Source organism: Spinacia oleracea, chromosome 2 (genome assembly GCF_020520425.1).
Source record: "Spinacia oleracea cultivar Varoflay chromosome 2, BTI_SOV_V1, whole genome shotgun sequence".
NCBI lineage: Eukaryota > Viridiplantae > Streptophyta > Magnoliopsida > Caryophyllales > Amaranthaceae > Spinacia > Spinacia oleracea.
The window spans coordinates 42,231,284-42,303,372 of NC_079488.1; the positions used below are offsets into that span (position 1 = coordinate 42,231,284).

The window sequence follows — 72,089 nt, forward strand, 5'->3', positions numbered from 1 at the left end:
GTTTCTGGGATTTAATTTGGAAGTTGTGATTTAGACTCGAACTTTCATTAATCTTTCTGATTATAACCCGTGTATGAATACAAGGAGGTGGCCTAGACTCAAAATAATGACGTGGCGTAAGCCTATAATACTTGACCAAGCAACTTTCAGACTTAGGCTAATTGGACCATAACTTTCGTTGGTTGACACTTTAGATACTAACCCTTGGGTGTTCATTTGTCATGCGCCATTTTGCTTAATGTTGGCAAGGTAGTTAGTTGGGGATATCGAATTTTCATCTTTGCAAGGCTAGAATCATTAGTGCGGCTTCCCTCTTAGTGTGTATTGCTTTACCCCGATGGTAGCTTTATGGCATGCCGATTTGGGTATTTTCATGAATGTCATGTTGCATTCATGGAAAATCTTTTAGTCCGTACTTAGGAGTATTTAAAGGAGCGAGTGGCTCGAGAGGACTATGATAGTCGTGACCCAATGTGATCATAAGCCTTGAGGCCATTAATTCTTGCTAATGGTATTGACACCTTAGGTCCACTTTGGAGGTTGTGCGACTATGGGGGAATGATTTTTAGAATGTGACTGTTTCCATTTTGCAAATACTATAATATATTCTTTTTATTGGTGAGAGAGAGTATTGAGGCCGTGGATTCTTAGCAAGGGATGACAATTACATATGGGTGCTTATTGATTTAAATGTTAGGAGGGGAGACTCAATATGGTTTAACCTTTTAACTTGTAGAACGACACCAAGCATTAGGACCGATTCCATGGATAAGACAACTAAGACTTAGGATTTGGATTGTACTTTGGCATAGCCTAGTCTCGGATTTGTTTATTTTTTATTTGAACATTTTTTTTTCTTGAAGACTTTATTCGAACATTATTTTCTGAATACTTTGCTCATGTGACATTCAAGGTCGTTTAATTAGCATGCTCGGTTTTGGTGCCGAGCATTGTCGTCGTAGGAGGTCTAACAACGACACAAAGAGTTATTTATTTTTATTTTTTTAGTCGCTTTCAGAATCGAGTGCCTTTTCATACGCCCTTGCAGCAATTTTTACGAAAAGCTTTTTTTTTGCTACATGTTTTTTTTTGCGCGGGCACCGAGGCTTCTGTGCCTGACCAAAAGGCCAGGCAGCAACTTCAGCGCCCAGCGTAGGGCGTGAGAAATTCTGGCGCCCAGCCAGGGGCGTTGAAAATGCGTCCCTGGCTGGTTCTCGTTTTCTGTTTGCGTCTACTTTTGTTTATGCGACTTCGACTTTGCGTGCTTGCCTAATAACGTTCTTTACGCGTTGTGCAGCGTTTGTGGGATTCGTTACAGGCCATCCCGAGCGTCGCTTATTTTTGTGGCGATCGTTCGGGTTTGCGGAACACGTATTTCGGTATAACTCTTTGGCAAATTGGTTTATGAATGTTTGGGCAATTTTTAAGGTCGTTGGTTTTTCTAGGATAGTTTTTCACACGCAATCATATTCGCTACACATAACTAACATTCCATCATGAGGCAATAATAATATGTCATGCAATTTATGATAGGCTTCTATGGGTAGTTTTTGCGCCTGGCTTGGTACCGCTTCTATCGCAGATCCACCACATGCCCCGGTCGGGGTAGTGCTTTCAACAGACGAATTTCGTCCCAGAAGGCCAACCCGCAAGTGCAAGCCAAGGGGGCATGCAGGCGAGAGGGACCTAGTGGGCGAGCGATTGGGTTTGGGACGGGTGTACTACTAGCGAAAGTGCCGAGTGGACAACATTCGAAGCGTATGCACCCCCCGGTTGGCGATGGGTATCCTTAGTCCCAACTCCCGAGATGAAACACCAAGGGAGCCAAGATTCGTTATGCGGTTGTGTCCGTTCACATTAATATGTTGATTTTCAGGTCGTCCCAACTTGATGGGGAAACAAACGCGGGGTAGGATCGTTTCACCCTTCGGCTATTTTGATTACCTACAAGCACGAGTATTTCCTTCACTTTCCCCAGTGGAGTCGCCACTGTGAGGGGGTCGAAAAAGCACGAGGCTAATGCGTGACCTCGTCCCTCGTGGGTGTGACGCTTCTTTTTGTCAAATCAAGTGTAATTGGATTTCCCGTGAGTTTACACCCAATTGACTAGTAATATAGGATTCGCCATTCAGTTTTTAACGACAAAGAGAAAAACTGACAAAACCCGGTTATCGTGACATAAAGGGAGTGCAATTATGTTTGACCACGACGGCCGTAGGTTCCCTTGTGATCCCTGGTGGTGGGGATCGCTCAACATACACCAGCAGGGTAGAGATTGAGGGTTCGGGGGACTGTAACTGCCGAGAGGAGTACTCGCTCTTCGATAACTCCAGAGGCAGGATATCCTTACTAGCTCAGCATAAATAATTGAAGGGACATGCGTTAACTATTAAACTAATCTGAGTTGATTTTAACAATATGCAACATATAGTACTAGATCGAGCGCGATTATCTGATTTAGATTGTTTTAAGGGACCTAGCATGATGATCCAATTTCCCAAAAATATCATATTTATTAAGCGTGATCGAACAATCAGATTTAGTTAGTTTAACAATTCATAAAAGGGCGAGGAAAGCAATTAAACCATGGAAAAGGGACACATTACGACGCACCCTTGAGAGGTGCATCATGGTTCTCAGAAAACTAACCACTTTGACTTTGCTATTTCTCCTTTTATTTAACGAATCTCAAATTATGGGACGGGATAAGTTCTGTTCGATTTATGGATCGATTGCGACAGAACGCGTGATCGGTTTTGCAGCGTGAGGCTTAGGCTTAGGGGTTCAGAGTCAATACTCAGAAATATAATTGTGTGTGTTTTTTTTTCACGTCGAACTTAAGGCCCTATTTATAGAAAAGAGTTCGTGGAAAGATAGAATTGCAGAACTCTAATCCACGAGGAATTAGGAAAAAACACGTACCAGGTATTTTCAGCGCCCAGAGCCAGGCGTTGAAAATAGGATCTGGGCTGATTTTCTTAGTCAGATTCGGATTCCTAGAATCCGGAGTATTTGAGATTTAATTGAATCTTTTAGTGCGTATTAACCTTGTGACGGGATGCGTCTGGGCCGTTACAAACTCTAGGCTCGTTAGGATTTTAATTAATACGTGACTCTTATTTTCGAATCATATTAGGAATAGGATTGTCTCATAATTTCTATCTCATTTAGGATTTATGTTGGAGTGCAACACCTAATTCTGACAGGTTTCTATCTTTTATGACTTGCCACTTTTAACAACTACCATTACGGTAGTTACTATTTTTAGCAGGTTTCCATAAATAGCAGGTTTCTATAAATAGCAGGTTTCGGGTGAAATGAAAAGGGGAATTGAGATTCGTTATTTTATAGGAGATGCGTTGTCAAGTGGAGATTTACGCTTTCATCATCGAACCTTCCCTTTCGAGAATGGGGATAAAAGTAGGTGTCTACACTGAGTTTAAAAATTGCCTTCCAAATCAAGCACTTACAAAAATCTAAGGATCTAAGGTAGTAGGTTTACGCTAAAGCGAGGTGCTATTTTAGTTGACTTAGGTGGTAAGGCGTCCTAAAGGAGCACGTTGATTGTGGTTTTAACTCAAACAACAATGGCATTATGTTGTGGCAATCGGATAAATTATGGCATTAATTTATTAACCAAGAGTAATTTGGAGATTACTGGCAATAGGTTTTGCTTACCTAAAATCTTAAACTACTTAAGACATGCTAAAGCTGCTTAAGGATTTAGGACTTTTGGGGTCTTGGAATCGTTTCATTCATTTTGGACCATGTTTTTGCTTTTGCATGAATGAAATGTTTTAATAGCTTCAATGATTGCATGCTTGCTTTCATTTCAAAGTTATCGAAGTTTATGAATGGTTATTTATTGCAAATTCTTTTCGATTGTAGTAATCAAATGGCCGTAAACAATAACAATACTTTCAACCTACGTTCAATTCTCGACAAAGAGAAGTTGAAGGGCAACAATTTCCTCGACTGGCAAAGGAACTTACAAATAGTTCTTATGCATGAGGAAAAGGAATATGTCCTTGAGGAAGAGTTACCGGAAGAGGCTGGGCCGGAGGTAACTCAAGCTGCCCTTAATCGTTGGATTCAGGCCAACATGGATGTCAAATGTGTGATGCTTGTATCCATGAGTCCCGAACTTCAGAAAACGTTCATTAACTCGGATGCTTACCAAATCATCTCGGAGTTGAAGAACATGTTTCAGGACCAAGCCAGAATCGAAAGATTCGAGACTCAGAGGCTGATCCTTGAGACTAAGCTCAAGAAAGGAGAACCAGTGAGCCCACATGTTCTTAAAATGATTGGACTCTTTGAGAACATGAGAGCTCTAGATTCTGACGTCTCAAATGAAATGGCTATTGACATCATTCTCCATTCGCTTCATAATGGATATGATCGGTTCAAGTTGAATTACTACATGAACAACATGGAGAAATCTCTTACTGAGCTTCACGGTATGCTGAAAACTGCTGAAAAGACGCTCAAGCAAGAAAATAAGCATGATATGCTTATGGTGCGTAAGGGAAAGAACTTCAAGAAATCAGGCAAGAATAAGGGCAAGAAGGGTAAGGGCAAGGCTGCGCCCTCATCCAAGTCAAACGGCACCAGTTCTGGTAAACAGAAAGGGTGACTCGTTCTCCTGCCGACTCTTAATGCTTCTACTGCAAGAAGAAGGGGCATTGGAAGACGGATTGCTTGAAGAGAAACGAAGATGAGAAGAACGGGAACGTTGCTTCTCCTTCAAGTATGTATGTTATACATTGTAATCTTGCTAATTCTACTTCTTGGGTATTAGATACTGGTTGTGGCTCACACTTATGTTCCAATTCGCAGGGACTAAGGAGAAGTAGAAAGCTTGATAAAGGCGAGATGGATCTACGCGTGGGAAATGGAGCACGGATTGTTTCATTAGCCGTAGGATCTTATTTTATTTCTTTTCCTAGTGGTTTTGTTTTGGAACTAGAAAACTGTTACTACGTTCCTAGTATCACCAGAAACATCATTTCTGTTTCAAGCTTGGATTCTAAAGGTTTTAGTTTTCAATTTAAAGACAATAGTTTTTCTTTTTCTTTGAATGGAATGTTTTATGGTTCAGCACAACAAGAAAACGGTCTTTATGTGCTAGATACGAGCAAACACATTTATAACCTAAATACCAAAAAGGCTAAAACTGGTAATTCGGATCTCACATTTCTATGGCATTGTCGATTAGGCCATATAAACATAAAGCGCATGGAATTACTTCAACGGAAAGGAATTCTAGAATCATTCGACTTAGAGAAGATTGATCAATGCGAATCTTGTTTACTTGGCAAAATGACAAAGCAACCTTTCTCAAAGGTGGGAGAAAGAGCAAGCGAACTACTAGGGCTAATACATACGGACGTATGTGGGCCTATGAGTACAAAAGCTAGAGGTGAGTTCAGCTATTTCATAACGTTTACGGGCGACTTCAGTAGATATGGCTATATTTACTTAATGAAGCACAAGTCTGAATCGTTTGAGAAATTCCGAGAATTTCAAAATGAAGTAGAGAATCAACATGGCAAGAAAATCAAAGCTCTAAGATCGGATCGAGGAGGTGAATATCTTAGCCATGAGTTTGATGACCATCTAAAAGAATGCGGTATTCTTTCTGAATTGACTGCTCCAGGGACACCTCAATGGAATGGTGTGTTGGAACGGAGAAACAGGACCCTACTCGATATGGTCAGGCCGAACTTCCTTTACAGTCCTGGGGACATGTGTTGCAAACTGCAGCACTCACACTGAATCGTGCTCCGTCAAAAGCTGTTGAAAAGACTCTATACGAATTATGGACTGGGAAACTTCCAAAGTTGTCTTTTCTGAAGATTTGGGGTTGCGAAGCATATGTCAAGCGATTAATTTCGGACAAGCTACAACCAAAATCTGACAAATGTTTCTTTGTTGGGTATCCAAAAGAAACTATGGGGTATTATTTCTACAACAAGTCAGACAACAAGGTTTTCGTTGCTCGTGATAGTGTCTTTTTGGAAAGAAATCATATTTCCAAATTGACAAGTGGGAGAATAATAGACCTCGAATCTGAAATAGACTCCATCTCTGAAAATCAAGTCTGGGATTTGGTTGATTTGCCGGATGGGTTCACACCTATCGGGTGCAAAAGGGTCTTCAAGTTGAAGAAAGACAAAGATGGAATTGTATACATATACAAAGCTAGATTGGTAGCAAAAGGTTACAGGCAAGTTCACGGCGTTGACTACGATGAAACCTTTTCTCCAGTCGCGATGCTTAAGTCTATTCGGATAATCCTTGGAATTGCCGCTTTTCATGACTATGAAATATGGCAAATGGATGTCAAAACTGCCTTCTTGAATGGTGTTCTTGAAGAGACTGTGTTTATGACGCAGTCGGAGGGTTTTGTCGATCAAAAGAACCAAGGAAAGGTATGCAAGCTTAAGAAGTCCATCTACGGACTAAAGCAGGCATCAAGGAGTTGGAATAAACGATTTGATGAAGCAGTCAATAAGTTTGGCTTCATCAAGAATCAGGACGAATCTTGTGTATACAAGAAGGTCAGTGGGAGTAAAATTGCATTCCTATTCTTGTATGTTGATGACATACTGCTTTTTGGAAACGACATTCCTATGTTGGAGTCTGTAAAGACTTGGCTTGGAAAGTGTTTCTCAATGAAGGACTTAGGAGAGGCATAGTACATATTGGGCATCAAGATCTATAGGGATAGATCTAAGAGGATGATTGGACTAAGCCAAAGCACTTCCATTGACAAAGTGCTAGCTAGGTTCAATATGATGGAAGCCAAGTGAGGCCATCTACCCATGTCACATGGCACATATCTAAGCAAGAATCAGTGTCCCAAAACATCTGATGAGCGTAGAAAGATGAGTGGAATTCCATACGCTTCGGCTATTGGATCCATCATGTATGCTATGAATTGTACAATGCCGGATGTTTCGTTCGCACTCAGTGCAACGAGCAGGTACCAGTCAGAACCAGGTGAGGCACATTGGACTGCTGCCAAGAACATCCTAAAGTACCTGGAAAGGACTAAGGATCAGTTTCTGGTTTATGGTGGTACAGATGAGTTGATTGTTAAGGGCTATACGGACGCAAGCTTTCAAACCGAAAGAGATGATTACAGATCACAGTCTAGGTTTGTGTTCTGCGTCAACGGTGGAGCAGTAAGCTGGAAAAGTGCTAAGCAAAGCACTATTGCGGATTCTACAACTGAAGCCGAGTACATTGCTGCCTCAGAAGCAGCAAAGGAAGCTGTTTGGATTCGAAAGTTCATCGAAGAATTTGGGGCTGTCCCCTCCATTAAAGGAACAGTGGCTTTGTATTGCGAAAATAGCGGAGCCATTGCCCAGGCAAAGTAGCCTAGGAGCCACCAGAAGTCCAAGCACGTACTGCAGCGATTTCATATACTTCGAGAGATCGTTGAAAGAAAGGAAATCAGGATTTGCAAGGTTGGAACTGACGACATCGTCGCGGATCCATTGACTAAACCGTTGCCACTAGTGAAACACAACGCACATGTAGCAACCATGGGAATCAAGCATGTTGCAGAATGGCTTTGATTTTCTAAGTATTGGTTTAACCATTTCATTTTTATGAAATTTATTATTTCATATGCATTTAATTTTGGTTTAGTATTAAATGATAAGTCCATGTGATTCAAATCATTCAAATGGGATGTCAAGATAGACTCTTCGACAAAGAAACACCCATAAGTGAACTTGAATATTGAAGTCACAAAAGGATCCCTAATCCAGGTCATTGAAAGGTGGACGACCAATGACTAATGAAGATTAGATTGCAAGTAGATTACTTAGTTCTGTTTCTTGAACTAGAGTGACTGGATGTCAGAATCTTTTGCATAGATACTTATTGGATCTCATTAATGGTGATTAGAAACCGTTCCTCACAACATGAGCGATTATGTTTGCTCGTTTGAGAATTAGTTCGCTTTGATGCTCGCTAAACGTCACACCGTAAAAGGAGGCTATAAAAGCAGTTATTGGGCGTACTATGAATCAAAGTGAGTGTTCATAGATTGCAAGAATGGATTGTCCTCCTATCTTTGATAGGATATGGTGTTGTTGTGTAACAAGGCCTCTCGGAGAGTTAGATATTGTAAAATGCATGGCCGTGCTCAGAATGGTTAAGGCTTAACATTCTGCAAAAGTTTAACAGTTGAGCTCTGTAATCCGAGAAACACTTCTGGACCTAATAAGGATGGCTTGGATCTTACCTTATGTTCAGTAAGTAACACTAAGTGACAAAGGAATGTGAATGCACACTTGTCTGAATGACAAGTGGGAGACTGAAGGAAATATGTCCTTCACCCAAGGTGCATTAAGTCTAATACCAAGGTTCAGATTAATTGCGAACAATTAATTCAGTGAGATCAAGTGATCGGAAGAGCTACTAGAGCAATGCTTCCGATCAGTGAGTTCTAATGAATATTAAGCTCACAACTTACTCTTGACTGAACCTACAAGGTCACACCAATGACACGTAACAGATCACCGGATTAAATGAATCGGAAATTCATTTAATAGCTTTTCGGGAATTAGTTGGAAAACGTATTATATGATACGACCTTGCACCGGAATCGTATATCGTATTGCGAATATTCGTAAGCTAGGCGAAACGAATAAATCGTATCGTACGACGGTGATTCGTCGTATACGAAACGATAAATAATATATCGGAAATATATTAATCGCGAATACGAAGAGCGGCCCACGAGCCGAGTGCACGAAGCACTCAAGGCCCATGGGCGCGCTGGGCAAGCAAGCAAGGCCACGGTAACACGGAAGTGCTGGCCCATGGCCGAGCGAGCTGCGCGTGTGCGTGCGGGCCGAAGCAGCGACACAGCCACAACAGCGAGGCCCATGGCCCAGCTCGCTGTGCTCGTCTTGCGCGGGGCTTGTTGGCCAGCCTTGCCTTATTGCTTGGTCGGTTAGTAAGGTTATGTTAATAACCTTCTAACCCTTTTCCCAACACAAGAAAATTCAGTCACACACTAACCCTAGAGTTACAGAGAACCCTAATTCTCTTTGTGCCTCCAAAGTGTGTTCATCCCAAGAAGGCAAAAACTCTTGATCGATTGTCTAAGCTACGATAATCAAGACGGATCTGATCGTGTCGGTGAACCAAGTAGAGGAACGACAAGTGGAGTTCTAAGTTCGTGTTCGTTGACAATTTGTGGAAAACACGCTTCAAACGTAAGTATGCTTAATCTGTGCTTTATACATGCTTCCTGGCTTTGGGGATTGTTTCCGCACATGTTATTATGTTTAACTGTATTCCCCTACTATCATTCGACTCAAAAATCCCATTGTGATCTCTCCCTTTTGACTCGGAAACCTTACTAGGTTTAGCACCACCATCTAGAATCTTCCCACTCCTTGTTATAATGGCATTCATTTGCCTAGGAGCTTGACCTTGGGGTGGGAGACTAGTATGCACTTGTTGTTCCTTGATGGTGCTAGCAAGTTGTGCTAGTTGGGTTTTGATCATTTTCAAATGAGTATTGGATTGCTTGAATCCATCCTCAAACTCAACATTTTTCTTGGCTTGCGCCCCCACGAACGACTCCATAAGAGCCTCAAGGTTAGACTTGAGAGGCGGGAGTGGTGGAGGTGCATTTCCATAACCCATAGGATTTTGTGGGTATTGATTTCCATGGGTCCTTGGCCCATTGAATCCGGGAGGAGGAAATTGATAAACACCATATTGTCCTCCCGGGTTCGACGGATAGCCCCCACTAGAAGCACCCCCTATATTTCCCATAAGGATAGTTGTAACCCCCTCCACCTTGATGGTTAGGATTATAACTACCTTGATTATATTGAGTTTGATTGCCATGACCGTGAGATTGACCATAGGGTGCTTGGCCTTCATAGCCTTGAGCCCTATAGTTGCCTCAGCCTTGACTATCATACCCACCTCCTTGGCCGAAGCCTTGGTAGGATCCATGCATTGGGGGGCCTCTAGGTGCTTGCCTATTAAAGTTTTAATTCGGGGGGCCATCATATCTAGGCCTCTCATTCATAGCATTGGCATATTCCACATCAAAATCTCCTTCATAAGAAGGGCCATAATCCACATATGAAAGATTATGCGCTGAAGGACACATGATAGGGAAATGCCCATACTCATGACAATTTTCACAAAAGGATGTATCTAATGGCATAGTGTTCTAGGAACTCACCTTGCTCTTCCCCTTAGTGAGAACAGTAGCCTATGGTGGAGGATAGATGGTGATGGAAGTTGACTTGGAGTGCTCTCAGGCTTTTCTAACCTTGAGCTAAGCTTCTCGATGATGCGCGCTTGCTCAATTGCATAGATCGACCCTTTACCATCCTCACCTTTGCTCTTGCCATCATAGCTCCTTGTTCCAACATGCCATGCTTGGTAGTTTTGCACGACATCCTCTATGATCTCCTCTTTTTGGTCCTCCGTCTTGTTCATTATAGGACCACCTGCCCCCGCATCAAGACTTATTTTGGAGGTAGGGCTCAATCCCAAGTAGAAAGTTTGTAGGAGGAGCCATTTAGGAATCCCGTGATGAGGGGCACTCCCTTTGATATTCCTTGAACCGATCCCAAGCCTCAAATAGAGACTCATCCCGCTTTTGCTCAAATGATTGGATCTTATGAAGATACTCCGTCGTCTTCCCGTGCGAATAGAACTTGCTCAAGAACGCACTTGTCACTTCATTCCAAGTCCGAAGTGAGTTTGGCTTAACCTCCTTGTCAAGCCAATCCCTAGCACGCCCCAAGAGGGAGAAACGGAATAGCGTCAACCTTATGTAATCTTAAGTCACTCCATTGTGCTTAATGGTATCACAATAGTGCTCAAATTATTTCAAGTGTTCATGCGGTGATTCGCTACTCTTTCCGCAAAATGGATGACTTTGCACCAAATTAATCAATGCGGGATTTATTTCAAAATTGTTTGAATTTGTAGTCGGGGCTTGAATGCCACAAGTCGCCTCAAAGGCTACCGGAATTCCAAGGTTCTTAACCGGAAGGGCCATTCTCTCAATGGTTGGACTTGTTGACTCTCGTTCCGTAGCTTCACTCAAAGGTTCGAATCTATTGTAGCTCGACGAACGGGTCCGGATACGCCTCAAGCTTCATAAAGTCCTCTCTAACTCTAGATCGAGAGGGTAGAGAGGCCTATGACGAGTTCGACCCCTATCTTGCTTACAAAACTCAAATAAACCGTGAGCAATGCAAAGAAAAAACTAAAGCAAGAATGAAATATTTTTGTATTTTCTATGGTTAAACTAGACTCAACTTAACTCAAAAACAACAACATTTCCCCGGCAATGGCGCCATTTTCATAAAGGTATTTTCCGTTGTTGAATGAATACACCTTTATGAAACAATATTTGTAAACACCTAACTAACCGGCTGTATGAGCTATAGCGGCAAGCATAGGGATCGTCCCAAGGAAACGGAGTGAAATGAGTTCAATTGTTAAGCTAGTTTAGGACGGAGTTTGAATTTGAATTATCAACTACAATTCTAAGCTATCAAACAAGTTTTTCAAATAAAGGAAAGCGTTAGGGAATTGGGGATAGACTAGGGTAATCGGGGAAGGACAAAGGCTAATCACACAATTACGATGCAATGACTTGACACATAGGGGAAAAGCAACTATTGACGAGCTCGCCACCTCTCGGATAGAGCGCGCTAATTCCTCTAGTCTAGGAAAAGCTCTCGCATGATCCTAGGACTAGACAACTCGCAATTGAGACCTACTTTTTACATGCATCATAGAGACTCACAATCTCTTGCCAAATCAAGATGAAGCACTCCAATCAATCCTAATTAAACTAGCATTTGCAACTACTAATTCATTAGTCATGGAAATCCTATCATCAAATCAAATTTAATCACATCAATAATCAACAATCATCCTTCAATTTCCCCCAATTTAGCTCTAGTTTCACCCCTATCCCTAACTAGAAAGTACTCACTACTCATGGTTTTAACTAAGGAAATCAAGGATTCAAAGCAAGTAGACATTGAATTGAAAAGTTGAATTAAAGAATCAAGAAACTAAGAATTCAATTGAGAATCAATGGAAAATTAATGGAAAATTAGAATCAACAAAAACTATCATCAAAGCAATTGAGCAATCAAGAAATTCAAGAAGAATAGTAAAGCATAAAAGATTGAATTGAAATTTCAATAAGAATTCAAGAGTTGAAAGAGAATTACAAGTTGAAGCCTCCTCCAATAATGTTTCTCTCTCCTAATCCAAAGCTTGAAAAACTAAGAATTCTCTCTCTAATATTCTGAAATCTAATTTGGAAACTCTAAAAATGAATTTTTATTGAAAAATAATCGAAAAAGCTATTTATATGTTTCCCCAAATAGAAGCTCGAAATTCAAATAATGCCAGCCCGCGTCTACGTTCGGTCGCACAAACCCTTTGTGCGATCGAACAAAGGAATCTCGTGTGGGCACACATAATTTTTATGCGAGCAAACAGAGCGAAGACTAACTTCCTTCGTCAGGTTCGACCGCACAGAATTTCTGGGCGATCGAACATACCTGACTTAGCCAAATTTCCCAAAATCTTCAATGTGGTCGCACAGCCATTTTGTATGGGCACACAAATCCTTGTGCGGGCGAGTGATATTTTTGTGCGGTCGAACACCAAAACTGGGGACATTTTGCCTCAAAATTCCATTTTGTGCGATCGTGGTACAGAGCACGACCGCACAGAGCTGTTTCTTCCTTGAGTCCACTTTTCCTTCACTGTTCGGGTGCACATGACTATGTTCGGTCGCACAACTCTATTTTTGCTCCAATCTACTTGGTTTTCCATCATTTTCCACAAGATTCACCTATAATGCTGATATGTGTGTTTTATATAGAGTTTTACCCCCGTCCCTTAGTACTTTTATGCATCAAATGAGCTCTTAGGAGCCGTTTTTAGTACTAATATGTGTTATTGAGTGTGCCTTGATTTTCAGGTTTTATTAGTGAGAAATTGGTCTTTTTAGACCCGTTTCATGGTGATTTAAGCCACTACACGAGCCCGAGGAAGTTCGGGACCATTATCGTTGACTTTCGGGAGCCTTAGATGCTTATGGTTGAGCCCCGGGAGTTAGATTGGGTAATATGGGCGAAGGATGTTGATGATTGCAAATCGCCCTGTGAGCTGAGGGCGAAACGCGAAGATCGGGCGGAAAGAGAAGGGAATTAAAGTCTTCCGTGCACGCCCGATCGGGCGCACTTCGCCCGGTCCGAAACGGGCGGCCATCTGGGAGCTGCTGTAAGCCTTTCGCAAACCGCCCGATCGGGCGGAATTTGGCCCGATCGGGCCGACTATCGAACACATCGCCCGATCGGGCCGACTATTGAGCACATCGCCCGATCAGGCGAAGCGACGCCAACCTCTGATGCTTATGCTCGTGTTATATTTCCGGTTTTTGGGCTTTATTTTGGGCAAACTATATATACTAGCCTTGGTTATTTTTAGAGACATCTTAATTTCTAGTATTGTAGACTTAGATTATTTTCCTTAGTTGATTATTCTCTCAAATTTGTTCCAACACTTAGATTCAATTTCTATAAAAATTCAAGCTTTCAATTTCCATTGTTCTTCATTTAGGTATTATTTTCTTACTTTGATTTATCATTTTGTTTTAATTATGCTTTCAATTAATATGCTTGCTTTGTTATTTGTATTCATGAGTGAGTAGTCTATTTTCTAGGGTTTAGGGGATCCATGAATGCATGATTGGGATAAATTGTGGGCATAATTAGTTGATTATTTAATTGTAATTTCTATGGCTTATTATTATTGCTCGTCAATTCTGTTCGGCCGGACTTGAGTTTCATTAACCTTAGATTATGCGTCGAAAGGTATAAATCTGATGTTTTTGATCTGTGGCTATTAGATAGGTGATGAGCGGCATTTATGTCGCTCTAGGCCTAGGATTTTATAGAATTTTATTATGCTTTTTGTTAGTTTTGTATAGTTTTGTTGCATTTTTATCCCCTTATTCCATCTATGAACTTTTCAAGTAAAAATGTTGGGAATGATGGAAAAGACTTGAGAATTGCTCGAACTGAGCCCGTGCGATCGCACAGAATTTCTGTGTGTTCGCACGGGTCAGCAAAGTGGTCTCCAGAGTCAAGCAGGCTCGTGCGCTCGTGCCCCAGGAGTGTGTGCTCGCAAGAAATCGAAAAAACGATGCAGGAACTATTTGGGATTTCGTGCGATTGCACAGAGAAGAGCTCGCTCGCACGGATTTTTGGTGGGCTCGCACTGATTTTCCGTGCGAGAACATGAAGATTTCTGAGAATTTGGCCAAGTCAGGCATGTGCGATCGCACGGGTTGTGAGCACGACCGCACGGATCGAAGAAGAAAAATCGTCGCTGAACACGTTCGCATGGAATCAGGGCCCGCTCGCACTGATGCGATTGCAGCTGGGTATGCTCGTTCGCACGGCTGCGCGGGATCCCCTTTTCGAGTTTAAACTTCTCATTTTTAGGGGTTTGTATAAATAGAATTTTCATTATTTTTATTAAAAAAAGTTAATTTTAGAAATAGAATTTAGGAAGTTTTAGAAGGTTTGCTCTTCAAGCTAGTGTTCTAGAGAGAGAAACTCATTGATTTCAAGCTTCAAATTTGTAATCTCTTCAACTCTTCTCTTTTTCTTGCAATTTAATTCAAGTTCTTAGTATTTTGGTCATGCTAATTTGTCATAGTTCTTTGATTGTTCTTCAACTTCTTGAACTTCTTTTGCTTTGATTTTAATTCTCAATTCTCTAGTTATTAATTTTAGTTTGCAACTAGTATAGAACCCGTGCGATGCACGGTTAATAATCTAAATATAAAAATGAAAACTAAGCTTATTGGTAGACCATTATCATCAAAATAGAGCTTGGATGCTCCTAATGAAAAATAATCAATTATGTACAAATTTGTTATTGTCTCATGTTGGGGTGTCTTCAATACGGAGTATTAAAAAAAATCAATAAAAGTACATAGAAAACATTGTTTCCATCCTCATTAATCACTTGTGTTAAATATAAAATTATTCTCGATCATCCACCATACACACCTGATAGTTAGTCACACCCACTCAATACTCACTCTATCTACCTTATTACCCGATCATTTACCACCTACCACCACCATTTACTTTATTCGTCTAGATATGACTTTGAGGCGGGACGGAGCATCCACACCCGCGCGTACCCGCCTAAAATTCGCATCTCATCCCCACCACCCATGATATATAGGAACAATACCCATCCATGATATATAGGAACAATACCCACCCATGATATATAGGAACTGTACCAACCCCTCCCAATATCCATCTCGAGGGGTGAAAAATAAAATTCATCTCCGCCCTGTCACCCACCAGTGTATCCACGCCCGTCTTAAACCTACCCCTGTACTCAACATTTTTTTTTGTAATAGAGTTTTGAATTTTAAAACTCTATTCTAGAGTCTTTGAAAATTCGATTGTCTAATTAGAGTAATTGAGTAAAATAAGCAATACATTACAATATGCAGGTTAGTAGTAAAAAAAATGTTGATATATTTATAATCATTATATGAAAGATAAGCAAGGCGGACAGTTGTACGGCGAATACATTTTTATCACTGTCACCCAACAATATAAAATACATCATCGCCTCTTCACTCGCGACGAATACATTTCTTAACCTTATCACCCACAAAACTGTCCTTCATCCTCACGCACTTGAGGCGGATGACTCGGGGATATCCCTAAAACCTGTCCCACTGACAATTTGATATCCCTATATTCAGTAAATAATTAACTTTGTCTTTCAGCTAACTTTGAATTTATTGACATAAGTTTATTATTAAAATTTATTGTATTAGCTATATACTGATAAAATATTTAAAAGTGATATACATAATTAAATTAGGTGAGTATTCTCAATTTCAATAAATTCAAACTCGCCCGATCTCGAAGATGGGTACATGTCATCTTTATACCCGCTCACCGACACCAAATATGTATTTATTTAATCAATATTAGTCAATCATCTTTGTTTATCTTCGTCGTCGATCCAATTTAAAATCAAAACTCGCTCCATCATCAAGTGTGATGCACGATTTACACATCAAAATGTTAATTTTGCACGAAATTATATATATATATATATATATATATATATATATATATATATATATATATATATATATATATATATATATATATATATATATATAAGTGATATTGCTATCCTCTGCATTAACATATACATATATTTTTTTTTTTGTTGCAAACATATTAATAGTAATTTATAATATAAGATACTACTTTGTACAATATAAACCCTTATAAGATATAATCATTATAAAGACTATGGCTTGTGTAGAGGATTAGTTTATAATGGGCACCATAATATTCAAATAATGTTTTTTTAAGTAATTATTCAGTTAATAGGGGGAAAACTTTTAACCACAGAGCTCCATATATATCAGTTTTGGTTCTATGGACCTTAGGTTTAGTACAATATACATAGATATAGATGTCATATCGCAACACTAATTTATGATGTTTCTACATTTATGTTTTGCATTATACTTGTATGTCAATTATATATATTCTCATTACATTATAGATTGTTATTATTTTAGGTTACTTATGCAATTTTATAATAATCTTAGATTTTTCTTAATCCAAAAACCTGCACTCCAGTCTAAAAGATCTGAATTTTCCTTCGTTAATTAATAATTATTGTTGATTGACTTTTGTGTAATTGATTTTACAAAGACAATTTTGGGTACGATTGAGTTTTTGGGATTGTGAATTTATTGACTTCAAATATCAAAACTTTGCACATACTTGCATACTACACTATTTTACTTAAATGATTTAGTAATTAGGTTGTTAATTTCATAAGTATGACTTAATTAATAATTATTGTTGATTGACTTTTGTGTAATTGATTTTCCGTATACATCCTATGCAAATACAGGTATTAATAGGTATGACTTAATGGTTGATTATCATATTTAATTATTAATAGTGCAATTTAGGCAAAAAGTAATGACTTACAATTTATTACGGAGTACAATTGAACTACAAATTCATTTGTCATTTTCTTCCTCTATATTTTATATTATTTTTGTTATAGTTCAATTGTTTTGCCTAAAATATTTGATAGGAAGTTAATGAGTGAAATCAAGTATATATATAGAAAATGCTCCATATAAGTTGGAATAAATATATTATTCTTACTTACCAAAAAAAAGTTGGTAAAAATATTGCTAATAAAATATTAAAGAATCTTTCATTCTTTATGTATTTTTCATATTAGTCAGCTACCATAAATACAGTAAGTTAAATATGACAATAAATTATCTATAAATTAATTAATAATATTAAAAGAGAGGCAAATCACAGAGTGACACTTGTCAGCTCCACATTGATTTCCTCTCTTTTAGTACAATATATAGATTGAATTCTTGATTCTCTCCTCTTATTCCCTCAATTTCATGCTTGCTAGCTTAGTATTAATGGATTTCTTGATTCCTAGAATGGCTAGTGAGTAGATTTAGGTTAGGGAAAGGGGAGAATCTAGGGGCTTAATTAGGGGAACTTGATGATTTGATTGATGAATGATTGATGTGATTAAATTGATTTAGTGCTAGGATTTTCCATGATCAATTGAGTAGTAGTTGCAAATGCTAGTTGATTGAATTAGATTGGAATGTATGATTTAGGTTTGGCAAGACATTGTGAGCCTAATTCATGTAAGTGAATGATAGTTCCTATTATATGCAAGCTAATCTAGCTTAGGACTATGCGAAAGCTTTTCTATAGGCTAGGTTGCTTCGCATGCTCTATCCGAGAGGTGGCGAGTACGTCATTAGTTTTCATTCCCCTATGTGCTATTTCATTACATCATTCATGATTGCTAGATGGTAGTTCATTTCCCCCGATTTCCCTAGACTATCCCCAACTCCCTAACGTTTCCCTTCCTTGATTCAATCTAGTTGTTAGTTTAGCTTAATAGTGATAACTCAAATCAATCCTCTTGTTAGAATTAGCTTGACATTTAAACTCGAGAACCATCGTTTCTTTGGGAAGATCCCTTTACTTGCCACTATAGTCCATATAGTTGGTTAGTCTAGTGGTTCTATAAATTTTGTTTGATTGTGGCGTTGATCTATCAACGACGGAAAAACGCATTATCAAAATGGCGCCGTTGCCGGGGAATGGTCGTTGTTGTTGAGTTTAAGTTGAGACTAGTTCATCATTAGAAAATACAAAAAACATTGCATTTTATAATTCTTTCTTAGCTTTCTTTTCCTTGGCATTGCTCACGGTTTTCTTGAGTGTGTATGCTTGATAGGGGACGTGCTCGTCAAAGGACCCTCCATCCTCTTGACCTTGAATTGGAGAGGACTCTAAGGAGACTTAGGCGTGCTCGAACTAGCTCATCAAGTCATAATCGGTTCGAAGCCTTGAGTGTTGGCACGGAACAAGAAGAGAGTGAACAAGTTATTGAGAACATGGCTCTCCCGGTTAAGAACTTGGGAATACCGGGAGCATTCAAAGCTACGTGTGGGATTCTAGCACCAACAACTAGTGCTAACAATTTTAAGATCAAGCCCGCCTTGATCAACTTAGTGCAAAGTCATCCCTTTTGTGGGAAAAGCAATGAGTCGCCTCACGATCATCTCAAGCAATTTGAGCACTATTGTCACACAATAAAACATAATGGTGTGACATCGGATTACGTGAGGTTGACTTTGTTCCGCTTCTCTTTGCTCGGGCATGCTAGTGATTGTCTTGACAGGGAGGTCAAGCCCAACTCACTTCGCACATGGAACGAGGCGACTAGTGCTTTCTTGAGAAAATTCTATTCTCATGGGAAGACGGCGGAGTATCGTCACAAGATTCAATCATTTGAGCAAAGGCGTGATGAGTCGCTTTTCGAGGCTTGGGATCGATTAAAGGAGTTCCAAAGGTAATTTCCCCATCATGGGATTCCCAAGTGGTTATTGCTATAAACCTTTTACTTAGGATTGAGTCCAAGCTCGAAAACAAGTCTAGATGCGGGTGCGGGAGGCCCAATTATGAACAAGACTCAAGATCAAATTGAGGAGATAATCGAGGACGTTGTCCAAAATTACCAAGCGTGGCATGTCGGCGCAAGGGATTACGAGGGCAAGAGAAAGAATGATGATGGGAAAGGTTCGGTGTATGCCATGTAGCAAGCTCGGATCATCGAAAAGCTTAGCTCGCGATTAGAGAAGCTTGAGAACACACCAAGCAAGCCGCCATCTCCGTCTACAATTCCATCTCCGTCACCCACTCTTCTCACTAAGGGGAAGAGCAAGGTAAGTCCCTACGACACAATGCATCCGGGCACCTCATTTTGTGACAATTGCCAAGATTTTAATCATTTTCCTAATGCATTTCCTTTACCTCAAAATGTGTCTTTTGTGGATTTTGGCCCTTCGTATGAAGGTGATTTTGAAATGGAATATGCTCATGCCTTGAATGAGAGGTCTAGGAATGATAATCCCAACAATTCAAATTTTGCTAGGCAACCTAGAGGGCCCCCAGGGTATGGTTCCCACCAAGGCTATGGCCAAGGAAGTGGGTATGATAGCCAAAATTGAGGTGGCTATAGAGCACAAGGATATCAAAGACAAGCGCCCTATGGTCAACCTCAAGGTTTTGGCAATCAAAGCCAATACAACCAAGGTAGTTACAATCCCAACCATCAAGGTGGAGGGGGTTATAACTACCCCTATGGGCAATTTAGGGGTGCCTCAAGCGGGGGTTATCCTTTGAACTCGGGAGGTCCTTATGGTGCATCTCAACTACCACCTCCCGGATTCAATGGACCAAGGACCTTAGGCAACCAATTTCAACCAAACCCTAGTGGTTATGGCTTTGCACCCCTACCACTCCCGCCTCTCAAGTCCAATCTTGAGGCTCTCATGGAGTCGTTTGTGGGGGCGCAAGCCAAGAAGAATGTTGAGTTTGAGGATGGATTCAAGCAATCCAATACTCATTTGAAAATGATTGAGACCCAACTAGCACAACTTGCTAGCACTATCAAAGAGCAACAAGTGCATACAAGTCTCCCACCCCAAGGTCAACCTCCTAAGCAAATGTATGCAATTGTGACAAGGAGTGGGAAGACTTTAGATGATAGTGCTACGCATGTTGAGGCTCCTTGCTCTAGGGGTGAGAGTTCTATGGGAAATGAGTCCTCGGACCGTGATGTTGCGGAAGAGAAGTCTCATGTCGACGACATGAGTGATGGTGATAAGTCGAAGGAGACTCCTCTTCCTCCTCTCCCAATTCCTCCTCCCCCCTACCCTCAAAGATTTGCCAGTAAAAAGCATGATGAGAAATTTCATAAGTTTAGGGAAACCATTAGCAAGCTATATGTGTCATTGTCTTTCACCGAGGGGCTCAAGCAAATGCCACATTATTCTCGGTTCATGAGAGACATTTTGAGCGGCAAAAGGACTTGTAGCACTAATGAAACCGTGCACCTAACGGAGCATTGTAGTGCTTTGATCTCAAGTGCTTTTCCCCCAAAGCTCAAGGATCCCGGGAGCTTCTCGATTCCTTGTAGGATCCAAGAGCTTAAGTTTGATAACGCTCTATGTGATTTGGGGGCAAGTGTAAGTATATTTCCATTCAAAATCTATAAGAAACTTAGACTTGGCGATCTCACCCCTACCCATATGTCCTTGAAATTAGCCGATCGCTCGGTTATGTTTCCATTGGGTAGAGTTGATGATGTTCCCCTAGTGATAGGGAAGTTGACTTTTCTTGTTGACTTCATCGTCTTGGATATCGATGAGGATTCACATACCCCTATTATTCTAGGGACGCCATTCTTGGCTACGGCGGGTGCTCTCATCGATGTTCAAGGTGGCCTTATCACCTTGAAGGCGGGAGACGCCAAGGCTAGTTTCAAGCTTGCAATTGATGAACATTGTTGCTCTAAGATGAGAAGTTGCATGAAGGTTGACACCTTTGCTTATGTTGAGCACAATCATTCTTGTGCTAATGCTTTTAAAAATCCTTGTGTTTTTAAGTGTGATTTTGAGATTGATAGGAAAGTGAAGAAGGATATGCACGCGAGCTCCTTTGTGCTAGGCGATTCCTATGATGACGTCATCACCATTCCCGACACATTCGGGATGGACCTTGATGATGTGGGGTCACTCACTCCGGCATGTGATGGTAAGAGGTATATGAGCAAGAAGTCTAAGAAAGGCAATCCTGTGCCTAGGAAGACTTGGTTTGGTCCCCACTCAATAAGTGGTGGTTTGGGTAAGTTGTTTGTACCCAAAGAGGCTAAAGAGTGCATGTTGACTAGTGATGACCCAAGGTTGGTTGTCTTTGACCCCCCCTTGACCTTTTGGGGGGGTCCGTCAAGCTAATGACGTTAAACGAGCACTACCGGGAGGCAAACCGTGTATTGATTCCCTCTCTTGTCCCCCCATGAGCTTTGGGGGGATTCGTCAAGCTAATGACGTTAAACGAGTGCTCCCGGGAGGCACCCCTTGACTTCTATGCATGATTTTGGTATTGTTTCGTTGTTGTGGGTTCATTCTTCCCACCAATGCCTTGGCCGTCAATATTTTGGTGAGTTTGTTCGGTTTTTACTGAAGGAAATATGTCCTTCACCCAAGGTGCATTAAGTCTAATACCAAGGTTCAGATTAATTGCGAACAATTAATTCAGTGAGATCAAGTGATCGGAACAGCTAGCTGGAGCAATGCTTCCGATCAGTGAGTTCTAATGGATATTGAACTCACAACTTACTCTTGACTGAACCTACAAGGTCACACCAATAACATGTAACAGATCACCGGATTAAATGAATCGGAAATTCATTTAATAGCTTTTCGGGAATTAGTTGGAAACGTATTATACGATACGACCTTTGTCGGAATCGTATATCGTATCGCGAATATTCGTAAGCTGGGCGACACGAATAAATCGTATCGTACGACGGTGATTCGTTGTATACGAAACGATAAATAATATATCGGAAATATATTAAATCGCGAATACGAAGGGCATCGAAGTTGCCGGCCCGTCGAGCCAAGCACGTAAGCGTGCAAGGCCCAACGAGCCAGCAAGCTCGCGAGCAAAGGCGAGCAAGGCCAGCCCATAGGGCGCGAGCACGCAACAGCACGCAACAGCGCACAGCAGCGACGAGCGAGCAAGGCCCACGGCCCAGCTGCTCGGCGCGCGCGCTGTGGGCTTCGGCCTGCAGTGTGTAGCTGGGCGCGGGCGTGCGGTCCGTGTGACTTGGCGTGCAAGGCTTGCTAGCCGGCCTTGCCTCTTGGCTTGGTCGGTTAGTAAGGTTATGTAAATAACCTTACAACCTAATTTCCAACTAAGCACAATTCATATTACTCAAACCCTAGAGACATAGAGAACCCTAATTCTCTCTGTGCCTCCAAAGTGAGTTATTCCCAAAAGCAAAGTATCTTGATCAATTGTCTAAGCTACGATTATCAAGACGGATCTGATCGTGTCGATGAACCAAGTAGAGGAACGACAAGTGGAGTTCTTTGTTCGTGTTCGTTGACAGATTATTGTGGAAAACACGCTTCGAATGTAAGTTTGCTTAATCTGTGCTTTATACATGTTTCCTGGCTTTGGGGATTGTTCCGCACATGTTATTATGTTTAACTGTATTCCCCAACATTTACCGGTTCTTTGCGGGACTTTCTCCCACGACATCTCATGTAACATCCTTCTAACTCTATTGCATTCTTTGGGACGGGCATATTGCATATGGGGCATTTGGTTGGATGGGTAGTTGTGCCCCTCCTTGTTTAGTTTTAGGCCTTGAGGACATGGCCTAATTCTAGCTTGGGGGGAGTTTTGTTGTGTAGTTGCCTATTTGTGATGCTCATGTCATGAAACCATACCATTATGTGCACTTGTATATATTAGTTTCTTTGTTTTTAGTTTGATTTAGTTCGATTTTAGTTTCTTTTCTTTTCGTTTATTTTTATTGTTTCCTTTTGTTCTCCTTTTGGTGTGTTTTCTTATTTTTCTTCCTTTTCTTTCTTTTTCTTTCTTTTCCCTTTCCTTTTGTCAAGGCAAGTTTTTCTAGGTTTTCTTAGGCAAGATTCTTGATTTGGGCAAATAAAATTGGAATTTGTAGGTTAGAATGCTTTTATTCCTAATTGGTAGACGTTTGCACAGTTTTCAATGTCTTGGGTCGAATCTAGGATTTGGTGTTAAGAAAGTTGGTTGAACTTTGGGTAGCATGTGTCTTGAACCCTTGGCTTGTGGTAAGATGGTGTCGATCTCTCTAGTGACTTGTAACCGGAGGGAGTGGTATTTTCTCCCATGTGAGGTTGATGTTCAAATTAGCCCAAACACATATACATATATTGAGTGGCATGGATCCTTAGCATTGACTTTCTTACTTCCCGAATTTGACTATTTCCTTCCCGAGACCGCGACCGAACTACTTTAGGGGACGATAGAGGCATTTCTTTTGGTGACTATTTTCTTTTTAGTTTAGGAATCTATTTTCTATTTTTCATATATTTTTATTTGCATTTTCCCCCTTGATAGCCATTTGAGCCTTTCCCCTTCATTTCTTATGAGCACATTACAAGCCTAATAGCCTTTGTTTTATTTTCACCCTTAGAAGTGATAGTGAAGCTTTGAGTTATGATGCTTGTTGGTTTTGAATGAATATGCAAAGTTGAGGAATGATTGTTATTGGTATGAATGGCAAAGTTTGGGAAGTATGTTGTATATAGTGAATAAATAAGCAAAAGCAAAAGTTTTGAAAAAGCCAAAAATAGAGAAAAACAAGGTAATGAGAAGAGTTTCAATTGAAACACAAAAAATAGGGAAAATCAAATCAAGAAAAGTGCAAAAGAGTTGTAGTTTAGAATAGTTGTTGAATAAGCTTGGGGGTACCCCAAATAAGTGGTATGAGTTTGTATTTGGTTAATTTTGCTTGAGTTGAGTTCTATCATTGCGCTTCACTTTAGGTATGAGCACCAAATTACCAAATTTGTTCCACACCTTACCCCTAGCCTACGTTACACCCTAAAAGTCCTCTTGACCCTTTTGAGTTTTGAGTCATTGTCGGTGGAGGGAGGATTTGGTCAAGTTTATGGAATGGGATTGTCATGCTAAGATGTCGGGTAGCCTATCTTATTTTCTCTGGCACCTTCGCGGTGTCTCGAGACGCTACTCTCAAGGGTGGAAAAGATCTAGAGATTTGACGTGGTATGCTCGGTTGAAGGGGAATTGACTAGTGTTCATCCTTAGTTCGCTTTGCTTGGCATTCGAATCTTTCACTCGACTTAGAACATTTGTTAGCGTGCATTTGTTTATTTGGTTAGTAATGTTAGCATTCTCTCATACTTGTTCCATCAAAAAAGGCCCATTTCTTGAGTTTCGTAGTTTCATTTTTCATTTTTTCGTTTTCTTTCTTTTCTATTTTCTTTTCCTTTCTTTCTTTTTCTTTTCTTTCTTGTTCTTTTCTTTTCTTTTCTTGGTTTGTTTTTCATTTTAGGTCTTGCCTTGATTCAAATTTTTGGAAGAGTTATGGGTGTTTCTCTTTGGAAACCCTTGCGAGATCCCACTTGCCCTCATGAGCGATTGTGGGGTTTAAAGAGCTTGTTGCATGCGCTTAAATGCAACCGTGATTCCTACGAAAGTGAGTTAGTGTGCATTCTAGTAGTTCTTATTTTCATAGTTTTAGATTTTGAATAATGGCTCATTCTCTCCTATTTCATGCTTGGTTTGCTAGGGACTAGCAAACGTTTAGCTTGGGGGAGTTTGATGAGCGGCATTTATGTCGCTCTAGGCCTAGGATTTTATAGAATTTTATTATGCTTTTTGTTAGTTTTGTATAGTTTCGTTTCATTTTTATCCCCTTATTCCATCTATGAACTTTTCAGGTAAAAATGTTGGAAATGATGGAAAAGACTTGAGAATTGCTCGAACTGAGCCCGTGCGATCGCACAGAATTTTTGTGTGTTCGCACGGGTCAGCAAAGTGGTCTCCAAAGTCAAGCAGGCTCGTGCGCTCGTGCCCCAAGAGTGTGTGCTCGCACGAAATCGAAAAAACGATGCAGGAAATATTTGGGATTTCGTGCGATCACACATAGAAGAGCCCGCTCGCACGGATTTTTGGTGGGCTCGCACTGATTTTCCGTGCGAGCACATGAAGATTTCTGCGAATTTGGCCAAGTCAGGCCTGTGCGATCGCACGGGTTGTGAGCACGACCGCACGGATCGAAGAAGAAAAATCGTCGCTGAACACGTTCGCATGGAATCAGGGCCCGCTCACACTAATGCGATCGCAGCTGGGTATGCTCGTTCGCACGGCTGCGCGAGATCCCCTTTTCGAGTTTAAACTTCTCATTTTTCGGGGTTTGTATAAATAAAATTTTCATTATTTTTATTAAAAAAAGTTAATTTCAGAAATAGAATTTAGGAAGTTTTAGAAGGTTTGCTCTTCAACCTAGTGTTCTAGAGAGAAACTCATTGATTTCAAGCTTCAAATCTGTAATTTCTTCAACTCTTCTCTTTTTCTTGAAATTTAATTCATGTTCTTAGTATTTTGTTCATGCTAATTTGTCATAGTTCTTTGATTGTTCTTCAACTTCTTGAACTTCTTTTGCTTTGATTTTAATTCTCAATTCTCTAGTTGTTGATTTTAGTTTGCAATTGAATTCTTGATTCTCTCCTCTTATTCCTTCAATTTCATGCTTGCTAGCTTAGTATTAATGGATTTCTTGATTCCTAGAATGGCTAGTGAGTAGATTTAGGTTAGGGAAAGGGGAGAATCTAGGGGCTTAATTAGGGGAACTTGATGATTTGATTGATGAATGATTGATGTGATTAAATTGATTTAGTGCTAGGATTTTCCATGATCAATTGAGTAGTAGTTGCAAATGCTAGTTGATTGAATTAGATTGGAATTTATGATTTAGGTTTGGCAAGACATTGTGAGCCTAATTCATGCAAGTGAATGATAGTTCCTATTATATGCAAGCTAATCTAGCTTAGGACTATGCGAAAGCTTTTCTACAGGCTAGGTTGCTTCGCGTGCTCTATCCGAGAGGTGGCGAGTACGGCATTAGTTTTCATTCCCCTATGTGCTATTTCATTACATCATTCATGATTGCTAGATGGTAGTTCATTTCCCCCGATTTCCCTAGACTATCCCCAACTCCCTAACGTTTCCCTTCCTTGATTCAATCTAGTTGTTAGTTTAGCTTAATAGTGATAACTCAAATCAATCCTCTTGTTCGAATTAGCTCGACATTTAAACTCGAGAACCATCGTTTCTTTGGGACGATCCCTTTACTTGCCACTATAGTCCATATAGTTGGTTAATCTAGTGGTTCTATAAATTTTGTTTGATTGTGGCGTTGATCTATCAACGACGGAAAAACGCCCTATCAATAGGAATTGTAATTAGTACATAGCGAGAGCCTGCTAGTTATAATTGCCTAAGGAATTCATAAGATTCGAGAGATGCATGTTTTCCTAGTTATGATTGTTAATTGATTGTTGTTGTCCGTTGTCCAATCCCGGTCTGCATTTGTGGTGAACCGCTTCCCTAGATTCCTTTATCATTGATATTTTCTATTTTAATTATTGCCTTAGTTTAATCTACAAACCAATTCAAAACCTTTTGATACCAATAGTCTAAATTAGTTAATTAGTAATAGAAAGAACATTGTTTCCCTGTGGATTCGATCCTGACTTCCCTTTGCTACCTAGCTAGTGAACTTAGGTTATTTTTGATCAGGTGATACGACTGTAGCCTATCAAATGCACAAGATGGAAAGAAAACATAAAAATGCTATAAAAAACTATAAAAACTACGAAAATCATAATAAAACAAATACGAAAACCTAAGCTAGGAGCGACATAAATGTTGCTCATCAGGCATATGGGTCCAGGGCTTATATGCTGGCCCAAACCTCATCACTTAAGCCCTGGAAGACTGTTCTCTTCATAAAAGCCCAAGTTGTCCATGACCAGGCCCAAGTCCAAAGAGTCCATTAGGCTCTATTCCACACTCTCCCTCCTGGACACGTGTTCCAATCCCCAGAAGACATCACATCATACAGCTAGGGTTATGGGATCAATTCCCAAGGAACCCTAGCCCTATAAATAGTCCAGATCCCAAGGTAAAAGGGGAATTCAATTCATTCCCACCTACCAAAAACTATCTTTGCTCTGCCTTCTTTCTACACATTACTTCTCTCTCTAGCTTATACTTACTTAGGCATCGGAGGGAATATTCCTACGGGAATATTCTTGTTTTGCAGGTTGCTAGAAGATTATGCCAGCGCATACTTGATACCTCCGAGGAACACGTGACACGTCATCACCGTAAAAGATCCCACAACAGATATGACTCTAGAAAAGAACTGTGCGTGGGAAAACCACATGTCGCTAGTGATGGATCTTATTCTTGGCTCAATCCCCAAGGATTGGAGTGCAAGGTTCATTGCATATGAGCCATGGGCAATCCTAAGGCATCTTAGGGATATATGTCGTGGTAGATTCCAACATGGTGGTCAACATGTCGACCAAAATGTCTTTGAATTAGTACATTCATTTGGGGATCTAAAGCTTAATGCTCCACTGGGTTGTTGCTTTGACGTCGAAAGACAAAAGGCAAGGGAAAGGGTCATTGATTTTGAAATGACAGAAGGAACGCCAATTAGAACTCATACGAAGAAAATAGTTGGGATTCTCAACCGCCTTGAGTTACTTGGTGAACCATTCTCAGATTCTGCAGCTGTGGGAATACTTTTGAATTCTCTTCCCCCTGGTTATAAGAAATTCAAATTACTCTATTTCTCCAAGAAAAGGGAAAACACTATTAGTGAGCTAATTTATTTGCTTCATCAATATGAATTGGATTTTGTAAGTGATAAGCAAGCTTCGCTAAAAGTAAAGAGTAAGAAAATCAAGAAAAAGGTTCCGGGGAAGATCCAAAGCAAGGGTGCATCTCCATCTACTCCAGGAGGGCAAGTGGCGCCCTCGAAGAGGAAAAAGAAGAAGGATCGTTCTCCATCTACATCGCAATGCTTCAATTGTAATGAAATTGGTCATTACAAACGAGATTGCCCTAAACTAAAGGAAGAGAAGAAGGACGAAAACGTTGCTTCTCCTTCAGGTATGTATGTTATGCATTGTAATCTTGCTAATTCTACTTCTTGGATATTAGATATTGGTTGTGGCTCACACTTATGTTCTAATTAGCAGGGACTAAGGAGAAGTAGAAGGCTTGATAAAGGCAAGATGGATATACGCATGGGAAATGGAGCACGGATTGCTGCATTAGCCGTAGAATCTTATTTTATTTCTTTGCCTAGTGGTTTTGTTTTGGAACTAGAAAAATGTTACTATGTTCCTAGTATCACCAGAAACATCCTATCACAAAGCAACTCCCTCTGTCCCAGAATAGTTGTTACACTCTCCTGTCACAAAGTTTAATGTGATAAGTAGTAGTGTGGTTATCAAATGTTATTTTATTGAAAAAGTAGATGTCATAGGAATAAGAGGGGTATTTTTTAAATTGAATGAGAGAGGGTGTGGGGACAAAAAAAATTTAGTGGGAAGAGAGAGACAATATAATAATTGTGGGGTCATTCCTAATTTAGAAGTGTAACAACTAATCTGGGACAGATGAAAAAGGAAAGTGTAACAACTAATCTGGGACGGAGGGAGTAAATACTAAAAAGGCTAAAACTGGTGATTCCGATCTCACATTTCTGCGGCATTGTCGATTAGGCCATATAAACATAAAGCGCATGGAATTACTGCAACGGAAAGGAATTCTAGAATCATTCGACTTAGAGAAGATTGATCAATGCGAATCTTGTTTACTTGGCAAAATGACAAAGCAACCTTTCTCAAAGGTGGGAGAAAGAGCAAGCGAACTACTAGGGCTAATACATACTGACGTATGTGGGCCTATGAGTAAGAAAGCTAGAGGTGATTTTAGCTATTTCATAATGTTTACGGACGATTTCAGTAGATGTGGCTATATTTACTTAATGGAACACAAGTCTGAATCGTTTAAGAAATTCCGAGAATTTCAAAATGAAGTAGAGAATCAACATGGCAAGAAAATCAAATCTCTAAGATCAGATCGAGGAGGTGAATATCTTAGACACGAGTTTGGTGACCATCTAAAAGAATGCGGTATTCTTTCTAAATTGACTGCTCCGGGGAAACCTCAATGGAATGGAGTGTCGGAACGGAGAAACAGGACCTTACTTGATATGGTCAGGTCAATGATGGGTCAAGCCGAACTTCCTTTACAATTTTGGGGACATGCGTTGCAAACTGCAGCACTCACACTGAATCGTGCTCCGTCAAAAGCTGTTGAAAAGACTCCATACGAATTATGGACTGGGAAACTTCCAAAGTTGTCTTTTATAAAGATTTGGGGTTGTAAAGCATATGTCAAGCGATTAATTTCGGACAAGCTTGAACCAAAATCTGACAAGTGTTTCTTCGTTGGGTATCCAAAAGAAACAAAGGGTTATTACTTCTACAACAAGTCAGACAACAAAGTATTCGTTGCTCGTGACGGTGTCTTTTTGGAAAGAAATCATATTTCTAAATTGATAAGTGGGAGAATAATAGACATCGAAGAGATTCGAGACTAACAACGAACCAAGAACTCTATAGAAGTAGTTCAAGGTGAAGAACCTCCAAGGCCTTTAGAAGAGCCAGTGGCAGTAGTTCCTTAAAACGTTGTTGCCCCTCGTAAGTCAAATAGAACTAAGGTTCAGCCGGACAGATGGAGAGGCGTCCTCTTGACTGAAAACTTAGACGTTCTCATATTAGATAGTGATGAACCTATGACTTACAAGCAAGCTATGACGAGCCCAAGCTCCACTAAATGGTTAGAGGCCATGAAATCCGAGATAGACTCCATGTCTGAAAATCAAGTTTGGGATTTGGTAGATTTGCGGGATGGGTTTACACCTATCAGATGCAAATGGGTTATCAAATTGAAGAAAGGCAAAGATGGAATTGTATACATATACAAGGCTAGATTGGTAACAAAAGGTTACAGGCAAATTCACGGCGTTGACTACGATGAAACCTTTTCTCCAGTCGCGATGCTTAAGTCTATTCGGATAATCCTTGCGATTGCCGCGTTTCATGACTATGAAATATGGCAAATGGATGTCAAAACTGCCTTCTTGAATAGTGTTCTTGAAGAGACACTAGTAGAAAAAGTGCTATTAGTAACTGGCGAAAAAGGGCTTTTAGTAACTAACATCGTCCGTTGCTATAGCCACCGTTACTAATAGTGTAATTTATTTGTAACTGGCAAATGTCAGTTACTAATACTGTGCTATTCGTAACTGGCATTTACGTTTGCCCGTTACTATATGTCAAATTTTACATTAAAAAATGAGCTATTTATAACTGGTGTTGGGCTTGGCCAGTTACTACTATTTTCTTATTTGTAATTGGCTTCTATAATTGTCAGTTACTACAAGCGTAGGCCAGTTACTAATATAATTTATACTAGTAACTATATCCATTTCATGCCAGTTACTAATTACTTTTTTTTTAATTATAATAAAAACAGTACTGTAGCAGCGCAACAGCAGCACTGGAGCAGCGCTGCAGCAGCAGTACTGGAGCAGCGCAACAGCAGCAGCAGCAGCAGTACTGGAGCAGCGCAGCAGCAGTACCGGAGCAGCGACAGCAGCAGCAGTACCGGAGCAGCTGTGCAGCGACAGCAGCAGCAGCTGTGCAGAGACAGCAGCAGTAGCTGTGCAGCGACAGCAGCGGCAGTGCAGTGACAGCAGCAGTGCAGCGACAGCAGCAGTGCAGCGACAGTAATATTCTACGAAAAATTTGACAGCATTTCCCTTATAAAGTTGATCACCCAATCAAGTTGGGGTGATGGAATTAAAACTGCAATCTGGCCTGGTCTACATATTCCACCACAAGTCCTCTTTATCCAATATATAATACACCAATATTACACATACCAAATTTTCACAAAGACAACAAAACTAACTTGAGATTATCAACCAAATTTCAATAATAAGATAGGAAATATTATCAATAAATGTTCTATTTTCTTGGACAATATAAATGAATGAATGTAGATACAAGTTCCTACGCCTATGAACATAATATGCGATTATACCTCTTTAAAAATAATCATCACAATTAATGTCACTAAAAAAGTTTAATCTTTCAATAAATAAGTTGTTCTAAAAAACTTAGCCCATTGTTCTCGAACCGCGTTGATTTCTTCATCATTATACGATGCATCCCTTGCCATGTACTCCTTCACAATAAAATAAAATAAGCATGTTAATTACTTAGCATGTAGTATTTTATTTGCTCGCTTAGCTTCCTTGACTATAAAAGAAACATTGAAGTATTTACTTCAAAAAAGATATTGAGATGAACAAAACGAGTCTTAGCAATAAGCCAAATAACTCGAAAATCATAAGTAAATAAATATATGATATTAAAACGAAGGTTGAATCAAGCTAGTGTAAGTAAACAAGTGAAAAACAAATACGGACATGGCACTAACCTCTTGCAACTTATCCTTGCAGTATCTATGAGAAGAAACTATCTCATACATGTATCTCATTACATAATATCCACACTTGGTACTTCCACGTTGTTGAGCGCACTAGTAAATGAAAACGTAATAATATTTAGTGAATTAATTATTATGTATGTTTAAAATAACAAGAGAAGCTAGTAATGCATACATACCTCCATTCTTATGAATAACAATTGCACCTTGCTCTTTTTGAAAGAATTCCCTTTAAGTCTACGCCTGTAAACATTATAGGGTCTACCAAACAACAAACACCACCACCAAATATTTAACGAGAACAAAATAGAAGATCAATTTAATTATATGAAATATTATTTAGGTTATCAACTAACGTTTTCATTATATTTTCCAGGTGTGAGTGTCGCGGTTTGTTCTCAGGTTGCATACAAGAGTCAAACTCGTACACAAACCCCATACGCAGGTCAATCGCATAGAGAACCCAATGGTTGCTGCATTTTAAGAAACTTGTTAATATAATAATAACATATATTAAATAAGTAATGGGCTTGGATTTCAAATTATAAGTAGTACATACTCTTCATAATACGGCGCCAAAATGAATTTGCAATGTGCATCCTTCTTGTTCAATTCAGCCAAGAAATCATTTCTTAAGTACATCGAAACTTCAGATGGGTCACTCTTGATTTCAGCTGCAGATATTCTTTGGGGACACAGGAATTTGATCTCTGAAATTTGAAATAAAGAGATGCGCTCTTCAACAAGAAACCTGCATAAATTTTGCAAAGTGAATAGTTAATAAGATGATTGTAAAAATTTCATAGTTAATGCAATTCAATTACATAAAATATAAGTATTAGAGTGAAAATAGTTTACAATATGTAGATATGAATCAATGAGACATTAGCCTATGCCCCTCGTAAGAATTCGTAGACGTCAGTGGATGTAAGAAAAATCTCTTTGTCTTGATCTTGATAAAACAATGGGGCCTTCAGTGGTATTGACGTGGTATCATAATCTCCTTCACCCGAAATCATGCAATAATATAACATAGAACAATAGTCACCAAGACTTTCAACGATCTTTTCGGAAAGTTCACTGCATTTGCCTCCTTTGCCTTTGATAGTTGATGACTCCCCTGATTTATAGCCACAACTATCAACTTTCTCCTTGGGTGATATCGATTTAGCCTTCTTAGGCGTTGTCTCGCCCTTTCATGTGAAGAGCTAAATGTTAGTATAAGTTTCAGAAAAATAGTTTTCAAGTCATTATTTATGATAGAACTATTACCTTATCCACAAAGAACACCATGTCTACGGGCCATTCCACGAAATAACCTTTAGCCTGACCCAACTTAGTGACACCATCATCGGTCTCAACTGGAAGGTCAAAGAGGGTATAATCACTATAAGGGTTGTCTACACTAACCCTGTAGTTGTCGCGCTTCATTTTCTTGTTGTGAGTCACCCCATGCGGGCAAGGTTCTACCGTTCCATCTGCCACGATCACTAAGTTCCCATTGCATTCATCATTCAAAGCAAGACGACATTTAGTTGGAACCTACATACATTTAGAGCAGACATTGTTATTGCAAGGACGGAAAATTGAAAATAATGGTCAATACTTGGTAATAATTACTAATTAGGCCTTCAAAAACAAGTGCATAATTTTTTATGTCAATAATACAATAATACTACTAAATAACCCAATTTAGAAAGAAGAAAACTATATAAGTGGGTTAGGTAATCTAGAGAACAAATAAATTCTAAATATTATAAATACATCCGTGATATAAATACATATCAATATTAGAACTAAATATTATTAAATTGTACTTCATAATTACCTAAATAGTTATGGACAAAAAATCTGAAACATAACTACATAAGTTCACAAAAAATTCTCAAGTTAATTATACAAAAATAAGATACAATTAACAATAAAACAATACAATAAGAGCTTCAATTCTAACAAGGTAAATAATTTATGTTTTAGTTATGCCTGCAGCTTATACAATAGCAGTTGTTTGAGTTCTTGCATCATGACTAACATAAATATGTTTAATGCTTTAGGGATATAGTTGACTTAATAGGTGATCATCTGGAATTTTTTAGAAAAATCCAAGCTTCTATTGGCGTAGATATTATTGTTTACTTTGTCTTCTGATGAAAGAATAAAACACGATCTTATGGCTTCTAAGGAACTCCATCCAGCATTGATGTCTGCTGAGAGTGAGTACAAGGTGTGGAAGGAGTTTGACGAAGTTACACTATCTCCAATTTTTCACTCTTATATATGTTGCTTGTGTATAACTTACTCCTCACTTCTCACAGGTTCTGCAGCGACTCATGGCTGGATTACTAGGTTTGGTTCTGACGCCAAAAGAGTCACAATGTCCTCTTGTTCGGTGTATCCTCCGAGAGTTTGTAACTTGCTTAGTCTGCAGCATGTTATAAATCTTGTGTGTCCAGAGTGAGTCCTAGATATATTTTCTTCCCCTCTTTCTAAGTTATTGTTAATGTCCAGAGTTGAATTCTTCCTATTATATCTATGGAGGATCTGATTTGAGTGCCTTTGCATGCTAGCTTATTGACATTAGAAGAGTATGGAGTATTTTTTTTCCTAATCTGACATATCCGGAAAGACAAGTTTAGGTTGTCAGGAATTCAGATTATTCTTTAACACAAAGCCCTAGGAATTTATTGTTGCTAATCAACCTACCAAGTAGTAAAGTGGGGTGGATTTTAATCAAGGATTTTTGGTTAGGGGTTTAAGACGGAATCGTACCATATTATTCTAATTGAGCATCATGTATCAGCAATAAATATGGTTAGTTATTTCTAGAAATTATTCTGATTGAGCATCATGTATCATAACCTGAAATGTTGTTGTGTTTTGGTGTCTGATCTATTACAATATTTACTCAACTGCCGAAACCCTAGGGTTCTAGTTCAAATTCAAAGGTTTTACTGCCATAAGGTACAAATTAGAAAAGGTAGATGGACTGACTTACCCCCTCATTCTAAATTCTGAGCACAATTCCTGTAAGAGCTACAGAGAAGGCGTGTAGAAGTGGTGAGACTAACAGACATTGGTCCAGATTTTAAGAGATCCACACTCAAATGCTGTTTCGGAATGAAAGTAGATAGCATACCCTATTATTATGTTAAGCACAGATTAGCCTGCACACATTAACTAGCCTGAGCGTACCCTGTTATTATGTTAAACAGAGAAGTGTGACAGATCTTTAGCTTTGTGCCTTTGTGTTGGCTGCCACTGTTTGTGGTTGAATCATTAAGCATTTTTGGCTGATGACTGACTTTCACTAACATTATATGCAGATGATGGCTACAAAAACGCAAACTCACACTACAAACTGTAGAAACACAGCAGCATCCAACAAACAATAGAAGTAGCAGCTGCAATGAACAACCCATAGCAGCAGACTATAACAACAGAACAAATAGCCTGCAAACTTGGTTGTTTTATGATAAATTTTCATGATTTTGACCAAAAAATGTATTGTCAAAGAGTCCGTTGAAGTGCTTATTTCCAGCATAGGAAGAGGTGTGAATTCTTATTGGTATTGATTAATTGTGAAATGTGATGTTGTGTTGGCATTTTAATTTGATCCCAATAACTTTTGATCCAAATAACTCATAAATTCTGTCAAGAAATGCTTACCTCTACCAACCGAGGGTCTTTTTTTACTGGACTTGACAAGCTTTGTGGCTCCTCCTGAAGATCATTGCTTGGCTTTTCAGAGCTGGTCATATGTTGTTCGGTACCGCTGGCCCTGCCTTGCAAAAATGAATCAAAAACCTTCTGAACTCTTTCTTGCACCTTCTCTTCTAGCCTTGCTTCAAATTCTCGAGTTAGGCTAGCTTTCATCTCTTCTAACTCTTCTAGTGAACCACCACTATGGGTCGTCTTTTTAGCCTTCCGATCTACCGGCCCAAATGCTTGCTTATAGCCTACACCAATCCCACACCCACCAAGTCCCTTGACAAATCCACGGTGGTCCTTTTTCCCAAGAGCCATGGTAAGGGCATCAACACCCCGCTCTAATGGTTTATATACCCCTTCCTCTCGCTCTTTGGCCTGTTTTTGCAAATGATCCTCCTAGCAACAAGTAATAAGGGTTAGAATGGCTATTAATCGTAATATATATATATATATATATATATATATATATATATATATATATATATATATATATATATATATGCAGCAAGCTAGGTGTAGCAGAAGTTTCTTTATCAAAATTCCGAAATGCAACTCCTAAACAGAAGTTTAACAATAAAATAGAACATTAAAAAAATCTTAGCACGGCTACATTGCTCAACCGTGGTTTGTGATTTCTCACACAAGTTGCGAACAAAAATTCCCATTTACACAATCAAAGTCATTCGTAATGTAAAAATGATGTTTTATGCACCACTTACAACTAGATTAGCAATGTGAATAGTCTCTGTACCTTTGGGGACAATAGCCCACGTTCCATCTGGCTGCGGCTTTTCATGCGCTAAAAGCTATTCCACAGAGCGTTTATCAAAATCGGAATTGGTTGAGATAGTACTCTGCTAAGAAACAGTCGTTGATGATTCTGATATGGCGGGGAGTCTCTTTTCAAGTCTCTTTTGCTGACTCCATTTTTTCCGGGCCCTTTGATAACTATGTTGGCCTAAGTGATGGCGACATTTGTTTAACTTTGCATTTTCCTTTCCCTTTTCACTTTTGACCTGTTGAATAAGGAAACAAAGCTAACAATTAGCATAAGAGATTAAGAAAGTGAACATCAGCTAAGTAACTTTCCCTATCATCTGACACTCACAGTCTGTGGCTGAACTGCTATACATCCACCTAACCGCCCTATTTTACTGACATACAGAAGAAGAGGAAAAAGGCAGCCAGCATTTCAGAACAACAAAGAATCAGAAAAGGCCAACAAGGAATCAGAAACAGCAGGGGGCAAAGCAGTGTAGAGGAGAGGAACCAGTTAGTGGATGCAGCCTTGGAGTCTTTAAAGCTTTTTGTCCTATTACAATTATAGTTGTACTTGCTTTGTCTTTTTATTAGCTTTTTGGTATAAATAAGTAAGGGGGGAGAACAGAAATCATCTTGAGAGTATTTTGGTTGTTGGGAGAGTGAGAACCTCTCGAATGTTCTCTAGTGTAACCAAGCTTTAAGCTTTATCATTAATATAATCAGATACCCTCTCTTCCCTGTTTGTGAGTTTACTGTAATTTGAGTTACCTGGTTGCTTGGAATATCTGAGTTCTTTACATGAACTTCAGACTGAACTTTTTTTACAGTACAGCGAAGAACTTCTACAGGTGATAGCAATCTGCTGGAAAACTTGTATGTAAATGATTCTAATGAATAAGCTAACAATGGCAGTCTTGCTCTGGCAGACGCACACAACATATTAATACCAACAACAACAACAATAACTGGGAATAGCAAAACATACTATGATGACTCTGGCAAGTTAAATATTTACCTGAAACTCTGGCAAGTTACTATGTATCTCAAAGGTCGTCCACTGATCCTCCGTGAAGTAACCTTCATACACTTCCCATGGCTTCATGTGTGCTTTTGGAGAATCTGGTGGGTACGGGTTTGTTAAAGTGATAAAACGAGACCTCAAATTTGACTTATGGCATTTGAATCGTGCAGCCACAGCGCTATGAAACTTTTTTTGCTTCTCACTAGTTGGATCCTCAATGTGAAACTTTCGCTGTCAAATAAATAGACACTAACCATTTAATTAAACACACAAACAACAAAACACAAAACTACATGAAAATTCCAAATTGAAGTGAAAAAGTACAGCTCATCTTACATAATAATAAACAACTTTGCATAAGGGAAGGAAATCATTATAGAGCTAATTGGCATCTTCATTTTGGGATCATTTACAATTTGAGGAAAAGTCTCGATATTTCCGGAATTCATCATCGAAACCATTTCTCACTTCTCAAGTCTTCCCTGTGATGGCAAACTGATGTTTTGATGCTACCACCTCTCGCCGTATTACCGTGCTTTCCTGGACTCTCTTGATTCTGGTCTTTTTTTTTTCCTCTCTTGTCTATCTCTCTCTCTTTCTATGTGTTTTGCGGATTGGTAGAGATTAATTTTGTTACTTGTCATTGAGTTTTGAGCATTCCTAAGTTGTTGTTGCTGCATTTTATACTCCTTTTTGTTTTGGTTTCTTATTGTTGTTGTGAATCCGAACATTTATTTCTCATGTTAGTTGATTGAGGGCTTGAGTTTCTTAGATTGTGAAAAAGTTATATCTAACTGCTAGATATATCTGATTCAAATGTTATACTCTAGTCTGAAAACCTAGATGAAACTTAACCAGATAATTATTCTTAGGTATATTCTCAAGTAATGCAAGCATTTGCAGCAAGATATATCTAACTGCTAGATATATCCGATTCAAATGTATATAAATACACCGAGTCCTTATAGCAAAGTACAGAATTACACCAAGTCAACTAAGAGCGAGAAATAAGTTCATAATAGACTTCATCATTGTGAAAAAGTTCAGTTCATGGGTACTGAAATCATGCAAATTTTTATTTAAACTCATCTTTTATACTACCCGAGTAAGGAAAGATCAGTTCATGATCTACGTGCATCCACTACCTCAAACCGTACATTTAAACTGATATAGGATACTACCCGATTTTAAATGAAACAGAATAGAGTCAAACAAAAACCAAATTATTTGGAGAAGAGAAGAGGAGAACATTGGCTGAATGTGGGGTAGACTGGTTTGATAGGCTCGTTCTTCTTACTTCTATTTTCAGTGCTGCAGTAGGTCAGTTGTTTTGGATTGGTTTGACTGGTCAGCTGACAGGAGAGGAGAAGAAAAGAGGTACGTTTATCTCAGATTCTCCCCTCACACTGACAGGTATCAGTATGCATTTTGTTAAGTTAATTAAGACAGTGGATGGGATTTTACCGGTTCAGCAATGAGGTACGCTGATTAAGACAATAAATCAATGCACGAGCTAAGTTAATTAAGACAAAAAATTCATACCTTTGTCTCCTCCCATAAGTTGTCCTTGTCAACTTTATCAATCTTCGAATATTCGTTGAAATTTATATCAATTCTCTTAGCACAAGTGCCAATTTGTTTCCCGTAGGCAGCTTCCCAATCCCCACAAGGCAAATCAAAAGCATTAAACTCTAGGAACATAGGCGTACTTGACTGTACCCCCTTTGATGGACCCCTACTCCTCTTCTTAGATGGTACATTTTGTTTAGCGGATCCTTGATCTTGACTTTGTTCCGCTGATCTTTGCTCTTGACTTTGTTCAACAGCCATACTAATTCTGGCAAGTATACAACCGAAGTTAGCTAAACTATACAACCAAAGTATTCAGCCATCAGTTAAACGAATCCATATAGATGAGATAATTTGGACAAGTTGTTGGTTTAACGAATCTAAATAAAAAGTACAAGGACACTTACCAATTATGAATAAGGTTAACTGACCATGATAAATTAACCCTGAGAATTTATCAATTAACTAAAAGTACAGAAAGTGAAATTCAGAAAAATGTTTTAAAAAACAGAATCCGTGATGAAGGCATGTAAAGTAAATCCGGTGGACAAAAACTTACAAAGAAAAACAAAACCACACTAATCTATATCATCAAATCGATGTCTAAAGTAACTCAAAGTTTTTGCAAAATAAGACATTAACCAAACTGACTTCAGTGATAAACACCAACTAAATAAGAAAAGCTAAAGGACTATGCTAACAACGTTTTGTCTAAATAACACCATATATAATATCTGACAAATTATATATCAAGATCAACATATACTCCTTCTTCATGATCATAGTCTCCATCATCAACAATGTCTTCCCCATCTCCTAGAGGTTGAACACCAATAGATAGAGGCGGGGTGTCATCAAATCGATCATACTCTTCTTCATCAACAACATCTTCGACACCACCAATTTTTCTCTTTCCTTGAGCAACAACACGCCACTGATGATCAATGTTGTCTTGGACGTAGAAAATTTGTTTCGCATGAGATGCCAAAACAAAGGGCTCCTCGGTATCAGTAAATCGACTTGAGTCCACCAAACTAAGACCAAATAATTCATCCATTTTCTGACCACGTCGATTGTCAGCCCACTGACATCGAAATAAAGGAATTGTGCAATAGACGTAATTTAGCTCCCATATCTCCTGAATTACCCCATAATATGCTTGTGTTGCATCAATTGGTCTAATATCCTTGGCGCTAGAGTATTCGGTAGAAGATGCAACCACCATAACACCATTATTCTGTTGTACACTCTTGTCATCTTGACGACTAGTGTAGAAACAATATCCGTTGATGTCGTACCCTTCGTAAGTGTTCACAAATAATGGAGGACCTCGTGCAAGCCATCTAATCATTTCAGAAACATTATTATTTGTTTGTCTCCTTTCGTTTCGCACTTGGTTTTCAAACCATGCAACAAATGAACGATTGTGTTGTCTCATCAATGCATATTGCCCAATTTTTGGATTCTCTCTTTTCAATTCAGTGAGATGTTTTTCTACGTAAGGAGTAACTTCTGAAAGGTGTTGGAGAACATAACGGTGAGCTTCCTGGAATCTATCATATGGAGGTTTGACCAATTTGCGGCCAATTGTACCTTTACCTTGAAGTCTTCCCTCATGACGAGATATTGGAACTCCACTTTCTTTAGCTTTAGCCAAGAACACGGCACAAAAGTTTCCTGCCTCCTGCTCAATGGTACCTCGAATAATACTACCTTCGGGTTTTGCTTTATTTGTTGCCAAACCTTTCAAAGTCCCCATGTGTATTTCAAACGGGTACATCCATCGCAAAAAAACAGGACCGCATTCCTTGATCTCCCATATTAGATGGACAATTAAGTGAACCATTATGTCAAAAAAAAGAGGGTGGAAAACACATCTCCAACTTGCATAATGTTTCAACAACATCAGTCTGCATATCATCAAGTTTTTTCGGATCAATTACCTTACTGCAAATGGCATTGAAAAAAAGGCAAAGTTGGACAATAGTATGCCTGACATGTTTTTGGAGAAGCCCTCGAAGTGCAATTGGTAGGATCACTTGCATCATAACATGACAATCATGGGACTTCATGCCGATCAACCTCTTATCTTTCATTGAAACTAACCGCTTAATATTCGACGAATACCCTGTAGGCACCTTAATCCCATGCAAACACTCACAAAATATCCTTTTCTCTTCTTTGCTCAATGTGTAGCCAGCATGAGGTAAAAATGACTTTTTTGTTTTGGAATTATCATAGGGCCATAATTTTGGTCGAATATTGGCAAGCTTCATATCTCTCCGAACATGGGGCCCATCCTTTGTTTTATCAGGCATATTCAACAAAGTACCAATGATTGAATCACATACATTTTTTTCAATGTGCATGACATCAAGACAATGTCTAACTGACAGGTGTTTCCAATAAGCAAGAGACCAGAATACAGACACCTTTTTCCAAAGGAAACCCTTCTTAGTCGTGGGTGTGTTGTGCTTCCCGTAAATTGTCTCCACATCTTTGATTTTTTCATACAATTCTACTCCCGTTAAAGGCTCACGAATAGTACGTTTCTCCTTATGCCCATTGAATTCTTTTTTCTTATTACGATAAGGGTGATCTCGACGAAGGAGCCTTCTAGTGTGCATGTACACATTTTTTCCACAATGCTTCAATCGTTGGGGTATCATTTCCTCCTCACAAATCGGGCATGCTTTCTCTCCTTTGTTTTTATACCCTGACAAATTCCCATACGCCGGGAAATCATTTATGGTGCAAAAAATCATGGCACGAAGTGTAAAGGTTGTACTTGTATCTGCATCAAACACCGGAACACCTTCTTCCCACAACAATTTCAAATCTTCAATGAGGGGTGCCAAGTAGACATCTATGTCATGACCGGGTTGTTTAGGCCCAGATATTAGGAGAGCCAGCATAATGTATTTCTGCTTCATGCACAACCAAGGAGGCAAATTATAAATCGACAAAAGAACCGGCCATGTGCTATGTTGACAACTAAGAGTGCCATATGGGTTCATCCCATCTGTACTTAATGCAAGTCTTAGGTTCCTAGCCTCTTTACCAAACTCGGGAAAGGTTTCATCAATATGTTTCCACTGCAAAGCATCAGCAGGATGTCTAATATTCCCATCTTTCTTCCTCCCTTCATCATGCCACACCAAGTTTTTTGCCTCCTCCTTAATTGAAAATAGGCGCTTAAACCTTGGTATTATTGGAAGATACCATAACACCTTAGCCGGTGGCCACTTCTTGCGATTGGGGTTTGAACCCTTACGCTTGTAGCGCGATACGCCGCACTTTGGACAAGCATCAAGATTTTCATACTCCTTCCGATAAAGCACACAATCATTAGGACATGCGTGTATCCTGATGTACTCTAAACCTAGTGGACACATCCGTTTTTTGGCATAGTAGGTAGACTTGGGAATGTCATTCTCGTCTGGAAGAATGTCATGTAGCTTTTCCAACAACAAATCATAACTTTCATCAGTCCAACCACCTAGCGTTTTTATGTTGAATAAATTCAACATCCCTGAAAGCTTGGAATATTTAGTATAACCAGGTTATAACTGTATCTCAGCAGCTTTGCTGACATTCTCATACATACGAGATCCTTCGTGCACATGATCACCTAACCCGTCCATCATCTCACTAATGCGATCTTCCTCAACACTTTCATCGCTATCACTGTTTTCAAAAGTAAGAGGCCATGTGTCCTCCTCCAAGACATCCTCTTGTGACGAACGATCTACATGTAGTTTCTCACCATGCCAGTACCAAATGTTATAATCTGGCATAAACCCGCGAATAACCAAATGGTTCTCTATCTTCTTAATATCAGCATATCTCAACACATTCTTGCAATCATGACAAGGGAAAAAAATTGTCTTCACGTTTGTACTTTGTATGTGTCTTGTGGCAATTATACAGAACTCCTCAACCCCGTCTAAGTACTCACGTGTAGTTCGATCATCGATGTACATCCAACGACGACCCATTTCTAATAACAGAGTAGATTAAAACCAACACATATTCAACAAATTTGGTTATTAAAAACCAACTTCAAAGAAAAAAAAAATATGATGTAATAAAGTGATTTCTATATACATTTAAAACCATTAGCAGGTCATCAATTTGGAGTCAAGATTCAAGATTAGAATGGTCAGATTTTTCTGTTTTTAATTTAATATTAAAAAAGTAGTTTCGGGAAATATCATATATAATAATAAAAATGTCATTGGCTATTGTGAGAACTCTAAAACTCTAATCCAATAATCTCGCGCACTCACGCCAAAACCATTTAAAAAAAACAAAAAAAACCATGTTGATCTATTGAACTACCCCCTCGAAATAAACTACCCGTGAAAAAAACTACCCTTTCAAAATAAACTACCCATGAAGGAAAAGCTTTTTTCTGGTGAGCACGAAGGAATAGTTACCCATGTTGCCATGCACTACTACTTAATTCAAAATATGAATAATTCTACAACCATTTTACTACCAACGTTTCATTTCCCACTTATAGGTATATCCTACATACTTTAGTTCAATTATTTTTTCTTTGTTCATTAGTTTTAGATTTTATTAATTATATGAAGATCTTAGGTGATGTTTTAATTTGATTCCACGGTATATAAATTTTCATATTTCAAGGCCAAAATGAAATAGTCTTTTTAGTTGCCACTAGTATGTTTTTCATGTACTGCTTATTTGTAACAATATAATTGATAATCTTTTTTTATTTTCGGTTTCCATTGACGATTGTCAGTTGAGGGGAAGTATTGAATTGGGTTAATGGATGAGGGGTACTGTTTTTTTTTCTTTTTTGACAGTGTATAACTAGAATCATATAAATTCAAATGACTTTTTGACAGTGTATAACTAGAATCATATAAATTCAAATGACTTTTTGACAGTGTATAACTAGAATCATATAAATTCAAATTTTAACATGTACATCAAGGTGGGTAATGCAAGTGTGTTGACTTTTGTAACTAATACAAACCTATTTAATTTCAAAAGTAAAATCAAACAAATGCAAGAAATAGAACATAAACTCAAGCAAGAATCTGACCATGTTGATACAATGATGAATTAAGTCTTTGATTACTAGCAGGAAGTGATGAATAATTGACAAACATCATAAGAAGATTGAATAAAGCAATACGAACCTTATATGGAGGGAAAAGATCTAGTTCAACGAAGAGTCTTTCAGCTAGATCTACTCTTGACAGTCGATCAACAAGAACTTTTAGATCTAAGGTCAAAAAAGGTGCCTGCAATAGATTACAAAAAAACAAGAAGGCTTTAGAGGCACTTAAGATAATTTAATTATGAACTCTAACTGAAATACAACATTTATAAAACTGTATACATTAGGCCTTAAACTTGATTCCAGATTCAAGGGAGTTGCCGAATTATTTTCATTGTTACAGTTGCTGATTTTCGGTTTTAATCCCTCCCTATTTTGGATTTTCCCTAAATCTGTCCAAAGCCATGTTAATTCATAGCAATTGAACATCAAACTAAGTTACCGTTTAAGAATCAGTAACGGGGTTATAAACTTTAACTTCTTGGACCATGGATATTTATTCTCAGATTGTTTCTGAAAACTAAAAACATGATTTCAGAACTAGGAAAAGTAGAACTCTGGAATATTGAAAAGTGGCAATAATACTGAATAGACCCTAGAAACTCAAACTGATATGTTGTTAAGAAAGCAAAAACACTAACCTGCAGTGAACTCGAGCACAACCACAACAGTCATGACAACTAGTGTTTTCTGTAGTTTTAATAATTGTCACAAAGTTTAAACATTAAGAGGGGTTGGGGTTGGGGTTGGTGCTACTTTATGTGAACTAAAGGGTGATAATAATTCTTCTTTACTCTGATATTCACATGATTTACGTTAGAAGTATGACCTGATTTGAAAGGATGCTTAAACCTGGGTGGTTGCTTTCAGTAGATAGTTTTAGGAAAGTCCAATGTCAGAAGAAAACAAATTTTGTTCCACCAAACTGCTAGAAGAATACTATTGTACATTAAATTTGTGTATGGTTTAATCGTTGAGTCGGGTTAGTTTAGATGTGAGTCCAAATCAAACTATTCTTTCAGTACGCGTTTTAGGTTAAGTCGCCCAAACTAAGTATTCCGGTTTCTGCCTATTTTGCTTTTTTCTTTTTTCTGAACCCATTTGTGCATTTTTATCCTTTTCATCCTCCCTCCCCATAATTCATAGCATGAATGCTGCAAAAGATTGAGATTTTCATTGCATTTTGTTGAAACATTCATTACAAACGTTACCATTAAGGCTAGTTACTGTTAAAATTCCATTTACTTGTTATTCAGAATGTAAGCCAAAGCAGTTGCTCAGTATAGATTAGTTCTATTTTATTCATCCCTTCACATGTTTTACTCTGTTCTTTTTCCATTATGTTACGGTGCAATTTAGGCTGGTTTTAGGAGTACAAGTACTTTATTTTTCAGTTCATTAATAGAGAATTAAGTGGACTGTTGCTTTGCTAATTACTTTATTTTGTGAATGAATGGTAAGTGAACCTTGGGGTACTGAATGAAGATTAGATTGATAGCCAAACAACTTCATTTTCAATGACCCATCAGATGCAGGACAATAAAAGTCCAACACAGACATACTAACAGAATAAGTCGAGCCACAGCAAATGAAACCCTTACGTTACAATAAATTATGCTAATGTGATGCATGTCGATCAGCGCAATCACAGCCATAGCGCAAATGCGCAATTTAAACCCTCGATGCAGTTAGAATTTTCACAGCAAATCACAATCACACAGAAATTCAAAACCTTCGCTACAACCAAACTATCCCAAATATATCTCAAACCTTCAGTCACTTGGAGAAAACTAGCACAAATTAAAGCCAACTATCCAAGAAAACAAGATCTTGTATAAACTACTATGTTCAAATGAGCTCAATGATACCACTGTCTAAACTCCACTCGCCTAAGAAGCATATGCAAAATGGAAATGATAGAAAGATACACGCATCTAAATCTTGCAGCAGCAAATTAAATGACCTTCCATTAACTAGAAATTAGAAGCAAGTCAATGAAACGTAATCTTCAGCAATAGGCCACTAAGACAATCAAGTTCATTAGCTTTATCTACTACCAAAACCTTTAAACTCCATAACTCTCCAAATTCAAAATAAAATATCCTGACTCTCTCTCGGACATTAATAAACATCAATTACCTTATCTAATTATAAAACCTAAGTCAACAATCTTTGAATCCTCTAAAAATCACTTTTCTGCATGAGAAATGAGATACACCAGATCATAAAGCTCTACTAACCTCAGGCCTTTTTATCTACATATTTTGACTCCCAATTACTACAATTTACAACAATTATTTATAATCACAAAAACATGGAGCATTCCACATATGAGACTAAAACAGTAAAAAAAAATCAAAAACATGAACAAATTAAAGCAATTTCCACATATGAGACTAAAACATTAAAAAAATCCGCAATGTGTAGGAGCTAGAGAAATTAACCATGGAGCATTAACCCAAATGAATTATTATAATAATCACCCAATTTTTCAAAGCACAACAATATAATCTGCAAAATAGCTTCATTCTGAACTTTTAGAAAATAAAATTCAAACCCAGAATTAACAGCCTCAATTATCATAAGAGAAATAATAGCTATTAGGATATAACATTAACAATCAAAATTCACAATAACAATTTAACAAGAAATTAAAAACCTTTTAATTTGGATAAAAAGAACAGAAATTGGGGCAATCAATAGAGTTAGGGTTTAACGAAAGGAAAAGATATTGTACCTGTGTCAGTGGTAGTGGTAATATGCCGTTCACGCCGGAGTAATGGAGAGGAGCAGAAATCCAATGGTGTTGATTGCGGTGAAGAGGAGCAACGACGCCAGAGTAATGGAGAAAGAAACAGGGAAGAAGAAGAAGAGAAGCAGAGGCGGGAAGAAAAACGCGAGGGAAGTTTTTTTTTTTTTTTTTGCAAACTATTCTTGTTGTACGTGGGTTAGTAGTGATCTAGGTTTGTAAATAATATTAATTAATAACGACTTTATTTATAGCAGTTACTATTAACAAGTCCTAGTCGAATTTGGGTTAGTATTTATGTTAAGTAGTAACCGGCTTTAATTTATAGTAGTTACCACTAAAAAGTCCTAGTCGGATTTAGATTAGTATTTATAACTGGAATATTGTCGGTTAATTACTAGTAAATAATTTAGTAACTGGCTATTTGGGTGCCCATTACTATTAGTGTGGCTGGTGGGTTTTTGGACTAGTATTTACAATGACACGTTTGGGTGCCAGTTACTAATTGCATTTTTGTAACTGGACTTATCTTAGCCAGTTACTAATGGGGGGTTACTAATAGCACTTTTTCTACTAGTGAGACTGTGTTTATGACACAGCCGTAGGGTTGTCGATCAAACGAACCAAGGAAAGGTGTGCAAGCTTAAGAAATCCATTTATGGATTAAATCAGGCATCAAGGAGTTGGAATAAACGATTTGATGAAGCAGTCAATAAGTTTGGATTCATCAAGAATCAGGACGAATCTTATGTATACAAGAAGGTCAGTGGGAGTAAAACTGCATTCCTAGTCTTGTATGTAGAAGACATACTACTTATTGGAAACGACATTCCTATGTTGGAGTCTGTAAAGACTTGGCTTGGAAAGTGTTTCTCAATGAAGGACTTAGGAGAGGCAGAGTACATATTGGGCATCAAGATCTATAGAGATAGATCTAAGAGGATGATTGGACTAAGCCAGAGCACTTACATTGACAAAGTGCTAGCTAGCTTCAATATGATGGAAGCCAAGAAAGGCCATCTACCCATGTCACATGGCACATATCTAAGCAAGACTCAGTGTCCCAAAACATCTGATGAGCGTAGAAAGATGAGTGGAATTCCATACGCTTCGGCTATTGGTTCCATCATGTATGCTATGATTTGTACAAGGCCGGATGTTTCGTTCGCATTCAGTGCAACGAGCAGGTACAAGTCAGAACCAGGTGAGGCACATTGGACTATTGCCAAGAATATCCTAAAGTACTTGAAAATGTAGAAAACAACTTAGGCAAAATTAAAATAGCAAAGAGATTTCCATATATGGATTTCCTCATATTTTCTTTTCCACACTTTTTCATTTTAATAACTAAGCACGATAAATTATGGAATCCTCTTATTTACACAATTTTACTCATATTTTCCATTAAGCTCCTTTAAACGGACACACTGCAGAGTTCAAATATTTAAGATTGCATTATTTCTAAGAGAAACTTTGTAAAACTAATGTATTTCATATTTTATTTACTAATATCCTTTCCTTTTTTGTTTTTTAGATTTCTTTCTAAATATTGGTTTAATTGTTTCAAAGTTGGAACCTCTCTTTGCTTAGGTAAATTACATTATTTGAAGTTGAGTTAGACTTTCTCTCAATTTTTGTCTGTGGACCATGCCACTCTAAGCGATTTAAATTTCTAATCATGATATGTTGAATAGTGTTATACTTTATTCTGTGTTGGCAGCCTCACTCTCCAGATAATCGTGCATTAACAAGAGAGTGCAAAGATGTCAAGATTGACAGAGTATATATATTAGATCGTACACTGAGCGAAAACTGAGGATTTTATGGCGGTAGCCAAAGTCTTCTTGTAATATCCTTGATTTTAAGCAGCTTTTAATATGCTATTAAGAGTAATTATCGTCTTAAACGTGTCATTAGAATTTCTCTTAAACCTAATTTGAGATTAAGATCTTGAAATTTTACTAAATTGGTTAATGGAGTTGAGATTTTCAATATTATATTTAAGTTAGCTTTCGAATTGATTTCCGAGTTTAGCCTCGAGATAGTTTATGGAATAAAAATATGTTTTAAGGATTGAGATTTTATTACTCCGAAGTAAATCGTTTAAACCCAAGGATTAATTGAAATTAAAAGTTCTGTCATAAAAATGAATAATATTTTTTTTTTAAGTTATTTTCCCTAAGTAAATGGATTCTAAGTTAGTTTGATAAAATCTTATCAAAATAATTGAGATTGATATATTTAAGCCGATTTGTAAAAAGAAATAAATAAAATGAAATTCATTTATAATATATAAACTTTTTTTTTTATTTCACTCAAATTTTGGTCCTCATATTCTAAAGGAAAAGAATCAGGAAACTTCTCCTCTTCACTCTCATTTTATCTCTCCTCATTTGACTCTTCCTCTTCTCCCCTCACCCAATCCTCCCTCTCTTCACCGGCTATTCCTCTCTCCTCCATCTCCGTTGTTCGCCGGCACCGTGGTGGCCGTTGTTTTCGTCGTCGACTTTGCTACAACCTCGCAAATAGGTCATCTCTCTAGCATATTTCGTTATTTGAATTGATTAAAACCCTAATTTATCAAACCCTGGCTCCATTTTCGTTGGTTCTCAACTCTCCTCCGGTGAGAGGCCGTGTCGCCGCCTCCGTTGGCTCGCCACCGTCACTGGTGACCGTCGGGTGGTTGCGGTTGTTGTTGTTGTGTGGTTGTCATGTGTCTTCCTCCTATGCTACCCCCTGCCTCGCACTGCTTTCTCTCTCTTTCTCCGCTCGCCGAAGCTTCGTGGCTCGGTGGAGCCGCTGCCGCTGCTGGTGTTGTTGCAGTGGTGTTGACTATTGCTTCTCTACTTTTCCATTTCCTTAAGGGTATAATTCAAAACCCCCTAATTCTATTTCAATTATTTTCTTTTAGTCCCTTTGATTTTAGTATTTATTTTAGTGATTAGTGAGTAATTCAATTATTAAATTTAAATTATTTTGATAACATAATTGAGAAATTCAAGTTAATGTTTTCCTTTTTCCTAAAAATATTTGTCTAAACAAAAATATGATTTCAGAATTCTTAGATTGATTTGGGAATTGAACAAGTATTATAATTATGGTTTCAATCACAGATTAAATATAATTGAATATGGTTTTATTAAAAGCAAAGCAAGCTTTATGGCTAATCTTAAAAGAAACTTAGAAGTTTATTAGAGGGTTCGATAAAGTTATTATGAGTCGTGAGTATTTAATGGTTCATGTCCTTATCTGTTTGAGGTATTATGAAGTGGAGAATGAACAAGGAGAATCGTATCATGGAAGTTGAGTGGAGAATGGTGATCGATATATAGCCTTGAGAGTTATGAATGGATATTAAAGGTACACATCGTCCAACCAAGTTCAATTTGAAATTATACTTTGTGTTTAAGTAATATGTATATATATATAAGTATAGTTCCGAATGATTCTTGTAAATTATATTGTTCTTTGCAAATTGATATGCGTTTTGCAAATTGAAATGCGTTTTGGCAAATTGAATTTCGTATTCCATGTTGAATTATGCTTTGCAAATTGGATGGTAATATTTTAAGAATCTTTGTACTTTTGAATGAATATTTGTGTTGCTCGGGAATTTGAGTAGGAAATGGTTTAAGTTGAAAGGTTGTGTGGCTAGATAGTTGAGTTGCTCGAGAGTTCTTGAGGTTGAGTTTGGGAATAAATTAGAATCAAGGTTAATTATGAGGTATGCAAATGAGTTAAAAGGTCTCTAAAAGAGTCAAGAAAATAAGAAGATTATAAATAGAGATGCTGATGGTTAATTTAAGTGGAGGTTGAACTCAAGAGGTCGTGAGATTGCATCGAGTCTTAATGTGGGCCGTTGTCTATAAACCACAAGTTAATAATGAAGATATTAAAATGTTGGATTTGGAAAGACAAATCATTTTGAGTACGAAACTATTTCTTTTCCTTTTTAGAAGGATAAACTTATTTCTTTAGGGCGATATTTCTTTAGAAGGCGTTTTACTATTTACTTTATAAAACCACATCTATTTTGAGTTTTCCAAAAGTCAAACGTATTCTGAAAATCGTGAACCGTAAATTAAGAATAACTTTGAATGTCGATAAAGATCTTAAAGAGCACGGATATTTGAATAACGATAATTGAAATATTTTTAGCATACACATGCTTCCTTAAGTGATAATGATTTTGATAAAGGAAAATAGTTCTTTCAATAAGATTAACAAAAATGATTTCGATTTAAGGATGGATGAAATGATTTCTAAGAACGTTAAATAATTTTAATTGAGACTAAATTAAGGTGTCTTAAAATTGGTAAATCTAAATGAAATTAACATTTATTTCCTTATTCCATAAAGAGTGCTTTAAAAGTTTTATAAAATACATTTCAGGCACACTAAGTTATAAAAGAATGAATTCGGATTTGAGGAGAGTGTAAGCCATTGATAACCTTGGGATCTTAAATGAGTGTTACTCACTGGCAGTCGATTATTAATCAAAGGTCTAAGAATACAACCAAGGATAAGGAGTGATTCTAAGTTAAAAGGGTATAGTTGAGAAGAGTGTCCAAATTTTAATTAGATCATTACTTTTTGATCAAGTGTAAGAGAAAGTACCAGCAAGTCTTGAGATTGATATTTAATTGGGTTGAGGATTTATTCTGAGAAATAAAGTGAGTTGAGATATGATGAGAATGAAGCTAATACATGAGTAAGGGAATGCGAATGATGTTTTGAGAACGAAATTGCATAAATTGGTAATAAAATGCTTAAGTAGGGGAAAGTAGCCGAGTATGTGTGCCGTAGTTCTCACATGCTTCGGTGATGAAAAACATTTAAAGCGGGTGCTACAATAGTTGTTAGGTTATGATACATATGAACAACATAAATCATGCGGAAAAACCTATATGCTAGGATTCAAATTAATTGCACATAACCAATTAATATAGCTTAGAATGCATACTCTTTGTAGCGTGCCCTCCCTAGCTGCGCCCGAACCGAACAAGAACAAGTCTTTAGGACTCCAAATGTCGTCCCTCCGTAGAAAGTCCACAGCACGTCCGGATCCGCCTTAAGATTGACTAACTAGAATCTCTCTCAAGGTACTAGAATTTTCGGCTATTATGGGGCAATTATTTGACTGAATTTTTGCTCTCAAAAACTCACTTTGAATACTTGAAACATCTGTATAAATTGTGAACTAGGATCACATATTTATAGGGGTATGGAAAACAAATTGGAATCCTATTAGAATTCTAATTAGTTAATTAGACTTTAATTAAAACTCTATTAAATTAATTTATCCTATTAGGATTAGGAAATCAATCATTAATCGAATCCTACTTGACTTAGGATTTGTGTGGAAGCACAAACACACACACACGAGCATGGCCCGCATGCGCGCAGGACATGCCCGCGCACAGCCCTTGCGGACGCTCAGCCCACACAAGCCTTGCGGCCCATGCGAGCCTCGCAGCCCACGCGAGCAGCCGTGCTCGCAGCCCATTGCGCGCCAGCCATGCTGGCAGCCTTGGCCTGCTAGGCCTGGCCTTGCGCTGGGCCTGGAGTGGCCATGGTTGTCTTTTGTGGCGCGCTGGCTTGCTGGACGCGGGCCTGGCTTCGTGCTGGGCCTTCGTCTAGCAAGTCTCGTCCGATGCTAATTCGTACGACGCGCTTCCGATTAATTTCCCGATTCCGGAATTCATTTCCGATACGAACAATATTTAACATTTCGGATTCCGGAATTAATTTCCGTTTCGAACAAATATTTAATATTTCCGTTTCCGAAATTATTTTTCGATTCCAATAATATTTCCGATTTCGACAATATTTCCGTTTCCGGCAATATTTCAAATTCCGGCAATATTTCCAGTACTGATAATATTTTCCGATACGTACCATGTTTCCGTTTACGGCAACATCTACGACTTGGATAATATTTATATTTCTGATACGATCCATATTTCCGTTTCCGGTAATATCGTTTCCGGTGTATTCATTATTTTCGTTTGACGATCTTAGCTCCCACTGAAACCAAGATCCGTCGATTCCGAATATCCATAGATGGAGTATTTAAAGCCATTAAATACTTGATCCGTTTACGTACTATTTGTGTGACCCTACGGGTTCAGTCAAGAGTAAGTTGTGGATTAATATCATTAATTCCACTTGAACTGAAGCGACCTCTAGCTAGGCATACAGTTCACTTGATCTCACTGAATTATTAACTTGTTAATTAATACTGAACCGCATTTATTAGACTTACCATTAAATGCATACTTGGACCAAGGGCATTATTTCCTTCAGTCTCCCACTTGTCCTTAGGGACAAGTGTGCATTTCATAATTCCTTTGTCACTCGATGCTTGCTCATGAACATAAGGTAAGAGTTGTCATCCTTATTATGTCCAGAGGTGTTTCTCGTTTTCAGAGTTCAATTGATCAAATAAACAGATAATCATAGCCTATGAGTCATCTGAGCACGGCCATGCATTTTACAGTTTCTAGCTCTCCGAGTGGCCTTGTACAACTTTTCAGCATCTCATCCCGATTTATGGGAGGACAATCCCAATCTTGTGATCTTGAGATTAGACTTCGTTTAATAGGTGATTACCCGAGCATTGCCTTTATAGCCTCCTTTTACGGTGCGACGGTGGACAACGTCAAAGTAACCAGTTCTCAAACAAGTAATCTCAAATCACTCAGGTATTGAGGATTAGTGTCTAATAATTTTAATGAAATTTACTTATGACATATTTTCATCTCTTACAGTAAAGTTTCATAGGTCTGTCCGATACTAGTCTTCCCAAAGTAAGTATCTATTCAAATTATTACGACATTGCCATGTCCACATAGTTCAAGAAACAGAACTACTAGTCATCTTGCATTCTAGTCGTCTAACGTATTCTATGCGTCCATCTTTATAGAAAACTCCGACTAGGGACCATTTTCAATCTTTGACATTCAAGTTCCCTTGATAGACATTTCTTAGTCACAGGACTGGTCCTGACAGTCTATCAATATATCGTCAAATTGAAGAGACTCATCATTTAATAAACCACAAATTAAATGGAAAAATGAATTCAATTCATTTATGTGAATGGTTAACCAATAATGTTTTACAAAGTATTAAACTCTAAAACTTTAAAACATTAAACTAGGACATCAAAGCCAATCTCCAATATGCTTGATTCCCATTGCCGCAGTGTGCGAGTTGTGCTTCGCTTGTGGCAGAGATTTAGTCAATGGATCTGAGATATTATCATCAGTTCCAATCTTGCTTATCTCGATTTTCTTTCTTTCAACGAACTCTAGTAGAAGGTGAAATCTACGAAGTACATGCTTGACTCTTTGGTGGTGTCTAGGCTCCTTTGCCTGTGCAATAGCTCCGTTATTATCACAATATAGAGCTATTGGTCCTTTTGGAGGGGACTACACCAAGTTCACCTATGAACTTCCTTAGCCATATAGCTTCCTTTGCTGCTTCATGTGCAGCAATGTACTCCGCTTCAGTTGTAGAATCCGCAATGGTGCTTTGCTTAGCACTTTTCCAGCTTACTGCACCTCCGTTGAGGCAGAAGACAAACCCAGACTGTGATCTGAAATCATCCTTGTTGGTTTGGAAACTTGCGTCCGTATAGCCTTTAACAATTAATTCATCATCTCCACCATAGACCAGGAAATCATCTTTGTGCCTTTTCAGGTACATCGGAATATTCTTGGTAGCAGTCCAATGTGCCTCTCCTGGGTCTGACTGGTATCTGCTCGTAGCACTGAGTGCATACGCAACATCCGGGCGTGTACATATCATAGCATACATTATTGAACCAATCAATGATGCATATGGAATCCCATTCATTCGTCTACGTTCATCAAGTGTTTTTGGGCACCGAGTCTTGCTTAGAGTCATTCCATGAGACATGGGTAGGTAGCCTCGCGTTGAGTGTGCCATATTGAACCTTTCAAGCACCTTATTGATATAAGTGCTCTGACTAAGTCCAATCATCCTTTTAGATCTATCCCTGTAAATCTTGATGCCCAATATGTACTGCGCTTCTCCTAGATCCTTCATTGAAAAACATTTCCCAAGCCAAATCTTGACAGAGTTCAACATAGGAATGTCATTTCCGATAAGTAATATGTCGTCAACATATAATACTAGAAAAGAAATTTTGCTCCCACTGACCTTCTTGTATACACAAGATTCTGCGTTCTTGATGAAACCAAAGTCACATGACTGCTTCATCATAACGTATATTCCAGCTCCTTGATGCTTGCTTCAATCCGTAGATTGATTTCTTAAGCTTGCATACCTTTTTAGCATTCTTTGGATCTTCAAAACCCTCAGGCTGTGTCATAAACGCCGTTTAAGAAAGCGGTTTTGACATCCATCTGCCATATTTCGCAATCGTAATATGCAATGATTGCTAACATTATCCGAATAGACTTTAGCATTGCAACTGGTGAAAAGGTTTCATCGTAATCCACACCATGGACTTGCCTGTAACCTTTTGCAACCAATCTAGCTTTGAAATCTTCAAGTTTCCAATCCTTGTCCTTTTTCAGTTTGAAAACCCATTTGCTTCCTATGGCTTGGTAGCCATCGGGCAAATCGACCAAATCCCATACTTAGTTTTCAGACATGGAGTCTAATTCAGATTGCATGGCTTCTTGCCATTGCTTGGAGCTAGGGCTCGTCATAGCTTGTTTGTAAGTCACAGGTTCATCACTTTCAAGTAATAGAACTTCATGGCTCTCGTTCATCAAAATACCTAACTACCTTTCCGGTTGAGACCTGTATCTCTGCTATCTACGCGGGGTTACATTTCTAGATGGTCCTTGAACCTCACCAGTTTCTTCTAAAGAACTCTGAGTTTCAACCTGAATGTTATCTTGAGCATTCTCTAGAGTTTGTTGTTCGACTCGAATTTCTTCGAGGTCTACTTTTCTCCCACTTGTCATTTTGGAAATGTGATCTCTTTCCAAAAAGATACCATCTCGAGCAACAAACACCTTGTTCTCAGATGTATTGTAGAAGTAATACCCCTTTGTTTCCTTTGGATAGCCCACAAGGATACATTTGTCAGATTTTGGATGAAGTTTGTCTGAATTTAATCGTTTGGCGTATACTTCACATCCCCAAATCTTAAGAAAAGACACATTTGGAGGCTTTCCAAACCATAACTCATATAGAGTCTTTTCAACAGCTTTATACGGAGCTCTATTTATAGTGAGTGCAGCTGTATTTAGTGCATGTCCCCAAAATTCTATTGGAAGTTCGGCCTGACCCATCATTGATCTAACCATGTCTAGCAAGGTTCTATTCCTCCGTTCCGACACACCGTTTCATTGTGGTCCCGGGAGGAGTCAATTCTGATAGAATTCCACATTCTTTCAGATGGTCATCAAATTCATAGCTCAGATATTCACCACCTCTATCAGACCGCAGTGCCTTAATCTTCTTGCCTAATTGATTCTCTACTTCACTCTGAAATTCCTTGAATTTATCAAATGATTTAGACTTATGCTTCATTAGGTAGACATAGCCATATCTACTGAAGTCATCAGGAAAGTGATAAAGTAGCTGAAACCACCTCTAGCATTTGTGCTCATTGGTCCACATACATCTGTATGGATTAAACCCAATAGTTCAGTTGCTCTTTGTACAACTTTAGAGAAAGGTTGCTTTGTCATTTTGCCAACTAAACATGATTCGCACTTACCATAATCCTCTAAGTCAAATGGTTCTAGAATTCCTTCCTTTTGAAGTCTTTCTAGGCGCTTTATGTTTATATGGCCTAATCGACAATGCCACAGATAGGTGATATCTGAATCATTCTTTTTGGCCTTTTTGGTATTTATGTTATAAACTTGTTTGTCGTGATCTAGTAAATAAAGTCCATTGACTAATCTAGCAGATCCATAAAACATCTCTTTAAAATAAAACGAACAACTATTGTCTTTTATTAAAAAGGAAAATCCCTTAGCATCTAAGCAAGAAACAGAAATGATGTTTTTAGTAAGACTTGGAACATGGAAACAGTCTTCCAGTTCCAAAACTAGCCCAGAGGGCAACGACAAATAATAAGTTCCTACAGCTAATGCAGCAATCCGTGCTCCATTTCCCACTCGTAGGTCGACTTCTCCCTTGCTTAACCTTCTACTTCTTCTTAGTCCCTGTGGATTGGAACATAAGTGTGAGCCACAACCAATATCTAATACCCAAGAAGTTGAATTAGCAAGTATACAGTCTATAACGAAAATACCTGAAGATGGACCGACTTTTCCGTTCTTCTGATCTTCCTTAAGCTTCAAGCAATCTCTCTTCCAATGCCCCATCTTCTTACAGTAGAAGCACTCGGACTCAGAAGTGGGTTGACTGACCTTCTTCTTTTTAGACTTGGCGCCAGTTTTCTTAATCGGGCTGGCCTTCTTGCCACCTTTCTTAGCATTCCTCTTCTTTCCAGATTTCTTGAACTTGCCCCCACGCACCATAAGCACATCTTGCTTATCACTTTTGAGCGTCTTTTCAGCGGTCTTCAGCATACCGTGAAGCTCAGTGAGCGTTTTTTCCAGACTATTCATACTGTAGTTCAGTTTGAACTGATCATACCCGCTATGAAGAGAATAGAGGATGGTGTCTACAGCCATTTCCTGAGAGAATTGTTGATCCTGCCGACTCATATTCTCAATGAGTCCAATCATTTTGAGAACATGTGGACTTACGGGATCGCCTTTCTTAAGCTTGGTCTCAAGAATTTTCCTATGAGTCTCGAATCTTTTAACTCGAGCCAGATCTTGGAACATGTTCTTTAACTCACTGATGATCGTGAAAGCATCTGAGTTTATGAACGTTTTCTGTAGATCTGCACTCATGGTTGCAAGCATTAGACATTTCATATCCTTGTTGGCATCAATCCCACGATTGAGGGCTGCCTGAGTGACCCCGTCGCCAGCGGCTTCGGGCATCGCCTCTTCCAGGACATACTCCTTTTCTTCCTTCATAGGAACTATTTGCATGTTCCTTTGCCAGTCAAGGAAGTTTTTCCAGTTCAACTTCTCCTTTTCGAGAATTGACCGGATGTTGAATGAATTGTTGTTTGCCATAGTTAAAACTACAATTGAAAAAATAAGCAAGTAAATAAACTATTCACAGTTTCTCTTAATAAACTCAAATTCTAGCATGCATGCATAATTTAATGTTCATTAAGCATTTTATTCAAGTTATGTGTTCCGGCAGGTGTGAATAAAATGATTCCAAGACCCTAAAACCATTGAAGAATTAAGCACATTATGTATTTAGACTCAATTCTAAAATCTTTTAGGTAAGCAAAAGCCTTTTGCTAATAGTCTAGAAACTACTCTTGGTTAATATGCACGTCTAAGAACTTATTAGGTAAACATATCAATTTTGCCACGACATAAAAGAACTCCTTACTTATATCGTTGAGTTTCACCAAAACTAACATGTACTCACATTTATTTTGTATACCTTACCCCTTTAGGATTAATAAGTAACACATCGCTGAGCGTAAAACTATTACTAGATTGATGTAAAGGTTATCCAAGTGTTATTTTGGCATGGCACCTTTTAACTCAATTTTTAAAGTTTGGAACTTAAGGCTCTTACTATGTTGGTTAGATTTTAAGTGAACTAAAATCCTTAATCATGAAACATAATCAAGCCACAATATCATGCATAATTTAAGACATATTTAAAGCAATAAATAACTTAAAACATGCATAAGATTTAAATGTGATCTAGCATGGCCCGACTTCATCTTGAAGCTTCAACTTCAAAGTCCGTCTTGAAAATGGATTGGAAACTCCGTCTTGAATTTCACCATGGGAGGCGCCATTTTCTTCAAATAGGATAAGCTATAATTAAACTAATTACAACTATTTGATGGTATGCATACCATATTTAAAAGCAATAAATTTGGTACTTTAGACCAATATTACATTCAAATTAATGGTACGCATACCATATTTTCTATCCTATTTGGGCCATACTAGTCACTTTCATTAACCTGCAAAACAGTACATATACAATATATACCATTCACCCATTCATTATCATGAATGGCCCACATAGCTGGTTAGTAAAACACATGTTATGCATCACATAAATATTTGCAGCAATTAATCAAGGGCACCAATAATCTACCAATTATTCAGTCCTTATTAATTCTAATCAAGTTGTTATAACCTTAAAGGATTGTAGACCTAATCAAGAGTTTATGACTAAAGGCTCCCACTTAAACCAAAACCAATAACTTTATATGCTTTACTAATTTTAAACATAAAAATGTATTTCTAGTCTACCCAGAAACATACAAGTTTAATTAAAATTTAAAGCTCATGTAAAATTATAATTGAATCCCCTTTTAATTTATTTTCAGTTGAATTAAACAATTAAATTTAAATTAATTCAAGGTTCTAATTTTAGTAAAATAATTAGTATAAATTAAAATTTATAATAATTATAATAATCAAAATTAAAATCGAAGAAAACAATTTAAATTATTAATTTTAAAGTTAATTAAAATCATTTCCGAACTGAAAATCTAAAATTAAAATCAAAACGTATCAATCGTAGCAAGACGAGGCACTTGGGCTTGTGTCCAAGCCCCATCGAGCCACGAGGCTGCTGCGCCCCGCACGACTGATCGCTGCACAAGGCACGAGCAGCAGCGCCACACGCACACGCAACCATCGCAGGCCACGCTGCGCGCAGCCCCATTGCTCGTCGCGTTTGCTTGCTGCGCAAGGCAGCGCGCGCTGGGCGAGGGATCGCTCCCTGCTTGCGCGTTCTGTCTTGCTCGCTAGGCGAGCCAGCGCGTGCTGTGGCGCAGCCCCATCGCTGCCCACACGCGTCTCGCTCGCTCGCTTGTGCCTTGCCCCATCGCACAACACACACGCCCAGGCATTGGGCCTTGCGCGCGCGCCTTGCTTGTTGCTCGCTGCAATCGTACCGCACGGGTGACGAGCTCCTTTGCTCGTCGTCGCGTGCCCGCACTATACAACACCCCTTAAGGGTAACACGTAGCGTCCATTGCTTTGTGCGTGCAACATTTATGAGCGTTTTTCATAAAAATTTAAAATTTTTAATTCAAAATTAGTGACAAATTAATAAATCATATTAATTTCATAATTTTAGGGCGAAAAATCGAAAATTTATTAATCAATTAATTTCCGATTATCATGGATTCAAATCTAGGTCATAAAAATTTAAAATTTATTAACAATTTTTATGGTGGTTTTTAATCATGGATACCTAATTAAATCGTCAATTAATTATGAAAATCAAATCAATTCTAAATTATTCGAATTTCAACAAATTAATTACAATTACAAATTAGGTTGTATAATTAACAAGTTTAGGCATTCAAATTGTTAAACATATACAGTAGGCCAATCAAAGATTCAAGATTTAACAACAAGAATCGCAAATATTTAAATTTAACATCTTAAAATTACAAACTTTTGCATTCGAAAAACTAAAACCTCCGAAAAGTCATAGTTAGGCTTCGAATTTGGGAATTCTGGGTTCGGCCGAAAAACATTATTTTTGTCAAAATTTTAGAATGCCCTTTACATGCAAAATTGACACAAAAATCACTCGATTTCGTTGAGTAACGAAGAAACTGCCGAAAAAACTGCGTACATATAATTAAATAAACGCAATTTGCAATTAATTAACAATTACGAAAATTAATCACCCTTTCTAATTCTTTGCAAATTTGTAGAATTTAACCATGTTAAGCAATAATTGATTATGCAATTAATTAGAGGCTCGTGATACCACTGTTAGGTTATGATACATATGAACAACATAAATCATGCGGAAAAAACCTATATGCCAGGATTCAAATTAATTGCACATAACCAATTAATATAGCTTAGAATGCATACTCTTTATAACGTGCCCTCCCTAGCTGCGCCCGAACCGAACAAGAACAAGTCTTTAGGACTCCAAATGTCGTCCCTCCGTAGAAAGTCCACAGCACGTCCGGATCCGCCTTAAGATTCACTAACTAGAATCTCCCTCAAGGTACTAGAATATTCGGCTATTATGGGGTAATTATTTGACTGAATTTTTTCTCTCAAAAACTCACTTTGAATACTTGAAACATCTGTATAAATTGTGAACTAGGATCACATATTTATAGGGGTATGGAAAACAAATTGGAATCCTATTAGAATTCTAATTAGTTAATTAGAATTTAATTAAAACGCTATTTAATTAATTTATCCTATTAGGATTAGGAAATCAATCATTAATTGAATCCTACTTGACTTAGGATTTGTGTGGAAGCACAAACACACACACACGAGCATGGCCCGCATGCACGCAGGCCATGCCCGCGCACAGCCCTTGCGGACGCTCAGCCCACGCAAGCCTCGCAGCCCACACGAGCAGCCATGCTCGCACCCCATTGCGCGCGCAGCCATCCTGGCAGCCTTGGCCTGCTGGGCCTGGCCTGGCGTGGCCTTGGTTGTCTTGTGTGGCGCGCTGGCTTGCTGGACGCGGGTCTGGCTTCGTGTTGGGCCTTCGTCTAGCAAGTCTCGTCCGATGCTAATTCGTATGATGCGCTTCCGATTAATTTCCCGATTCCGGAATTCATTTCCGATACGAACAATATTTAACATTTCCGATTCCGGAATTAATTTCCGTTTCGAACAAATATTTAATATTTCCGTTTCCGGAATTATTTTCCGATTCCAATAATATTTCCGATTCCGACAATATTTCCGTTTCCGGCAATATTTCAGATTCCGACAATATTTCCATTTCCGATAATATTTTCCGATACGTACCATGTTTCCGTTTCCGGCAACATCTACGACTTGGATAATATTTATATTTCCGATACGATCCATATTTCCGTTTCCGGTAATATCATCGTTTCCGGTGTATTCATTATTTGCCTTTGACGATCTTAGCTCCCACTGAAACCAAGATCCGTCGATTCCGAATATCCATAGATGGAGTATTTAATGCCATTAAATACTTGATCCGTTTACGTACTATTTGTGTGACCCTACGGGTTCAGTCAAGAGTAAGTTGTGGATTAATATCATTAATTCCACTTGAATTGAAGCGGCCTCTAGCTAGGCATACAGTTCACTTGATCTCACTGAATTATTAACTTGTTAATTAATACTGAACTGCATTTATTAGACTTACCATTAAATGCATACTTGGACCAAGGGCATTATTTCCTTCAATAGTAGACTCGTAGTCCGGCGGGATAGACCCATTAAAGTGGCTTGGCCGTAAAGCGAGTGCTACAAAAGTAGACTCGTAGAGGCGGGATAGACCCGTAGTTCGGCGGGATAGACCCGTTAAAGCGGCTTGGCCATAAAGCGAGGGCTACAAAAGTAGACTCGTAGAGGCGGGATAGACCCGTAATTAGGGACATGTCCTAGTTAAGTCTTGCAAGCGTATGCTTATCAGGAGGGTGACGACCCCCACCAAATAGAGACAGTTGGTTGAATAACCCCTCTCTATTCGTGTTCACTTTCCCCAACAGTAAGCTAATATGTTGAGATTATGTAAGCTATTATGCTGAGTTTGAGTCGTGTGTTTTCGCAACGAGTTATAAATTCCTTATGAATGTCTATTTCTGCATTTGAATTGTTATGAGAACTTTATGAATAGAATTATATGTTGTTGGAAATGTTGTACCAATGAGTTTTCCCCATTCAGCCAGGAATATGTGTATATACTGAGTTCCACCTTGCGTCATAAATGATGGTTTGGGAAAAATTTACTTCTGGAGAAGTACTTGAGTTATCTCTAGGATTAATTGTCAAATAAGCTATGGAATGTAAACGGTTAAGAGTATGGGAGTAATGATGAATCTTAGTTGTGAGCCTAATAATGCTGATATGAATGTGAATTTAGAAACTTTATGAGGTGATAGTAAGGTATGAAGTATTGCGAGCATTACTATTGTATCGCTTTCCAAATTTTTGTTTGAATGATAAAGATTTCGTAAAATCGATTTCAGTGAAGTTATAACGTTTTATTAAGTATACTTTCCAAATGGGTTTTATAGGCAAAGTCGCTTTTCAAAGCAAAAATATAAAACTATTTTAAGCCACCTATTAAATGCATTTCAAGTGGGATGTGTGTATTCAGATTTCCGCTGATTTTGTTCGTTGAACCTGTCCTGGTGGGGGCAGAGTTAAAATGTTTTGCAGGTAGCAAGAGTTAGGTCTCAGTTCAGATTCAAGGTTCGTAGAGTTCTCAAATGGCCTTATGTGTCCAAGGTTGGATTGTGGATTCGTCAAATGTAATTTAGTTCATAGAGTTTGTTAAAGGGCTGTATAATTTCTTCTTAAAGCTTTTTAGTTTATAATTTGTGGGTTATATATCTGTATTGGAGTCGTAGTTAAGTTAAGTTTCTTTGGTTTAAAATTAAATGTGCTTAGAAGTAGCTCATTAAGTGTGGGCTGTTATAGTGACACCCTGGTGATGTTTTGGGATATGTTATATATTTGGAATGATGTCTAGCAGGTGAAAGAGAATCTGACGTAATTTCCTAAATATTATTTTAGGTTGTCCATATTTAGGGGAAGTGCTGCCGAAATTTTTAATAATTAATTAAGTTTATGGGTCTTTGAGATAGGCTAAATCGTGATTAAATCTTTGAATTTGTTTGAAGAGTTAAAGTTTGTTTAGCAGGGTTTAAAGTTGTAATTACGTTGAGTTTGTTTAAATTAAGACTAAGTGTGTTTAGAAAGCAGCTCGTTAAGGGCGGGCTGTTACACTTCTTGGCATCTGTAAGAACAAATTTCTATTAGCATTGGCTTCTTGAAAATAACATGTGGTTTCCTTTTAACTTGGATTTACTGATTTCTATGCTTGACATCTTCAATCTAAGATGAATTTGACATTTGTCTCTTTATTTCATAGTTCTTTTTAGGCACCCTATAATTTGCTCAAGAATAAGTATTTGCTATAGGGAAGTTAATCGGGCGGCAGGCTAACTAGCTAACTTTGGTGTCCATTTGGAGCAGAAACTTGTAATTTTGGAGGTGATCCCGCAGGATCCTCGTGTGGTTTTATTGGAGGACCTAAGTGGTGTTGCTTGGCCGCGAATGGTAACGGGAATAGCTAATGGGCTAGGCTAGTGTTATTTTATTTTCCTTCTTTGGTAGTGTAGTTTTCGTTGTTTTCATTTTGATTTCTAGTTTGTCATTCTTTTACTTTATTTTTGGGGGTTTTTACCCTCATCTTCCACCAAAAATAAATGAATTGAATTAAAGAAAATAACATATTTCTAAGGTTAACTTTGTATTTTTCTTACTTATTCCCACTATAATCCAAATACTAAACAAACAAGACGATTCACGATTGACATAACCAATCCTTACTCGGTTTCTCCCACGTACCAAACACTGTATAATTTTACATTCCTTATCCAATAAAACAAGTGTATCGATATTCGACGTCCGCGTACGCTAAAAGCGCCTGCATTTTTACTTGAAATAACAGTTATACCCTTATAAAACTCTACCCCATAGTAATACTATTAAAACAACAACACCAAAATAAAATAAAATAATAATTGTTGTGGGGTTTTTCCGGTGAGATACCTTGGAGGTTTCTTGGTAACTTTTAAAGATTAAACAAGATTGTATTTTTATAGAGAGAGAAAGTAGAGAGAAGGCAGAGCAGCAATTGCTCTAGAATGTATTGATTGTGACCCCTTTTTCTAGGGAAGTGGGAATATTTATAGTACTAGATTTTTGTGGGAATGACCTAATATTCCCCTTACATGATTGGCTGGGGAATGGGAGGAGGACACGTGTCCTTTCTCCTTACAATTCTCTGGTCCCTTTTAGCAATAGTGGGCTATTTGGGCCTATTGTGCTTAGTCATTCACTTGGGATACATACTAATTAAGCCCTTTTCCAGGTATAGGTTTTATACGTACATTTATACACACTTAAATACATACATTGCAGATACCTAGATTAATACTCATGCCCCGGAGTAGACTTCGTATGATTTCTGTTTAGGGGGCGCAATACGTGCCAGGTGTCACATCCTCATTGGTACACGAAGGCACGGTAATTTTTCCCACAACATTTGCCCCTCAAGAAGGGCATTTCTGGAAACACTTTCCGGGTATCGCTTCTTGACCTTTGATTTGCATCTTCATCTTTGGGTCAGGTGTTGAGGGGGTGACACGTGTCACCTTTCTCCATTTTGCCCCTCCCTATATATATAGAGGGGGGGTAAATTTCATTTTTTTACATTTCGTTTTCACAGAGCTCTCATAGGCGATTTCCGGCGTATTCCCACCACCATCAGGCGATTTCCGGCCACCACGAGACTCATCCTTTTCCTCGTCAAACTCATCCTGTTCTTCGCGAAACTCATCTTGTTCTTCACCGAGTACTTCGCAGATCTTTCAAGGTTAGTTTTCGCCTTTCTTTCTTGTTTTTGTTATCCTCTCGTCACTTTTCTCTTTGTTAGCGGCCGACCTCTTAGTAGGGGTTTGAAGGTTTTATTTAAGATTTTTCCGCCGTTCATCTTTTGTCGGGGCGGACGTCCAATCACGTCTTTTTCTTCATTGTTGGTCACTCCTAAGCCGTGCTTCGTTCACTATGCAGAAGGCATGGCTAGAACCAAGCAAACGGCAGATCCTACGCGCCTGCGCTTGCGGGAAGAAGCATCGACACCCCCTAGGGAGAGATATTCTTCCACTGCCTCGGCAGTCGACGAAGAATTTGCCGAACTCTTTCAAGAAATCGACGAGTATGTCGAGGCGGGGGAGCAGGCGGCAAGCTCGTCGGAGGGTACAGCGAGCCAGGCAGTGGGGGAGCCAAGCGTCGCTCCATTGTCAACGGCCGCCGGGGAGCAAGAGGCTGCTCCCCAGCTTGTTAGGCCCAGAGGACGGGAGGAGGCCCAATTGCTTCCTTCAGAGATTCACCCAGACGTGGGCTGGATGCGATGGCTAGACAGGCACGGAGCCAAGATGAGGGATGACCTCTGTGTGGGGGAAGGGTATCAAATGCGCGTGCCGGCCGGTCTGGACTCGACCGTCAGCCTGCTTGCCGAGGGAGAATTCCCTGTGTATGCCGCATCCATCAAACTCGGCATGAGATTCCCTCCACACCCCTTCGTTGTGGAGGTGTTAGATGGTTTTAACATTGGGGTGGCCCAACTGACCCCCAACTCATGGGCGGATATCTTTGGCTATATTGCCAAATGTGCGCTGAACGACGTGGAGCCGTCCTTCAACGCTTTTCTGCATCTGGTCTCCCTCTCTCGTTCCCCCAGCGCCGCCAAAGGGTGGTTTAATCTGAGCAGCCGTGGTACCTACCAGACAGTGGTCGGCAAGCTCAGCAAGTGGCATATGTGGAGAAAGAGGTGGGTCGTGTTTTACACGGACGACCAGGAGATGTATGAGTGGATGAGCCGCTGGAACTGCAACGCCAACTACATGGATCGTGACGAGCCCCTTCCACCCCTTACTGCCGAAGAGTGGGATCAGATAATGGTCCTGTTCAGGGCCAACACTTACCACTTAACAGTGGATAAGAGTTTCCATGTGCCGGCCGAATGGTTGCCGCACATTAGCCAGTTTCGGAACGAGGCCTTTCTAGCGGCCGTAGGCTTAGGATATTCCATGACTCGAGGTTGTATGCCAATTTATGTGCCGCTCTGCCTTGGTCTTATTTATCTTTCTAACTTTGGATTTCTTTTGTTCACAGAGGAAGGAATGAGCAAGCTGTCGGTGGCGGATACCGGGAAGGGCGATATGACCGATTGGATGGCAGACATTTATGAGGCCAAAATGCAGAAAGCCAAGGCCGAGTTGGAGGAGAAGGTGAGTATTCTCTTAGGTTGTTTTTGCAAGTTAAGCTTCCCCCGTCCAGTGTCCACAGTGGACGTCTTTTTAGTGCTCGTCACTTTTTAATGACGGGCCCCTTAGTTAGTGTTTTTCCTGCGGTTGCCAAGGTGCGCCTCGTCACCTTTTAATGACGGGCCCCTTAGTTAGTGTTTCTCTTTACAAGTGACTCGTGGTTGATAGGGTACGCCTCGTCATTTTCGAGACGGGCGTCCTTTTTAATGACGAGCCATTTTTCTATGAGTTCTTGCACTTGATAAGGTACGCCTCGTCATTTTTAAGACGGGCGTCCTTTTTAAATGACGAGCCACTATTTAGTGACTTGTGATTGATAAGGTACGCCTCGTCATTTTGGAGACGGGCGTCCTTTTTTAATGACGAGCCACTATTTAGTGACTTGTGATTGATAAGGTACGCCTCGTCATTTTTGAGACGGGCGTCCTTTTTAATGACGAGCCACTATCTGGTGAGTGACTTGTGATTGATAAGGTACGCCTCGTCATTTTGGAGACGGGCGTCCTTTTTTAATGACGAGCCACTATTTAGTGACTTGTGATTGATAAGGTACGCCTCGTCATTTTTAAGATGGGCGTCCTTTTTAATGACGAGCCACTATCTGGTGAGTGACTTGTGATTGATAAGGCACGCTTCGTCATTTTTAAGATGGGCGTCCTTTTTAATGACGAGCCACTATCTGGTGAGTGACTTGTGATTGATAAGGCACGCTTCGTCATTTTTAAGATGGGCGTCCTTTTTAATGACGAGCCACTATCTGGTGAGTGACTTGTGATTGATAAGGCACGCTTCGTCAATTTTAAGATGGGCGTCCTTTTTAATGACGAGCCACTACATGGTGAGTGACTTGTGATTGATGACGAGGCTTAATATTTGACTGTCCTTTACTTTCTTTTTTAGCAAGCTAAGGACGCGGCTAGGGCGTCAGGGAAGAAGAAGGGTACGACTCTGTCCCAGCTGAAGAAGAGAGCTGTGCCAGCTGGCTCGGAGACTCCGAGTACCTTCAAGAAGCCAAAACCCCTACCCCGCCGTCTAGTGAAGAAAGACGAGTCGAAGGTTGCTGAGGGGGGATGCCCTGATGACGAAGAGATGGGCGTGGACAAGCCGTCTCTGGTGGTGGACTTGGTGTCCAAATCGAGGTCCGGTGGGCATCCGGACGAGCTGGAGGACCCTCTTTCTGGAATCTCGACCGACGTCCGCTCTCAGATACCTGCGGAGGTGGCCCGCCGAGCTAGGTCTTCGGGCGGTAAGTATTATTCGAACGTCGTTCAGACGTATCGAGCCTCCTCTGGCAGTTCTTCTTACTCTCCGCGTCATCCTAAGGCCGTTGTTTTTCCTATAGCTAAAGACAAAGGGAAGGATGCAGCTGCTGCTGAGGACGAGAACGTACCTGCTACTCCCCACTATTCGTCAAAGGATAGGGTGGCTATATGCCGCAAGGTTTTTAAGGCCGTCCCCGCAGAGTATGTTGCTTCTCTTCCTGGCCGCAAGACTGACGCCCAGTTTGGTGCGATCCAGGCCACTCTTCTCGACGTAAGTCTATTTCCAACTTGCTTGTACTTGTCTTCTCTTTTAGTCATTTACTAACATGTAGCTCCTTTGGCAGTTGTTCTGCCGCATGGAGTTCTGCAAGAGTTGGAAGACCCGCACTGCTGAGGAGCTCAAAGCTCAGGTGGCTGAGTCCACCCACCATGGCGACTATGCGTTCAAATCCATTGAAGAGGTCCGCCTGCAGATGCAGACGACCATAGACCTTCAAGCAAAGGAGGTAGCTGCGTTGAGATCTGACAAGGCCGAGCTGCTTAAGAAGATCTTGGTGCAGGATAAAGACATGGTGACAATGGTCGAGGAGGCCAAGACAGCGGCGGCGGAAATACGGACGCTTCAGGACCAGTTGCGGGAGTACCCTCAGGTCAAAGAGGCGGCTGAGGAGGCCGAGCATCTTCGTGGGGAGCTAGAGACGGCCAGATCGCAAGTTTGCACCTTGCGTGAGCGTCTCCTGGAATCCTATGATCAGGGGGAACAAGCGACCAAGGACGCTGTTAAGCACGCCTGGGAGAGCCACATGTCAGAGTATGATCTTGCGTGGTTCCAGCGGCGAATGGAACATAGTGCCGCTGTGTTGGCTGCTGAACGTCTTGGTCAGCCGCCCCCTGAGTTTGTATCCTCCGATGACGAGGACGATGCGGCCGCTCCCTGATTTGCTTCCTTGTGTATTATTCCAGCAAAAATTTATTTAAGTGTTCTCATGCCTAAGGGCAAAAACAATTATTTTGTTATGTTTTGGCGCCGCTGGCGTCTGTACCATCGTGCTTGCTGAGCACTCAACAATTTGTTTTGAATATTTGGCCACCTTTGCACGCCTCTGCGGGCGTTGTTCTATAAATAGGCTATTTTTGTTCTTTTATCTCGCATTTATTTGTTCTTCATCATTTGATTATTCCTTAGTCTATAGGCTTAATCAATAGGTATGGTAGCCAAGGTGCAACTGAGTGTACACTAAGCACGTTGGTGCCGCAGGCAACTGAGCATGCGCTAGGCACTACTATGGTCGTCTCTTTCTTTGGCGAGTATGTCTATAACGTTATTGATTGACGCGAGTCAATCAATAGGTATGATTGCCGCTAGACATGCTCGTTAAATGGACTGGACGGCCAAATATTCGTGCCGCCGAACTTCTGAGCAAACAACCCTTGTTTCGAAGTTAATCGTGCCGCTGAACTTTTGAGCGAACAACCTTTGTTTCGAAGTTGTTGGTGCCGCTGGCAACTGAGCATGTGCTAGGCCTCACTGTGGTCGTCGCTTTTTTTTTTTTGGCGAGCGTGTCTATAACGATATTGATTGACGCAAGTCAATCAATAGGTATGATTGCCGCTAGACATGCTCGTCAAATGGACTGGTTGGCCAAACGTGCAGTCCGCCGCACTTTTCAGCAAACAACCTGTTTCAAATTATTGGTGCCGCAGGCAACCGATCATCCGCTAGGCACTACTGGGGTCGTCTCTTTCTTTGGCGAGCATGTCTATAACGTTATTGATTGACGCAAGTCAATCAATAGGTATGATTGCCGCTAGACATGCTCGTCAAATGGACTGGTCGGCCAAACGTGCATGCCGCCGCACTTTTCAGCAAACAACCTGTTTCAAATTATTGGTGCCGCAGGCAACCGATCATCCGCTAGGCACTACTGGGGTCGTCTCTTTCTTTGGCGAGCATGTCTATAACGTTATTGATTGACGCAAGTCAATCAATAGGTATGATTGCCGCTAGACATGCTCGTCAAATGGACTGGACGGCCAAATATTCGTGACGCCGCCCTTTTGTTTCAACGTTGTTCATGCTGCTGAGCTTTTGAGCAAACAACCTATGTTTCAAAGTTGTTCATGCCGCTGAGCTTTTGAGCAAACAACCTATGTTTCAAAGTTGTTCATGCCGCTGAGCTTTTGAGCAAACAACCTATGTTTCAAAGTTGTTCATGCCGCTGAGCTTTTGAGCAAACAACCTATGTTTCAAAGTTGTTCATGCCGCTGAGCTTTTGAGCAAACAACCTATGATTTAAGGTTTATTTGTGCCGTTGGCACTTACTATGCCGTACTGGTCGGCCAGCAGCTTGCTATACTGGGAAGGGAGTTGGATAGGTGATCAGCCTACAACTTGGTGCTAATCTGGGCCACTTCTTAGGCTTCAAACAATTAGTCTTGCCGAGAGTTTTTGCTAATCTGGGCCACTTCTCAGGCCGTCATACAATTAGGCTTTGGTTATGCATTGGAGTGTATATTTTTATATTCATTGTTCGAGCAATAAATATTGTGAGACAAAATAGAGTAGTATTATTTATAACTTTGCAAGGCGAATTTAGCCGGTTACAAAAGTAATTACTACCCTACTATGACCATTAGAGGCCGCCCCTTGGGCAATGGATCGTGGTAAGTAAGACAAGGCTTAGCACATATCTAGAAGAAATACTTCTTGAGATTGTCGGCATTCCAAGTGCGCAAAATAGGCCGGCCTTGCATGTCTTGAATGCGGTAGGTTCCATCTCTAACCTCATCATAGATCTCGTAAGGTCCCTCCCAGGTGGGCGTCAGCTTACCCTGTTCATTTGCTCGTCCTGTGGACTCCATTTTTCTGAGGACAAAATCTCCCACTTTGAGCACTCTATTAGAGACTCTCTTGTTGTATTCTCTTGCCATCCTTATCTTGTACAGCTGTTGTCTGAGCGCTGCATTTCCTCTAACCTCGGGCAGAAAGTCCAAGGCTGCTTTCATTGTCTCCCAGTTAGCATTTTCGTCGTACAGCATGACTCTCAACGTCGGTTCACACATTTCTATGGGCAGGACAGCCTCGACGCCATAGGCTAGCAAGAAGGGTGTTTCACCGGTTGAATTCTTAGCCGTAGTGCGGATGGACCATAAGACATTTGGCAGCTCATCAGCCCACAGACCTTTGGCTTCGTCAAGCTTCTTTTTCATTCCTTCGGAGATAATTTTGTTGAACGCCTCAACCTGACCATTGGCTTGGGGTCGTCCAACTGATGCAAAACAAGTGTGTATACCGTGATCTGCCAGCCACTCTTTCAGCTTAGGCGTCTCAAACTGGGGCCCATTATCAAAGACGATAGCCTGTGGAATCCCAAAGCGAGTCATGATGTTCTTCCAAATGAATGCTCTCACATCAGTAGTTTTTATGTTTTTGAGCGCTTCTGCCTCCACCCATTTGGTGAAGTAATCTACAGCAACGATGACATAACGCCTTCCTCCTGGTGCGGTCGTAAATGGGCCTAGAAGATCCATCCCCCGTTTAGCGAATGGAATTGGGCTTGTAATGGGCGTCAGAACTCGTGCTGGTTGGTGTATTAGGTGAGAAAAGCGCTGGCATTTGTCACACTTCTTGACCAGTGAGATTGCGTCCTCCTTAAGAGTCGGCCAGTAATAGCCGGTTCGAAGTGCCTTTTCAGCCAAAGCCCTTCCACCAATATGCGAGCTGCACAACCCCTGATGAAGGTCTTCTAGAATTTCCTGCCCCTTCTCAGGTGTTACACATCTTAACAAAGGACGGGAGTAGGCCTTTTTATAGAGGGTGCCGTTCCACATTTCAAACCAAGAACATTTCTTTTGAAGTTTTGCCGCTTCCCTTGAGTCTTCGGGCAAGACTCCATTCATTTTGAAGTTCACTATGTCATCCATCCATGTGGACGTTCTGTCAAGAGTTTTCACCTCCATTTGCTCAACACTTTTGTGCTCTTTTACCTCCCAAAACACGTGCCGAGGGGTATCACAAGACACTGAACTTGCCAACTTTGACAGGGCATCAGCTTGGTTATTTTCCGAGCGAGGGACTTGCCTTACCTCAAAACTTTTCAGTGGCTCTACTTCCTGATGGACGGCCTGCATGTATTTGACCATAGTCGGATCCCTAGCTTCGTAGGTCCCATTAACTTGGCTCACAATCAGTTGGGAGTCAGATAGTGCTACAATATCCTCGGCGCCTGCCGCCTTACACATTTTAATGCCACAAAGCAGAGCTTCATATTCGGCTTCATTATTTGACGCCTGGAAGTTAAATCGCATAGCATACTCAAAAGTATCTCCTTCTGGGGAGTGACACATTATTCCTGCTCCACATCCATTCTGTGTGGATGAGCCGTCTACATGCACTGTCCACACCGTGTTTGTATT

At 39.4% G+C, this 72,089-nt stretch overlaps 1 protein-coding gene, 1 long non-coding RNA gene and 1 other non-coding gene across 4 annotated transcripts; 1 reads left to right on the forward strand and 2 right to left on the reverse strand.

Annotated features, from left to right (window-relative positions):
- Positions 1 to 18,926: 18,926 nt before the first annotated feature.
- LOC130468319 (small nucleolar RNA R71) lies at positions 18,927 to 19,029 on the reverse strand. The gene has a single exon (XR_008928712.1). It is a non-coding gene; the product is annotated as a small nucleolar RNA R71 (small nucleolar RNA).
- Positions 19,030 to 40,535: 21,506 nt separating this feature from the next.
- LOC110775921 (uncharacterized) lies at positions 40,536 to 42,215 on the reverse strand. Its single transcript, XM_021980519.2, has one exon. It carries the CDS (start codon positions 42,213 to 42,215, stop codon positions 40,536 to 40,538), a length of 1,680 nt encoding a protein of 559 aa, XP_021836211.1.
- A 6,986-nt stretch (positions 42,216 to 49,201) lies between these two features.
- On the forward strand, positions 49,202 to 62,908 carry LOC110775920 (uncharacterized). 2 transcript variants are annotated; one of them, XR_002529912.2, is made up of 3 exons: positions 49,202 to 49,391; positions 49,785 to 49,886; positions 62,717 to 62,908. It is a non-coding gene; the product is annotated as an uncharacterized lncRNA (long non-coding RNA). The 2 variants fall into 2 exon arrangements; XR_008927057.1 differs by lacking the exon at positions 49,202 to 49,391 and having other exon boundaries at positions 49,400 to 49,886.
- Positions 62,909 to 72,089: the final 9,181 nt, after the last annotated feature.

What these genes read in the sequence shown, in the direction of transcription:
- LOC110775921 (XM_021980519.2), bottom strand. Translation starts at nt 42,215, where the DNA reads ATGTTGAATTTATTCAACATAAAAACGCTAGGTGGTTGGACTGATGAA.